This window comes from Lampetra planeri, chromosome 45 (assembly GCF_965212315.1).
Source record: "Lampetra planeri chromosome 45, kcLamPlan1.2.h2, whole genome shotgun sequence".
Taxonomy (NCBI): domain Eukaryota; kingdom Metazoa; phylum Chordata; class Hyperoartia; order Petromyzontiformes; family Petromyzontidae; genus Lampetra; species Lampetra planeri.
In genome coordinates this window covers 2,303,137-2,375,225 of record NC_136151.1, presented here as the reverse complement: position 1 = coordinate 2,375,225, position 72,089 = coordinate 2,303,137, and the positions used below count along the sequence as shown (strand labels likewise).

General features: G+C 47.0%; 1 protein-coding gene and 1 pseudogene across 3 annotated transcripts in view; both read right to left on the bottom strand.

Annotated features, from left to right (window-relative positions):
- Positions 1–20,101: 20,101 nt before the first annotated feature.
- On the bottom strand, positions 20,102–35,573 carry LOC144732980 (tripartite motif-containing protein 14-like). Of its 2 annotated transcripts, none has more exons than XM_078614651.1 (6): positions 33,487–35,573; positions 32,675–32,770; positions 30,565–30,798; positions 30,420–30,442; positions 22,253–22,356; positions 20,102–20,984 (listed from the first exon to the last, which is right to left on the bottom strand). In XM_078614651.1, the coding sequence occupies exons 1-6, from the start codon at positions 34,150–34,152 to the stop codon at positions 20,614–20,616; spliced, it is 1,494 nt and encodes a 497-aa protein (XP_078470777.1). In that variant the 5' UTR covers positions 34,153–35,573; the 3' UTR covers positions 20,102–20,613. The 2 variants fall into 2 exon arrangements, with proteins under 2 accessions (XP_078470777.1, XP_078470776.1); XM_078614650.1 differs by having other exon boundaries at positions 20,102–20,955; positions 33,487–35,565.
- A 32,520-nt stretch (positions 35,574–68,093) lies between these two features.
- LOC144732990 (E3 ubiquitin/ISG15 ligase TRIM25-like) overlaps positions 68,094–72,089 on the bottom strand; it is a 7,897-nt pseudogene continuing 3,901 nt past the window's right edge. The window contains exons 4-6 of the transcript XR_013588297.1: positions 71,989–72,011; positions 71,522–71,625; positions 68,094–68,650 (exon numbers count right to left, since the gene is read on the bottom strand). The product of XR_013588297.1 is annotated as an E3 ubiquitin/ISG15 ligase TRIM25-like (transcript). The remainder of the gene's footprint in view (positions 68,651–71,521; positions 71,626–71,988; positions 72,012–72,089) is intronic.

Sequence of the window (72,089 nt, the reverse complement as noted above, 5' to 3'; positions counted from 1 at the left end):
ATATTTTTGGTCACGCCTGCTATGTATGGCAACGTAATGATATGGTGTGACTGAACCGGATCAGTCTTGCGTTCAGGTGACAGTGGGTGGGATGCGTTGGGCATGGCTTGTATGAGTGGCAGAACCGACGAGACCTGTATTTCTGTATGGGGGTGTTTTTGCAATCAGGTTGATGGGTTGCATTTTGAAGGCATTTTTTTCAATCTCAATGATGCTCATTCTTGTTTTTTTGCCGTGCGTCAATCGGCACCCTGGACACCCTCTCCTGCCAAAGATAGGTTTCATCACGAGGGACATTTCCCAGGTGAAATATTTGAATATTTTTACAATCCTCACTGCTTTGAAAATGGTGGTCGGTTAACTTGCATCGGGGCCAAAAACAAGTCGGCTCAGCTTGTGCCAAATCAAATTACATCCGTTAAGGAGCACAGAAATACGCGATGGGAGCAAATGTACTTCCAACGAAGAAAACTCGTCCACCACTGGCATCTCAATTTCATTGTTTTTCAACGGTTTAACTATTTATTTGATTTACGACGTATATATTTCTCACGCTATATATTAATTGCGTATGGTTGCACTTTATTTTGGCCATTCAGCGTTAGCCGCTGAGGTCGTGACGGGATTTTCATTTTATTCTTATTGTTTTATGCCCTCGCTACTGTCTCCGTCCTGCTGTAACGTGCACCGATGCCTACTTTAGTGAAGGCGATATTGGCACGTAGAGTGAAGATCGATTGGCTCACCTGTTGGGACAGTGAGGTGGCCTTGCGGCAGTGCTTGCCACTTAATTTCAGAGGTTCCACGACTGCGGGTGCTGTCACCGTCACTGCTCTGTCTACTGCACAGTCGACGTGCACCATCCTCGGACATCATTCACAAGGGTAGGCCCGTTGTACACGAGTGTCACTTTTACAAATTCCAAAAATGACACCGCTAATTTTTACTATTTTGTATTTACCAGGTAAAGTCTACAGACAAATTCCATCTCAGATGCTACGATGCCATTCAAACAAGTTGGTGCATTGGAGGAATTACACAGAAATGGAATTACAGGACATTATGAGATATCTACATCTATACCAACTTTGTTTGATGTGTTTTAGAAGGTAAGGCTCACTGAATTTTGCAGCTCTTTTTCAGAAACAACCTAGCTATCACATATGATAGCTCAACGAAGTGGCTTATCATAATGTAGAAATTTACAGCAGCCATATTCTCTGAGCATTTGTTGATTCTAAATATGAAGCGAAAGACCAGGGAAATCCAAAGAGAAATCCACATGACCAGGGGGAGAGAGAGAGAGAACATGCAAACACCAAATATACAGGCGTCGGGGTCGGACCCGCGACCTCGTGCATACAAGGCAAGGGAGTGAACGTCTCACGACCACGGCGAGATGTTATCTCAATTGTGATTGCACACAGCAGCTACAATCATCGCCTGCTACTGGCAGACTCCTGCACCAGTTTAAGCTTGCAGATGAGACTCATTCTGGTCTCTCCACTACTTTACATGTTAAACTTTGAATACCTATTCACGTACCCACCTATTGATGATCAGAAATAATTCAAGGGGGTTAACGAGGCAGAGTTGATGAGGAGGGTTCCAACGATATTTTTTGCAGGGGACATGTGAAGTTGCCTGAATAATTCCAGATATTGTGGGTATAGAGGCTACGAGAGTAGCCACTAACCTCGACTCACATAGACACCCAAACGTGCACAGACCCATAGAACAAAACGAGTCTCCAAGACCAACTCAGTGGAACCCATGGACTTGTAGAGACCCATTGACGAACACTGCAGTGGAACAGCAGCGCATGCTGGGAGCAAGGAGTTGTTGGAGTGGAATGAGCAGGCAGGAGGCAAGGGTTGGTGGATCACAAACTCAAAACTTAATTACCGGTTGGCATTAAGATTCGACCTGTGGGCATTGAGATGGCGACCTGCTGGCTTTGCTCGCTGTGTGGCTCATGGAGACGTTGGACCAGGACCTCTTTCTTATAGCGACGGTGAATAAGGAAATAACATACTTTGAATATTTTCATTGTCGTTATTGACATCATGAGACACTGTCTGGAATGTGAACCTGCATCTTATGTGCACAAACACAATGCACACGGCTACTGCACACACCTGTTGGGATTTAACTTTAATGAACATAACATATCAAAGGAATCTATTCTTTTAAAAAAACCCGCATGAAAGGAAAAAAACACTTCGAGAAATTAGTTGTTATTGTTCATATTAAAATAAATAACAGAGGCTCAGCTGCGAAATCTCATTCGTGAGATGAGTATCGAGAGATAAACACATCCTTCCACAGCGCAGTGCACAAGTCGGTGTCTATGGTAAGACAGAGCAATGGAATGGGAACCAGAATGGGGAGATGTTATCTCCCTCACCTGGTGTACAGGAGGATCTGGGTTTTATCTGATTCTGGCTGTATATTTGGAGTTTGTGTCTCTCTTTCTTTCCACGTGGTCGCATGGAATTTTCTCTGGGTCCTCCGGTTTTTCCCTTCACATTTATAATCAACATCACGTGTTTCGAGTACTTGGCTGCAATACATTTCCACCTGATAAGCCACTTCATTTCGCAATCATTTGTACCAGGTCGCTTCTGAAAAATAGCTATATAGCTCAGTGGGCTTTATCTGGTAGAATAAATAGTAGTCGGTGTAGTTGTAGATATGTAGTGACATCCTGTAATTCCATCTCCACGTAATTATCCAATGTAAAGAGTTGCTTACATGTCATTGTGGCATTTGAGATGAAATTTGTCATAGACTCCCGTGACCCATCCTGGAATCTTGAGGCTTTTGTTTGCAGTGTGAATCTATCACCAAATCTACCTGCCTCCAAAACTATTGTTTGCGATGTCACCGTCCTTCACCTTGACCGAGACTGGAGACTATTCACCATTCACAGCCACACCGACTGCTTATAACACGAAAAGCAATTTGTGTTCACCATTAAGTGGCACCAATATCACCACGACGCTTGGTGATACCATCATTCCGATTGATGACATCACCATATCAATTCCCCCCCCCACGCAGTTCAACCCATTTCTGCTTTTGTTGTCACATCATGAAATTAGTGGATCGAGTGTTGATCCCTTGGTAGAGCAGTGTTAGAGAACGGCCCACGAAAGTAGACATCAAAGAGCCACCTCTTAGAAACCTTCAAAGTGAAGACCTCTGGTCGTTGCACAAGAGCTAACTGGGGTTGGTTTATTACTTCGGAGAGATGGAATGTAGCCAAGTTAAGGGCTGAAATTCAACGTGATGGGTATTTTCTGTGCAATCATTGGTGACTGTACATAACTGTCTATATTCAGCTTTAGATTTACAACCTCTTGGTATATTAAGAGTATTAAACAGTATTACAAATCTAAAATGATAGAGATGGTAAACATAATTTAATAAATAATAATAATAATCTAGCTTAATAGCATGAATAAGTATACTCTTTGGTTTTTTCGGTAAAGTCACGTAAGTATCAAATAAAATAAATTAAATCACGACGTTTCGGGCACAACACAGGTGCCCGTCATCAGGTGGAACAACCACATCAATAAACAATTGCTGAAGTAGGCAAGAGGAGGCTGCTTGTAACAAGAGGCTATATAAGTAAGAGGGGGGAGGAGCCAGGGAGGAGAGATAGAGAGGGTGGGGGTGTGGGGCAGGGGGAGTGGAGAAGTGCAAGTTCCAACACCGAGTACAACACGATACCTGGGCTGGGAAGTGCAAACTCCAACCCGAGCACGAAATAAGTATAACCAGTAAAAACAAAGTTTTTCACTATAAATCCTTTATATGCGTGGCGGCTCGAGTCCTCTCGTCCTCTGGCTTGAGATGGCTGCCACCTATGGGTCAGATGATTGCATTCCACCATTAAGCAATTGGTAATTAAATATAATATTTTTGTCCTAAAAAGTGTAAAATTTTGGAAAAAAATTTTCACGAACATTAATTGTCACGCACAACGAGTCTGTGTGGAAAATGTCAGCTCGATTGAATCACGGGAAGTGGGTTAAAAAACGACCGAAAGATTTGCACGGTCCTCAGCAAGCAAGCGAACTTAATATAAAGGATTTAAAAATATATTCGCCTGTGGAGGACGCGGGGATCGATCCCGCGACCTTTGGCATGGGAAGCGAGGGCGCTACCAACTGCGCTACTCCACCAGGGCCTGTGGAGGTGTCACGCTCTGGGCTCCTACACTGTGACGTTCAGCCAAAGCCATGAATGAGTTCTATTTGAATACATGTAAAAAAATATATTCTCCTGTGGAGGACGCGGGGATCGATCCCGCGACCTTGGGCATGGGAAGCGAGGGCGCTACCAACTGCGCTACTCCGCCACGGCCTGTGGAGGTGTCACGCTCTGGGCTCCTACACTGTGACGTTCAGCCAAAACCATGAATGAGTTCTATTTGAATAAATGTAAAACAATTTTTTGTTTGCCTAAAAAGTGTAAAATTTTGGAAAAATTTTTTCACGAACATTAATTGTCTCGCACGAGTTTGTGTGCAAAATGTCAGCTCGATTGGATCACGGGAAGTGGGTTAAAAACCGACCAAAAGATATGCACGGTCCTAAGCAAGCAAGCGAACTTAATATAAAGGATTTAAAAATGCCGCGGCTGGGGGGTAGTAGGCTGAAGAAACTGGAGATGCGGATATGAAGGCAAACTATAAAGCAGTTAAGGTTTTGCCTAGTTGATAACATCCTTCCAATGATTGCTCAATTTGTATCCATCTTCTCGGTTGAAGTTATGTCTATGTTTATATATCTGGATGGCTTCATGAACAAACCTTTTATAGTAGCCCGAAGGTTTGCAGAGCACCTTGGTTTCGGAAAAAATAATATCATGAGAGCCCACAGCGTTATAGCAATGGTCATCCACGGTGGAGATATTAGTCCTGCCGTGTTTCAGATCTGCATTGTGATCACTAACACGGTCCGATACATGCTATTTCGTTTTCCCAATGTAACAATCACCACAGGAGCAACTTAGTTTGTAGACTTCCGGATAATGCATGTCAGGAATGACATCCTTCACAGATGGGATTAGATCACGGATTTTGTGTACTGTACTGAATCAGACCTGGATCTTGTGTTTGTTTAAGATTTTGGCAATCTTTTTGGTAACGCCTGTTATGTATGGTAACGTGATGGTTTTGATCAGCATCTCAGGGGGTTGTTTCTCCATGGTTGGAGAAACCGCTTTGCGGATAATGCGGTCCGAATATCCATTCATCTTAAGGGCCTGGTGTATGTGTTCCAAGATTGCATGCACCCCGGGTTAAGAAGATCCACTGCTCTACCTAAACCACCTCAAGCCTCCCACCCCCCTTATTAAGCATCACAAGCCAATGTCATTTTGTCACGCACAACCATCCACTTCATGTTGCACAAGGATCCTGTACAGAGCTGTCCCGATTCAGCCTTTGATTTACCATCGCTGTTGGTTTATGACACGATGAAATGACATCACAAAAAAAAACATTTATACAAATCTAATATTATATATGTAGGACTCGTACTGATGCGACAACTTCTTTGTCTTTCTCGTTCCTTTTATTTCGAATATAGTTCACATCTCCGACAGCATCACTCAATGTTCCTCCATGCTCTTCAATACACAACTCTCCATAGACCTCACTTAATGTCCCTCCGTTCGCTCGCTCCTTCGCTCGCTCTCTCTCTACCAAGGTCCATTACTCCGCTGCGCTGTACTCGCTCTGTCCTTGCTACTCTGGCCGTACTCTCTATATCCACTGCTACCCTATACTGTATTCTCTTTGTCCACTGCTACCTTATACTATACACTCTTATCCACTGCTACATTATACTATACACTCTTATCCACTGCTACCTTATACTACACACTTATCCACTGCTACCTTATACTATACACTCTTATCCACTGCTATCCTGTACTATACACTCTTGTCCCAGGCACCAACTCCAACGCTGACTACAACCGCGACTCCAACACTAACAATGACTCCCGTACGCTCACTGCCTTTATCCCCGAACCAATCAGCCCCAATTAATTATGTCATCCCCCGCTTCGCTACTCGCCCCCAGGCCCCCAGCCTCACGTGATGCTGTTATCGTAGACACCCCGGCGCCAGTCATCAACCACTCACCCTCTCAACCAATCACCCGCCAGCGTCCTCAGTTACCCCTAACACCTGCAGCGTCCCTTAATTACCTCACCCCCTTAATTGGCACAACAACAACTGTATTGCGCGCCCCACTGTCCGTGTCCCCGGTTGCCCCCACTGTTCGCTGCATGTTCGTATCACAACCAAACGCGTGACGCGTGTTATCTCAAGTCCTACATATATATGTGAGTCAGACTCAGCTGCGAGGGCCCATTAATGAGCTGAGTGCTGAGTAACACCCTGTTATCCCAGCCTAGAGCAGGGGTTCTTAACCTATTTTGGCCACTGTTACCCCCCTTGTTGAATTTAGTTTCAACCAAGTACCACCCTTGCCTGACCCATCATGGGTCTGAGAAATAAATGCATTAAGAATAAACGTCAATATTTGAAACAATTTTCTATTTTGTGAGGTGTATCCTAACCGGCTTGTAACTGCAAGTGAATACAATCAACGGACGCTCTGCATGCGTGACGTCATTTGTTGTAGCTCGCGGGTTACTCTTGGAAACCACGTGGTTTACGATCAATCTAGACAATTAAAAGGGAAATTTGTGAATATGTGTGTCTGTTCAAAATGTTTAGCATACTTCCCGACATGCAACAAACTTGAAATTTGGCATGTCGGTAGCTTCCAGACTGTACACAATGCACTAAGTATAAAAATAGACTTTTGTAATTTGGGGGGGGGGGGGCGCAATAATGAATATATTTTGCACGGTAAGTGAGCGGTGACGTCACATTTGTGATGTCACCCGCATGCGGCAGCGTTACACAGTGTGCCTGCTGACGTCACGCATCCCCCCCTCCCTCCGTGTAGGCCCTGTATTCATCCAAGACAATAATCCAACTCCCGGGCGACGCCAGGTCGTAAAGCTAGTGAGTTTATAAAACTATGTTGTGTCGCTCTAGGTTACCAAACGGATATAAATTGTTTCGTAGTTATTTTATATTGGCAGAATCCTACATTATTGTTCACCAATGTCTCTAACGTATGTGACATTTCACATATTTTATAAATCACCTTACGTCCCACCCCCTGGAACATTGACACTTACTTCCAGGGGTCTGCGAACCCCTCGGTTGAGAGCCACTGCTCTCAGCTGAGATTTGTTTCCACGCAGAGAAATATAATTTGAAGCTGAAGCGGTAGTAGCGGTTCTCAATTGGCGGTGCATGGCCAGACAACTTTGTGTGAAATAAAACAGACAAAATATATCACATTATTTATTTATTATTATTAATAACACCTATAAGTCCAACGGACTCCTGGGAGTGCATCATTTAAAAAGTTTTGATTCAGTACAAACACATTCCAGTTAGGTTTATGACATAACAGTGTCGCATCAGCAGAGTCATGCTTTCTCGAATCAATGCTGGTGAACTTTCAGATGAAATAGACAACTGCCTATCTTTAAGATATGGGTCCTAGTTCGATACAAAATCATATATTTGTAAATTATATTTCATGTTAAATGATATAATTCTTAACTAATGTTAGTTTATTCTCATGTACTGCGTGTTATATACTGCGTCAAAATAGGATCCATATATATTTTTAAATACTGTAAAAACAGAAATTGTCGTTTTGTTTGGAGTTGTAATAGTGTTTAGATGGTTAATGAGCAAAATGTGTTTACTCATGCAAGAAATACTGATGGATAACTGCATAGTTTATAAATATTGATTCAAGTATACTTGACTACTGATGAAAAAATGTATGTCAAAGCTAATGCAGAATCTGCTCGTGTAATTATCAATGCTATTGACATGTGACTCTCCCAGAAGGTAATAGGCCTGATGAGTTTTGTAATAAACACAGTTGTTTTTGTTTGGAGGGACAGATATATGAAGGAAGTGGTTCTTAACCTTTACTGCAGCTTTGCACCGATTTGGTTATCAATCGTAAAAACATTGCATTATTAATAAATATATGGGGTTTAATGAAACAAAGTTTTTACGTTACTTACGTGTCCGTTATTAATTTGTATTTCAATGATTTACCTTCTAAAAAACCTGGCATGTCTCGCACCCCCAGAAAGGGTAGCTCGCATCTCCAGGGGATGCATGTGTAGTAGGTTCAAATTAGGTGCACACACACGCAACTTGGAGGCAACACTATTTATTAAACGGTAAATAATATAACACTCTACATGAGGTGGTGACCACCTTCCTCAACTCACTAACACTCTGGAACACGACACAGACTGGACCAGGCAGGCAACGGCCTGCCTGGCCCAGGACGACGACTCGGGACTTGACGACCGAAGATGTCTTCACCTTGGAGTCCAGTACAACAGCAGCCTCGCTCTGCGTTCACACCACGCTTATATTTGGTTTGGCGTGGCTGGCTCCGCCCGGACGTGGCTGGCTCTCTTCAGGCCACGCCTCCCTTCCCAGGACACGCCTCACTTCCCCCACCTCTGGGAGGGTCCGGATCCCTCCACCACGTGACCCCCCAGGCACCCCCTTGGGGCCCCCAGCCTTCGTACGGGCCGACACAGTAGTGACCTTTCTCTGTCACTACATCACCCCCCCCTGTATAAACACACAGCCGTCCCCGGCTGTAACACAACTGTGAAACATCGAAAAGGTGTGCCTCCGAACCAACAACATCAATAAATGACCGGCGACCGATAAGAAATACAATCACGTAATATATACAGAATCGACGAGGGTAAAAGGGAACCGCATAGAAAACGGGGAATTAACAACAATTATACATGAAAACTGGCTAACCCACTTACGCTCCAGCACAGCCCCCCCCCCCCCCCGTTAGAATCACGCATGCAATGACAGTCACCCGTTAGCACCCCCCCGCCTTTCCGACGTGGCGTCACAACTAGTAGCACGCGTCGGCCATATCGGGGGGGGAATTTCCATGTTACCACCCCACCGCCTTTCCGACGCGGCGTCACAACCAGTAGCACGCGTCGGCCATATCGGGGGGGGGGAATTTCCATGTTACCACCCCACCGCCTTTCCGACGCGGCGTCACAACCAGTAGCACACGTCGGCCATATCGGTGGGATTTTAACCCAGTCTCTCTCCAAGACTCGCATCGCAGCATATAGCTGTACCGACCGAGCTGAGACCCAGTCTCTCTCCAAGACTCGCATCGCAGCATATAGCTGTACCGACCGAGCTGAGACGACCCAGTCTCTCTCCAAGACTCGCATCGCAGCATATAGCTGTACCGACCGAGCTGAGACGACCCAGTCTCTCTCCAAGACTCGCATCGCAGCATATAGCTGTACCGACCGAGCTGAGACGAGCCAGTCTCTCTCGAAGACTCGCATCGCAGCATATAACTGTACCGACCGAGCTGAGACGACCCATCGTTCACTCATTGCACAACATGCACCCTAACAACTGAGGGATACAGTCCCAACGTAACAGGACAACTCCACCTGAACCTTACGAATCTCCAGCCCACTGTTTCAACGCACCTCCGAGTGTCTCACTCTCCGGGCCGTCAGGTCAAGCCATCAGACACAGCATGATGGGACCACACTCTCTGAGCCATGTGAGCGCACAGCCCACTTGGCTAGACAAGCCACGGAGTGTCTCGATCTCCGGGCTGTCAGGTCAAGCTGTCAGACAGCATGACGGGACCACACTCCCCGAGCCATGTGAGCGAACAGCCCACTAGGCTAGACAAGCCACGGAGTGTCTCGATCTCCGGGCTGTCAGGTCAAGCCATCAGCCATTGCATGACGGGACCACACTCTCAGAGCCCTGTGAGCGCACAGCCCACTAGGCTAGACATACCACGGAGTGTTTCAATCTCCGGGCTGTCAGGTCAAGCCGTCAGCCATTTCATGACGGGACCACACTCTCCGAGCCATGTGAGCGCACAGCCCACTAGGCTAGACATGCCACGGAGTGTTTCAATCTCCGGGCTGTCAGGTCAAGCCGTCAGCCATTGCATGACGGGACCACAACGTTCATGTTAGACACGCAACACTCACTGGGCCATCCTGGTCAGGACCTGCGCCCCAAGATAGGTGACAGCCAGCAGCACAATTACAAATTCCTGGCAGCATGTCACCATCGCAATTTAACACCATCACAACACATACAATTTGAATTATGATCCCCCACAGAACTGATCCAATGCCGAACAGGTACGCACAATTTGTGACGATCCCGAATATTCAATGGTCACAACAATATACCTCACATCCCGTATCCGTACACATCATCTCCGAGACTCGCATTGCAGCATGCAGCTGTACCAACCGAGTGGAGAGAGCAACGCAATTTGACGGCAATTAACGGAAACGCACCCCCGATCCATGTAGAACACAAGGGGCATTCCCGCACAAAATACATCATCTGTGCAACAACGGACAGGAACCAACCAGCGAGTTTGAAACAAACCGAAGCTGTCATTTCTAAATCCCCTTCAACATTAACCATGGGACTCAGGGCATTCGAATTTTGAGAGCAAAAAAACTAGACACAAACCCCAAGAATCGCCGAATTGATTAATACAGTATATGCAGTATACGAAGTTCGTACAGTAAATCGTTTGGCGCAATGCTCCATCCAGTCCCCACATGGCAACACACACAATCAATACTCCAGAAAATCTGTACATAGTAAACAATCACAAGCAAGTACCCAACATTCCATACACTGTTAACAATTCCAAGCAAAGCTCCATACGGTCTGTACCTTGGCAACAATGACGATCAAAGTTTCTTACAGTTACACGTGACAATCACGAGCGAACCTCCATACAGTATACACAATAACAATGGCGATTTCGCAACAAAACGATGTAACACGAGTCATTAACACGGCAACCTACAGGATATCAACGGAGCTCGGGACACCAACACGAATTAATCATTAACTACACCCAGAAGATACCGATCTCGACGCCGTAATTAACAGCAACACTTGTTACAAGCAGAAACCCGCATGGTCGCCGCGTCAATTTATCACGCACACAACCTGACGAACACGCTCCGCAACCCAGCGAGTTAAAAAAAAACACACGCGATCGCAACCCGGCGCACGTAAGATGGGTGAAATTATTATTATTTTTCTTGAGGCCGGGTGCTTGTCATGTCACGACTCGCCTGGCAACTGTGAATAGTGGAGGGCGGCAAGGTGGAGCACTGGGACACCCCGAAGAATCTTGCATGGTGAACACAGCCTGCTCTTGCGAACCCATCCACCTCTCGCGCTCGAGCAGAAGGCTGGAACTCCCCCTCTGCAGGCGTTGATGTCGGCGGGAGCGACATTTCGGCAGCAGGAGCGGCGTTTTGGCGGAAACCGCGCCCCGACCAGCCCTCGAGTTGGCGGGAACCGCGCCCCGACCAGCCCTCGAGTTGGCGGGAACCGCGCCCCGACCAGCCCTCGAGTTAGCGGGAACCGCGCCCCGACCAGCCCTCGAGTTGGCGGGAGCAGCGTTTTGGCGGGAACCGCGCCCCGACCAGCCGCCGAAATGGCGGGAGCGGCGCTTTGGCGGGAACCGCGCCCCGACCAGCCGCCGAAATGGCGGGAACCGCGTGGCCCGCATGGCCGGGCCTCCCCTGCCAGCCCCCGCAGCGACGATGGTGTCCTCTCCCCGCGGCTCCGTCGCTCCATTCCCGATGGCGGCGAAGCAGCAGTGTGGTGCCAGTCCCGCCGCTCCGCACGCAGCGCCATCTCTCTCTCTCTCTGTCACCGGGGCTGCCATCCCCGGGGCTGTCCGAAGGATGGTCGTCACACCGTCCCCGTTGTACGAAGGCGTCCAGGTGAGTTGTATATTTGTTTTTCGTGTGCCCATTTTACTTCCATAGGATAACACCTAGCAATATTTATTTTTCCAACTTCTGACGCCAAATGTAGTAGGTTCAAATTAGGTGCACACACACGCAACTTGGAGGCAACACTATTTATTAAACGGTAAATAATATAACACTCTACATGAGGTGGTGACCACCTTCCTCAACTCACTAACACTCTGGAACAGGACACAGACTGGACCAGGCAGGCAACGGCCTGCCTGGCCCAGGACGACGACTCCGGACTTGACGACCGAAGATGTCTTCACCTTGGAGTCCAGTACAACAGCAGCCTCGCTCTGCGTTCACACCACGCTTATATTTGGTTTGGCGTGGCTGGCTCCGCCCGGGCGTGGCTGGCTCTCTTCAGGCCACGCCTCCCTTCCCAGGACACGCCTCACTTCCCCCACCTCTGGGAGGGTCCGGATCCCTCCACCACGTGACCCCCCAGGCACCCCCTTGGGGCCCCCAGCCTTCGTACGGGCCGACACAGTAGTGACCTTTCTCTGTCACTACACATGCACCTCAGGTATAAACAATAACTGTATTTAAGGGGTCGTAGTGACTGCTTATCTATAGTGTTACTTTTATTCTTCTATGTAATCAACTGAGGCAATGAGTCTAGTGCCGTCTGCGTAGCGATAGTGTTTGACGCCAAAGCTCTTAATGAGGCAGCCAATAGGAGATGCGTAGGCCGTGAGCAGCACGAGGCCGAGGTCAGAATCGTGAGAGACTCTCCATGGGAGCTCGGTTTCCGCAGACAAAGACTCCCCGCTTTGACCGATAAACTCCGGCAGCCTGAGCAGTCGGACATCATCTACCGTCGGGTTGGACCGCTAATAATGAAGTGACATTCCGGGAGGCCAATGGAGGAGAGTGGCTAACAGTGTCCATGGTGAAGATATGCCAAGGCTAATCTAGTGATGTGAATTAAATATCTGGTCACGTCTAACATCATTGACGAGTTAATAATTAAATGGGCCTCATTCCCACTTCACCAACCCGGATTGTATTTTTATGCTCTTATGTATTTGTAATATGAAGATATATCCGGCTCACTGACGTCTCACAACTCGTCATGATGATTGGCTCTGCCGGTCCTGGTCTATAGCCGATGGGGGGAAGCCTAGGGGCGTGGCCCTGACGTAATGGATAGGTGACAGCTGTAAGTAGAGGATTGGTTCTGCTGGCTTTGGCCACAGCCAATGGGGAGATGAGTCAGGGGCGTGGTCCTGGGAGCCTACCAGGGAGTCTGGAATATTCCATGGAGGCTAACCAGGATTGGTGGAAAGGTACCACGTGACCCGGATATTAAATAGGGGTGGAGACGAACGACACGTGGTCAGAACTGGAACGAACGGAGGAGGCCACGCGGGAGCGGGGCTCCAAGTTGCCACGTGGCAGTGCGTCTCTCTCTCTCTATCCCTCTCACGCTGCCTGTCAGCAGCATGAAGGAGAGCTGTACTGAAAAGTGAATAAAAGACCGGATTCCAGAAGTCGCCTCAACCACCTTTATTACATATTTATCCCGAGAAAGCAATTTTCGTTAATTTTAACGTTCAAGTATCCACATCCGCTCGCATTCCAAGTGCATTGTCTTCGGTTAGGCTGCGCGTTAAAGAACGCACTGCTGACATCTTAAGGCGTCACAGTAGAAGTAACTTTTGTATTTCGCATTGAACGCCTGTAAATGGCCACTTTAGCACCTGGAGAATGCTTGAGAGACGTGATGGTTAACACGCAGCCCAACCCAGACAACCACACGTGGAGTATTTGTATTTGATGGGACTTAGTGCACCTCATTCATTCAGTAGACGATAACAAAAAAAACATCTGGAAATTTAGGGACATCTGAAAAATGTCAGGCAGACTTCAAGAAATATCAGACAAGAAGCATGCATACTATGCATGGTGAACTTACTATAGCTGCGTTTTTAGGCAGTCTCGATTACTTTTGAGACGATAGACTATACCCTCATTGTCCCCAAATAGCCTGAAATATCTTCTTGGTTCTTTCGGTAAAGTCACGTAGAAGGGAAGTAATAAAAAAATAAAAATAAAACATAATTAAATAATTCTCACGACGTTTCGGCCACAACGCAAGCAGCCGTCCTCAGGTGAAAACTAGGTCTGTCGAGGCGACAACGTCTGAATGAAACAGCACACGTGCTTGGAGCATATATATAAGCTGGGTTGAAAGGGGGGGAAAGGGCTCCTTGACAAAATAATTTGCATATCAAGAGGAATTTAGCACATTTATGGGAAATGAAGGTATGTGATTAGTACTTATGCCCGTGCATTATGCAAGATTAGCAGCATCAAAGGGAGGGGATATGGGAAATGCAGGTATGTGATTAGTACTACTTATGCCCGTGCATTATGCAGGATTAGCAGCATCAAAGGGAGGGGTTATGGGAAATGCAGGTATGTGATTAGTACTACTTATGCTCGTGCATTATGCAGGATTAGCAGCATCAAAGGGAGGGGATAGGGGTAGCATTAATAAGGGGAAGAAGTGTTAATAGTATGTAGCTGCAGTAACTAAAACCACCACGTAAATAACTAAAGTATAAACTACATAGTATCATCAGTATACTAAATATACTCTACAATAAGCTGAGTTACTAACAGTAAGTAATACATTACAATGTCGTAAAAAATATAATATGCTTCCATCTATACTTTATTCTCTTACATCACACGAGTCTACACCGTACTATATACTGACCTAGACAAACCCAACATTAAATTATATACTGTATTGCTTTTTAGGAAAAAATAAATTATATCTAATTACCAGTTGCTTAATGGTGGCAGGCATTCATCTGACCCATAGGTGGCAGCCATCTCAAGCCAGAGGACGAGAGGACTCTAGCCGCCACGCATATAAAGGATTTAAAGTGAAAAACTTTGTTTTTACGGGTTAATTTTTTATGGCAGTGCTATTGATGTGTTGGGTTGTTTTGAAAAACGATAAAGATTACAATTCGTAAAGCGCAGCGCATTGGCAGTAGAACACGCACACAGACTGAAGACGCTTCACCACCATCTTGATCAGCATCACTCGGTGGAGCCCACCTGAGTGGAAGCCTTTTGAAGGGAGGGGGGGGGGGTTGGTGGATCACGAACATTTGTGAAACTCAGAAATAGCTGAGGCTGCAAAGTAGCCAAATGTTGCACATGAAGCGGGTTCGTTAAACCTTCTGTGTGGCACTATAAGTGCCTTGCCTCCATCCGTCAGTTATTTTCCGATTGCTAGGCTGGACATTGATGTGGGTAGAACAGAGTAGAGCAGTTCAATCCAATGTTGTACTACAATATTTGCCTCTGTCTATAGATGCCACGTTTACAATCAACCTGTACTGAAGGCGTGGTGAAGTATGGCCAAACAACACCCACGATCCGCACGGCCTATGAACACTAGAAATTATTTATTATGAATAACTGCGTGCGTTGAAATTGGTGGCTCATAGATGAATAGCTCAGTCCATAGCATAAATCCCCAACTTTACCGATCTCTCTCGACATCTTTACCCCTTTTTATTCCACTATCTAAAGCCTTCAGTTTTTTTGTTGTCATTCATAAACTTCTCCACAGACTTTCCAACCACTTTTTTTTACCCTCCATAGCACGGGCTTTTTTACCCTCCATAGCACGGGCTGTGGCAATGCGTGCCTGAAATCCAGCACTGGATTCGATTGAGGAGGGAGGGATCCCCTATAATCCAGGCGAATCACTCCCTTCCCCTGGACACTGAGGTCATCATACCCTGGCTTGCCAGCAGATGGCAGTACAGCAAGTTGATTCATCTCCACCTGCTCCATCGCGTAAGATGTGTCTGGGTACTCGGGTTCATCATTAAACTTGCCTCTCCTCATCCACTCGAGCAGCTGCGCTGTGAGAAACTCAGCAGCGTTGCTACTCACGATCCCTCACATCCATTCTCATTGACGTACGCACACTCCTTCACTTTTATATTGTAGCTCGTGTGCCGACATGCAGAGGGTTTTATCACGCATGGTTAATTTGATCTAAAAAATATATTCCCAACAGCAGTGATTTCCTACGTACTTTATGTGATGTACAATGGGTGGGTGGCGTTCGTGCGATTGAAAAAGTTCATCCAAACCACACCGGATTGTCCACACGACGCTGGGGGGAGGAGCCGTCTCGAGCACGCCCTGTCCACAGGACGTCCACAACGCGCCCAGTGTCTCTCTCAACTCCGTGCTCTGTACAAAAAGGCAGCTACTCACACTCGCCTGCCCCTAACATCCACCATGTAACAAGGGGGTGAACACCGAAGCATTTATTATTTATTTTATTTGCTTGTTGTTTATTTTATTATTCATGTATTATTCATAAATTGTTCATTTGATTGAAATTAGTACATATTTTATAAACATTATTTCCTAGTATTATTTTATTTAAATTATGACGTAAATTACAAATATTTATTTTATTATTAACTTATTATTCATAAATAATTCACTTTATTAAGATTATATAAAAGTTATATTTTTTATGCGTCAATTCACGTAACGTATTCATTTTATTTACAATTGTATTATTCATTCATATTATTAATTTTATTCCTAATTGTATTTACGCATTATTCACTTTATTTGATACTTAATGTTCTGATATTCGTTGTGCACAGTTGCAAGTTGACCCACTGAGGTCGTGACGGGTTTCTTTTGTTCCATTCCTGTTGCTCTGTGGCCCCGACACCATTCCCGTGCTGCTGTGATGTGCACCGATTCCCACTTCATTGAGGGCGATGTTGGCACGCAGACTGAAGATCGATTGAAGATCGATTGAAGAGGACAATTGCACATCCCTTTGTGTCCAGTCAATGTCTCGTTACTCGAACACATTTGTAAAACCTTACCCATGGCTCGAGGAGTATCCTGAAGCTCATTAAATAACTTAACAATTATTATTGAAATCTCAGCTCCACCGCGACGAAGAATGAAAGCTGTCAATGCTCCTCGCATTTCCGCTTTCAACTGAAGAAACTTCAAATCTTGACGATGCTCCCAGCACCTGGAGGGAACGTCACAGACATTGCGCTGATCAACAAGGGGCAGAACCTGAAAGCGCAACGGAGAGAGGCACAACACGTAATCTGCACACCGCACTCCGACATGCACGCCGCTCACCAATCCAAGCGCTACAGTCCAGGCTCAACCTTGCACAGCTTCCCAGATCTGGAAGAAAAAAAATCGGCGACATTTTGGTTTGATTTGACCACAGCCTCTTTTGAAATCTCCCGCGCACTTTCATTATTCAGCGCACCCCGCGAATCCCTGCGGTGGAGTGGCAGCGCCCTCGCGTGGCGCGCACCAACACCGCTCCAGGCACCGCCGGGACCCAAACGATGTCTGGGAATCGGTCGCGATTCGTGACTCGGTCCGCAACTCTGGGCCAGTGCCCACAGTAAGACAAATTAACTCCACGTGACCCCCAACATCCCCATCTCCCCCACCCCCTAGGGGTCTCTCGCATGACAACCTCCAAGCCCCCCCCCCACCCAAACAACCCCCACCTCACGCAGCCTTCCCTAGCAGGGAGGGAGTGGAGGTAGCGGATGGAGGGAGGGAAGGGAGGGAGGTAGTGAAAAGAGTGGAGGGAAGGAGGGGAGACCGGTCTTGTGTGGGGAATGTGATCAGAGTGAAGTATTTATATACTTCACTCTGATCGCACAAAGTTCCCACCCATAAATTCGGCATCACCCAAAGATTCTTCCTCACTGCTCCGCTCCCCCATTTGTGTTTTTTTTGGACCCAGCCCAAGCGGTGCCAATGGAGGATCGCGCATCAACATTGGACCAGCACCACGGTGCGTCACGTGGCCCCGTCTAGCTACTACCACTACCACACCGCTGCCATCACACCAGCACCACGGTGTGTCACGTGGCACCGTCTTGCTGTTACCACCACCACACCGCTGCCATCACACCAGCACCCCGGTGCGTCACGTGGCCCCGTCTAGCTACTACCACTACCACACCGCTGTCATTGCACCAGCACCACGGTGCGTCACGGGGCACCGTCTAGCTACCACACCGCTGGTCATCACACTAAGACACATTTATTTCTAAATATACATACACATATTTTTATATATTTTTTCCAAGCATTTTGATACTTATTTATTTATTAATTCATGTATCTTATATATAAAAGTATCCGCGCACGCGCTTGCGAGAAAAAAAATTGCCAGCCGGCACGCCCTAAGCCCCACGGTGGGAATAGGCTATTCATACTCTTCGTTCTTTCGGTAAAGTCACGTAGGTAAAAAATGAAATTAAAATTAATAAAAATAAAACAATAAAATCACGACGTTTCGGAGGCAACACAAGTCTCCGTCATCAGGTGGGACCGTCACAACCAGATTTGCTGCATCAAGTGAGGCAAGGATTCAAGATGCAAGCCCTTAAATACAAGTTGAGGGGGAGGAAAGGGGGAGCTTATCAGAATGTGGTAGCCAATGAATGGAACGTATCGGGAGGGAGGGAGGGGGCGGGGCTAAAAGAAGGCACGAAGTGCTACGTAGAACGTATCGGGAGGGGGGCGGGGCTAAAAGTAATGAGAGCTCGGGTAGAGCAGCTACATTATGGGACCTCCTTTGCCAGGACCAAAATATGATGATAGATTTTCCACTGTAATCTCGCAACTAAACAGGTGTCAAGTTCTTAAAATCAATGCATATATTATCAGAGTGTGTGTTTGTTTGCATTCTGACCACAAGTATTGTGATTAATGCAGACATTATTCCTTGTAAAAGGTTTCAGTTTGGTATATTAACATCTTAACACCTAGAAAAGAGAGGAAATGTGGGGGTCGCTGGCCCCCGAGATCCCTCCCTCGATAACTCTAACGGCCGGGCCAACATCATTACTCGCCCCCCCGCTGCTAGGCGAACCGCTGCTGGGTTCTTCACCCATGGGGTGGGAGCCGTCGCTCGAGGGTTCCCCTCCACCGCGGGTCCGCGTAGTAGGCATGGTTAATTACCGAGTAGTATTACGCCCCCTTTACACTACCCCGATACCTCCCTTTCCTAATCGCGCACCTGTGTCCTACACGTAGCGAACGCACGCCCACACCCACACACAGCTCCACACGTGACACCCTCTCTCGCGCCGCTCTGCGCAGCGCTCCCACGTGGCGAACCACTGTGTACACAGCACCACACGCTTTCACACTTCTCAACGAAACCACACGAGGCCAGATCAGCTATTAATTATTTATTTCCGGATACCTCGGAATTGATGTTAAATCAGTATGAATCGACGAGGCTGGCCTATTCTACTACCCATGGGGAATTGATGTTAAATCAGTATGAATCGACGAGGCTGGCCTATTCTACTACCCCTGGACCTATTCCCTATTTATCGGCTTATGATACTAATTATCCTTCTCACTCACGGTTAGGTGCCCACGGCGGTCCGTTGATCCCTTCCTCGCTGCGTACCTCGATGCGTCGCACGGATGTCCGGGTCGTTGGGCTGGAGAGCGTCTCGTGGCCTTATTCTGGAGCAAGAGAGCGATTTACCCGTTTTCGCCCCCCTTTTATCGTCCCTACATCAAAGAGATGCTGCTCCGCCTGTTGTGGTGCCCTCCCAGGTTTTCTTTAACAATGGGCGCGCGCCAGTCAGGGCGTGTGCGGCGGTTCCGGGGCGCCTTTGCTATGCTAATAAGATGCGCTGCGTGTTGCGGCGCTTATTCTAATTATGCTCTTCCTTATGCCCCTCTGCTTGCCTCGTCGATGCGTGCGTGGGAGTGGGGGGTGCGTTTCAAGCGCAGTGGCCGAGTGGCCCCTCGCCGCGACCTTGCAATCTTAATGCCGGTCGCAGCGCCGCGAAGTAGCATCGGGGGAGGTCGTACAATTTCCTGGCCGCAGGAAACCGTGAAAGTTAATCCCGATAAGGGCTTCTCGGATAAAAACCGGTCGGCCAGGTGACTTCCCCTCGGAGCTCTATGGGGGGGGGGGGGGAATGCGTGCGGGTGTGTTTATGTGAGGTGAGGTGAGGGGGACGCGGGGGTCGGCTCCGTCACTTGGTGGTGGCGAGGTCGGGGTGGGGCGCCTGCTGAATGGCTTCGTGGCGGCGGCATCACAGAAAACCTATTGCTGATGTTGTTTGTGTTCCGTATTTTTTTATTGTAGAATCGACGATACAAGCGTTACAATGCCACTGTCGTATGCATACATTTATACTTTTTAAATACATTTTTTTTGTTGCGTCACTCCCACAACCCATGACACCACCAGTGCATAAACACATCCCAGTTCACCATTGCTAATCACTGCACCCCTACACTACACTCACATGACAGTCACCAGCCAGTCCCGGGCGTGGCACTGCGCAATACGGCGACGAGGGTGGCCAGTGCCGTGCGTCGTGGCGTCTGCACTCTAAGCTGTTCACGTTCACCTCTCTCAGGATGCACCACTCAGATTCACAATCCTCACTGAGGCACCAACTTTACCCCACCCCACCAGTAGCCCAGGATGTAGGGGCTGAGCGAAGGTTTGGTGAAAAGAGTGCAACAGCGCCATGGAGTCGGCGCTGTAAAACGACAGCAGCCCCACGTCCCAGTCCAGATGAACCCCGACTCTCCGTGGAGGCTCCGGCACCGACAGTGAAGTCTCTATCCCGCCATGCCACACTGAGAAGCTGTCGCCATCTTTCCGTATACACCAGGAGACGTCACTCTCTCCCAGGCGGCACTCAGCACCATTCCCTCTACGTGGGATCGTCCCGTACGCGACTCCAACCCGACACCACCGCCCCGCGCTCCCCACGTCCACCTCCCAGTAGTGCTGACCCGACGAGAAGCTCTCAGAGCACAGGGCTTGGTCCCATACATCAAAGCGGTGTGGGTGATGGGGGCGACGCTGGGGGACATCGCTCCACGTCGCTGTCCTGCGATCCGAAGAAATCTGGAGGTGGTCGTGGGCTGAGTTTGTGTCCAGAATCGGTGAGCGTCCATCTGTGGTGAGGACAGCGACGACGCCCGCACTAATATTAGTTAGTATTAGTGTACACATACTAATATTCGTTAGTATTAGTGTTCATATACTAATATTCCTTAGTATTAGTGTTCATATACTAATATTCATTAGTATTAGTGTACACAATAATATTCGTTAGTATTATTGTACATATACTAATATTCGTTAGTATTAGTGTACACAATAATTTTCGTTAGTATTATTGTACATATACTAATATTCGTTAGTATTAGTGTACATATACTATTATTCGTTAGTATTAGTGAACATGTACTAATATTCCTTAGTATTAGTGTAAATATGCTAATATTGGTTAGTAGTGTACACATTAGTGTATAATTAGTGAATAATAATTAGTGAATAATAAAGATTAGCAAAAGTGCTACACTAACATGACAATGTGTGTGTATGCAGTGGTAGTGAACAGTGGTGATGATGCCAGCATCACGATGTGAACGCCACTCTCACAGCGTCTCTCTACAAACACAACGCCTGTTCCACAGCCACCACAGCCTCGCACACTCTCACATCCACACACAGACTGTGCGTCAAGCCTCGCACATTCTCACATCCACAAACATACATTGTGTGTCCCTCCTCTGCTGGATGAGCGCCTCCCTGCACTGCGCGTCCGGGGGGGGGTTATTTGACCATACTTCACCGCTCTCGTCGGTGCGCGTTGGCGATGGTGGGGATCGTGAACTTAGAAGCGTAGAGGCGCAGTACAACAAAAGTTCACGCTGTACGGCCCTCTGCTGATGTGATGTGTAAACATTCGGCACGAGGGAGACAAAGGCGACGGGCGTGGTGCTGGCCACTCACCCCCTTGTGTGCCGTGTCGGCCTTCATAGATGATGCTGCTGATCGCTAACAGCACTTTCCTCAGGACACAGCAGTAGGGTTTAGTAGAATATTGAAACTGTTAAAGGAATTGTATTTCACCATGTAGAGCCCACTGATCCATGTCGCTCTCTTTCAGAGTTTGCGTCTCTCTCCCCGTGGTAGCGTGGATTTATTCCTGGTTCCTCGCGTTTTCCCCTCCACATTTAGAATCAATTTGCATTCAGAGGATTTGCCTGCTGCTATGAATATCCACGTGATGAGCCACTTCATAGAGCTGTCAGTTGTGATAGTCAGGTCGCTCCCAAAAAAAGAGGGACATGGTTCAGTGTGTTCCTTACCTGGTAAAATAAAATGAAAAGTTGATGAAGGTGGGGAGCACAGAAGTGTAGTGCAACACAACGGTACACGCGGGTGCAAGACTGAGGCACTCACAGACGAGAGGCAGGAATCTGTTCACGACCCTTTCAAGGGAGCGGATCGTGGTGGCGTCCAGTGAAGTGGGAGGTGGGGGTGCAGATTCCATTGGGATCTCTCTCCTGGGACAACCACCAACAGCATCACACATAGCATCGTTTAACCACAGCATCGGAACACTCAGCATCCGTAGCACACACAGCCCATATCTCACGTACAGTTCGTGTCCCACACACAGCTCGTGTCTGACACACAGCCCATGTCTGACACACAGCCCATGTCTCACACAGCTCGTGTCTCGCACACAGTCAGTGTCTCACACACAGCTCGTGTCTAGCACACAGTCAGTGTCTCACACACAGCCCGTGTCTCACACACAGCTCGTGTCTCACACACAGCCCGTGTCTCACACACAGTCAGTGTCTCACACACAGTCAGTGTCTCACACACAGCCCGTGTCTCACACACAGCCCGTGTCTCACACACAGCCCGTGTCTCACTCACAGCCAGTGTCTCTCACACACAGTCAGTGTCTCACACACAGCCAGTGTCTCACACACAGCTCGTGTCTCTCACACAGCCAGTGTCTCACACACAGCCCGTGTCTCACACACAGCCCGTGTCTCACTCACAGCCAGTGTCTCACACACAGTCAGTGTCTCACACACAGCCAGTGTCTCACACACAGCCAGTGTCTCACACACAGCCCGTGTCTCACACACAGCTCGTGTCTCACACACAGCCCGTGTCTCACACACAGCCCGTGTCTCACACACAGTCAGTGTCTCACACACAGCCCGTGTCTCACACACAGCCCGTGTCTCACACACAGTCAGTGTCTCACACACAGCCCGTGTCTCACACACAGCCAGTGTCTCACACACAGCCCGTGTCTCACACACAGTCGGTGTCTCACACACAGCCCGTGTCTCACACACAGTCAGTGTCTCACACACAGTCAGTGTCTCACACACAGCCAGTGTCTCACACACAGCTCGTGTCTTACACACAGCCAGTGTCTCACACACAGCCGGTGTCTCACACACAGCCGGTGTCTCACACACAGCCCGTGTCTCACACACAGCCAGTGTCTCACACACAGCCAGTGTCTCACACACAGTCCGTGTCTCACACACAGTCCGTGTCTCACACACAGCCAGTGTCTCACACACAGCTCGTGTCTCACACACAGCCCGTGTCTCACACACAGCCCGTGTCTCACACACAGTCAGTGTCTCACACACAGTCAGTGTCTCACACACAGCCCGTGTCTCACACACAGTCAGTGTCTCACACACAGCCAGTGTCTCACACACAGCCCGTGTCTCACACACAGCCAGTGTCTCACACACAGCTCGTGTCTCACACACAGCCCGTGTCTCACACACAGCCAGTGTCTCACACACAGCCCGTGTCTCACACACAGCTCGTGTCTCACACACAGTCAGTGTCTCACACACAGCTCGTGTCTCACACACAGCCCGTGTCTCACACACAGCCAGTGTCTCACACACAGCCAGTGTCTCACACACAGCCCGTGTCTCACACACAGCCCGTGTCTCACACACAGCCCGTGTCTCACACACAGCCAGTGTCTCACACACAGCCAGTGTCTCACACACAGCCCGTGTCTCACAAACAGCCAGTGTCTCGCACACAGCCAGTGTCTCACACACAGTCAGTGTCTCACACACAGCCCGTGTCTCACACACAGCCCGTGTCTCACACACAGTCAGTGTCTCACACACAGTCAGTGTCTCACACACAGCCCGTGTCTCACACACAGTCAGTGTCTCACACACAGCCAGTGTCTCACACACAGCCCGTGTCTCACACACAGCCAGTGTCTCACACACAGCTCGTGTCTCACACACAGCCCGTGTCTCACACACAGCCAGTGTCTCACACACAGCCCGTGTCTCACACACAGCTCGTGTCTCACACACAGTCAGTGTCTCACACACAGCTCGTGTCTCACACACAGCCCGTGTCTCACACACAGCCAGTGTCTCACACACAGCCAGTGTCTCACACACAGCCCGTGTCTCACACACAGCCCGTGTCTCACACACAGCCCGTGTCTCACACACAGCCAGTGTCTCACACACAGCCAGTGTCTCACACACAGCCCGTGTCTCACACACAGCCCGTGTCTCACAAACAGCCAGTGTCTCGCACACAGCCAGTGTCTCACACACAGTCAGTGTCTCACACACAGCCCGTGTCTCACACACAGCCCGTGTCTCACACACAGTCAGTGTCTCACACACAGTCAGTGTCTCACACGCAACAACAACAACCGCCATTTGCTACTAAGTGGCGGTGACGTCACCACGACGTTTGTGCCAGGCCAAGTGCACCTTGAGGCCACGTGAAGTGTCGAACGCCCGCTGGCAGGAGGTCACGGGGCAGACCCAGGTGCCACGGGTCGACTGACCGAGATGACCGAGATGACTGGCTGATGCACCACCTGTGCCCCCTACTGTACCAACTTGCTGTGCTTTAGCCATCCGGCGCTCCGCTCGTTGTTGTGAGCGTCGCTCCTCCGCCCTCCGTTGTTGTTGGAGGGCGACTGCCTCCAACTGCCCAGTAGCGTCCTTCAGGAGGCTCCTCCACAGAGGCCGATCTTGACACGGCTGGTACCAGTCATCGGCAAGTCGACTCAGCTCCACGTCCTCCTGTACCACATCACTCCATCTCTTCTCTAGCCCGTTCCGCGCCCGTTTAGCCGGTACGTGGTACCATCGACGGCGTTGACGTCCGTATCTTGGTGGACACTGGCGCATCGGCTACCATCATTTCGGATGTAATTTTTTATTTGTTGTCCATTCTTGCGTCGAGAATACGCAAGGTTAATGATGCGTGTGTTGACGCCAATGGGGGGAGCATGGGTATCTGCGGACAGGTGGATGTTCGCATCGCTATCGGAAATATTACCGCCGCAGGACCTGTGTTAATTTCTCGCTCGCTAGCTGTTCCATGCTTGTTGGGGACGGATTTCTTGCGCCGGATGCCGTTGCGAATACGGGTCGACCAGGACTGTTTGGAAATGCCGGGGGGTCGTAGGATGGCGTTCCTGCCTTCCCTGCTGGCCAAGGCGCCTACAGGTAACGCAGTTACTGCTGTAGTTGCGGCTACGGTGGAAGTTCCATCGGGAGCGCAAATGCTCATTCCGCTACGTTACCGAAAACCGCTTCAAATGGGGAGGGGTGCGAAAGGCGTGCTATTATCCCCATCGAATTCCGTATCGAAATCCTTTTCTTTGGCGGCGGCACAAACGATTGTGCGCCCAGGTCAGGCACCTTTCATACAGGTCTTGAATGGGGGACCTGATCGCGTTGTTGTTCCGGAGGGATCGGTGCTGGCTCACGCCACTACCGATTTCGCCTCTTGTGAAAAACAGCCGCGCGCTCGGATGCCTGCTGATGGGTCTCCGCATGATCGTTCACAAGAACGCTGGATCGCGGATTTATGCGGAGAGAATTCTTCCTTGTCAAATGAACATAGGAACGCCTTGCGTTCGCTGTTGCTGCAGTACGCTGATGTGTTCAGCAGGAATGATTTGGACCTCGGACGCACATCGCTTTTGTCGCACCATATTGAAACCGGTGCATCGCCACCTGTCTGTATGCACCCTCACCGCATGAGCCCGGCGGAAAGGGGACACGTGCGTGGGGCGGTAGATGAATTGCTGGCAGCGGATATTATCTCGCCATCCAACAGTCCTTGGGGCGCGCCCGTCGTTTTGGTTAAGAAAAAAGATGGTGGTACGAGGTTTTGCGTTGATTTCCGCCGGTTGAACAAAATCTCGGTAGCGGACGCGTACCCCTTACCGAGGATGGATGACTCATTGGATGCTTTATCGGGTGCTAAATTCTTTTCCACCCTTGACCTGTCCTCGGGCTTCTGGCAGCTTCTCCTCGATGACGAGTCAAAACCCAAAACGGCATTCCGCACGCCGCAAGGCCTCTTTGAATTTAATCGGTTGCCGATGGGCCTGAACGCGGCTCCGGCCACGTTTCAGCGGCTCATGGAGTTGGTGTTGGCGGGACTGCAGTGGAAAACGTGCCTCATATATCTAGACGATATAATTGTCTTTAGCCGCACGTTCGAGGAACACCTCCAACGCCTTGAGACAGTTTTTCAAAGAATGCGGGCGGCTGACCTTAAGTTTAAACCGAAGAAATGCCACCTCCTGCAACACTCCGTCCGTTATCTGGGTCATATTGTCAGTTCGGACGGCGTATCCACTGACCCTCTGAAAACGAAGTGTGTACGTGAGTGGCCCACACCCACCTCAGTGGGTGATGTTCGGCGGTTTATTGGATTCGCTTCCTATTATCGCCGCTTCGTTAAGAACTTTGCGACGTTGGCAAAACCATTACACGTTCTGACTGGCAAAAATCAAAGGTTTAAATGGGGGGCGGAGGAAGAAAGTTCCTTTATGGCACTTCGGGACCACCTCGCCACGGCGCCTACGTTAGATTACCCAGATTTTTCACAGCCGTTCATCCTTGATACGGATGCTAGTGATATCGGCATTGGGGCCGTTTTGTCGCAACGTAAGGATGGAGTTGAGAGAGTGGTGGCGTATGGCAGCAGGGTTCTGTCCCCTGCGGAAACGCGATATTGCGTGACAAGGCGGGAACTTTTGGCAATTGTCCATTTTGTTCGATTGTACCGTACCTGTATGGACGGAAATTCCTGGTCCGCACTGATCATGCGGCTTTGCAATATTCCCTCAAGTTGGATCAGCCGTCAGGCCAATTGGCCCGGTGGTTGGAATCGTTACAGGAATTTTCCTTCGATATAACGTACCGAAAGGGAGCCCGTCATGCGAACGCTGATGCGCTCTCGAGGCTGCCGCCCGTTCCTCCGTGCACTTGCCTGATGGGCACGCACCGCTGTGCCGCACCGCCCACGTCGCCCTGCCCGGTTATGGGGGCGATAGCGAATGAGGACGACGCAGGGGCGAAAGCGAAAGAGGAGGACCAGCAGGTGTCGGTGGACACCGATGACACCTTACGGCTGCCGCACGCGGTCTGGTTGCACGAGCAGGAGGCCGATGCCTCGCTGTCTCCACTACGTAAATTGGTTGGGAAACAGAAATCGCAATTGGCGGGCTGGAAGTGGCAGATGTTCCGGGGTAAGTCGGGATTGCTAATGTGTACCGACGGGGTGTCTGACCGACCACGCTTGGTGGTGCCTACTTCGCTGCGCTACGACCTGCTCCGTGCTCTGCACGCTGATAAGTTGATGCACCTTGGCGTCCAAAAGACTTTGGCCGCGATGCAAAAGGATTTTTTCTGGTCCGGTATGACGGCGGACATCAATGATTTTGTCCGCTCGTGCCATGACTGTGCGAAAAGGAAGCCGCCTCGGAGCCGCTATGTACCACCGTTGCGTTCCATTGAAGTTTCCCGTATTAACGAATTAGTGGCTCTCGACATTCTGGGGCCGTTTCCCCCGTCGGCTAGGGGCAATAAATACCTTCTGGTCGGGGTGGAATATTTTTCTCGATGGCCGATGGCCTGGCCTCTGCCCGACCAAACGGCAGCGTCCATCACCGACGCTTTCTTGAACGGGTATGTCATGGACAAGGGGGCACCTGAAAGGCTGCTCACAGATCAAGGCCGGAATTTCTCCTCTAAATTGCTTAGGGAAGTTTGTGACGCGCTAGGTACAAAGAAAGTTCGCACCTCCCCATGCCATCCACAAACAGATGGTATGGTGGAACGATTCAATCGTACCCTTTCCGCTATGCTTTGTCACACGGTCAGTGAAAAGCAAACCGATTGGGACTTGCACATACCAGGCGTTTTGGCGGCATACCGCATGGTTCCGCACACGTCCACGGGATACTCACCGTTTTTTTTGATGTATGGCCGTGAAAATGTTCCACCCATCGATGTGCAACTGGGTACGCCGAGTAAACAACCGTCCCGCTCCCTGCCTGACCACGTGCGTGACTCGCTTGAACGAGTAACGGAAGCGCGAGAGGCTGCCCGGTGTGCGACGGCCCGTGCTCAGGCAAGGAACGAACGGTACGCACGTCGATCGCATACTCGCATGCCTTGGTCAGTGGGAGACCTGGCGTGGCTCCACTGCCCCCAGGTACCTGCGGGCACATCCCCTAAACTGCACAGGCCATGGCGGGGGCCTGTGACGCTCGTAGACGTTCGGAACTCGCAAAGTATCCGTGTTCAATACGGCAAACGTCGGTGGTATGTTCATTCCTCGCGACTTAAACCCTATGTTGACGCGCGTGTCGGTCCTTCATCCCCAATAGCTGACCTGCCGGGTTCTGCTGGGCCGACTACGCCGCTGGACACGCCCGTTGATCCCAGGGGGGATTGTGTTGTGCCTCCTGCAGATGAACAGGTTTTGAGGGCTGGGGAAGCCCCCGCTGCCCCCGCTCCAACGGGGCCCGCCCTGGACGTGACCAAGCACCAACAACCGACTTCTTCTTTGAGCCTGCCACCTCCTGTCCATCCGGAAGCAAAGCGACCTTGCGCTGGGAGCGGAGAGGGTCCCGCGTCGCGTACGCAGTCGAAATCTCTTCCGTTTCGTTAACGTTTGATCGTTTCGCTCATTCCCTGTCGTTACCGCGCTGCAGGGGCGCCCTAATGTATGTTGTGATTTTTTTTTATTATTATGGGTGACTGTTTTAAATGTTGTTAGGCGCGGGAACGCCGGTTCACCCTCAAATTGTTAAACGCACCTTGGTGCCCTAATAAGATGTTGCGGAATTGGTTCTTCACCCTTTTCCCAGCCGAGACGGCTAAATTTTTTCACCCGGGGGGGGGGGGGGGGTGATGTAATAACAGCCATAGAGGGTTAACGTGGGGATTGGCTTGCCGGTCCTGCTTGTAGCCAATAAGGGTTGAGATAGGGACCATGGCCCATGCGTCATCACGACAGGTCATCAGGAGTGATTGGCCTAGCCATTCGGGGCCCCAGCCAATGGGGAGCCGGATGAGGGGCGTGGTCCCGGGATTGACAGGGAACCATCGAGAATGGTCGAAGCTGTCCATGTACGATTGGCTGGGGGAACCACGTGACGAAGGGATTAAGAGCGAGTGGAGGGGAACGATCGGGAGCAGACTGGAACTAACGAGAGCAGGGTCACGCGTGGACGGGGGCTGGGGTTGCCACGTGCGCGGTGGGGACTTAGTGCGTTGTCTGTCCTCTCTCCGTTGTCTGCCAGCAACGGAGAGTGAGTGAGCAAAGTGTATTGTGGAGTGGAAATAAAAGGACCGATTCCGAAGCCGTCTCTGGAAGGATTATTACATATGCATGCGGTCATGTAGCCCGCATGCCCAGCCAACGCAGCCTTGCCTGCCGGAGGAGCTCACCGATGGAACTTTGTCCAGGTCTTTCAAGGATTTGTGAGCTCCTCACACAATCCAGCCTGGTTAAACCCAGGATGGATCGTAGGCAGGCCAGCCTAAATGTTTCCAACCGACAGTCAGTGTCTCACACACAGTCGGTGTCTTACACACAGTCAGTGTCTCACACACAGTCAGTGTCTCACACAGCCCGTGTCTCACACACAGTCGGTGTCTCACACACAGCCCGTGTCTCACAGACAGTCAGTGTCTCACACAGCCCCTGCCACACACACGCAGTCTCACACGAAGATAAAGACAAATATCCTCTATGTAGCCTTAACAGACTGTAGGAGCAAGTGCTGTTAGCGAGCCCCTTTGAAGGCCGGAACGGTACACGGGTGGATGGGTGGCCAGCACCCCGCCCGACCGCCTTTGTCTCCTCAGTGGCGATGTTTACACATCTAACAGGTACAAATTTGAGTCTGAATCTACCTAGGGGAGACCCAGGCTCAGATAATCATCACTGTGGAGTTTGTCGTGAGCGGGTATCGAACTCGGGTCACCGGGTTCACAGCACAGCGCGCTAACCGCTTGACTACCACTCACACAGCCTGTGTCTCACACAGCCCTTGTCTCACTAAAACTGCCCATGTCTCAAACACAGCTCGTGTCTCACGAACAGTCCGTGTCTCACACCATCAGCCCGTGTATCAAACACAGTCAGTGTCTCAGACAGCCTGCATGTCTAACACACACACAAACACACCCTGTGTCTAACACACAGAGCCTGTGTGTCTAACACACACAGCCCGTGTGTTGTGAGTGTTTATCCGTGAGATATTAAGGATCTATACCTGCGCGTCTCCTCCAGGTGCCCCTGTTGAAGAGAGAGAGAGTGATCATTAGTGACGTCTCTACCCTTGCACAACGAGTCCCTCTGCCACTGCCCGCTCTGTTGTTCTGGACACCCAAACGGCGTCTCACAGAGTCGCTCCCCACCTGCAGGAAGGCGAGCGAGTCGTTCTCGTGCTCCAGAGCGCGCAGGCGAACGGCCGCCGCCTGGAGCTCGCCGATCTGCCGCTTGTGACGAGCGATGTCCTCCTCGATCCGGGACAGCAGCTCGCGCTCCTTCACGGCCACACGACGTAGAGCCTCCCTCTCGTCCTCGTCCAGAGCCTTCCTTAGGCGGGCGAACTTGCCCGTGATGCGACCTCTGATCCCGGCCACCGATTGCTGTGGAGACGCGGGGACTATGAGCCACTCCGTGTGTGTGTGTGGGCGCAGCGGTGGCTAGGAGATGTTGACTCCTTTGCCTGGTATATAGCAGGTCGTGGATCGATCCTGACCCTGATACCGTATATTTGGAGTTTGTTCTCTCTGTAGCCGTATGGATTTTTCTCTGGGTCCTCGGTTTTTGCCTCCACAATTAGAATCGACGGTACGCATTTAAATATTTGGCTGCTAGCAATTTCAACATTACAATCATCCACTTTGTTGAGCTATCATTTATAATAGCCAGGTCGCTTCTGACAAATAACCTCTTCTGGTAAAAAAAAAAAATTAGTTTATGGGTCTCTATGGCTGTCTATGAGTCTCTATGGGCCTAATATCTCTATAGGTCTGTATGTCTCTCTCGGGGTCTCTCTGTATCTCTCTGCCTGCCTATGTATCTCTCTGTGTGACTTTGATATCTCTATGGGTCTGGTATCTCTATGGGTGTCTATGTATCGATATGGGTCTCGATGTATATTTGGCTGCTGCAATACATTTCCACGTGATGATGATGTCAGTCATTTGGTTGATCTGTAATTTGTGACTGCCAGGTCACTTCTGAAAAATAACTACACAGCTCAGTGGGCTTTACCTGGTAAAATAATAAAATAATATTCCCTTGTAGTGAATCATTCCCCAGTGACGAGGCGCCCATTGGACTGTGGGATCCATGCCAAGGGGGAAAGAGGGGTGCCGCTCTTCTCTTGTTTCTCCCCTAGAGGGCGCTGAGGTCGTGGGTGTTGAGACTCGGGCGCTCGGAGTATGGTGGGGGCCCCCTCGTGGGTCCGACGAGATGTGGCGAGATGTTAACTACCTCACCTGGTATACAGGGAGTCGTGGGTTCGATCATGACCATAATTATTTCTGCATATTTGGAGTCTGCGTCTTTCTCCCTGTGATCGCGTAGATTTTTCTCCGAGTCCTGCGGCTTTTCCTTCCACATTTAAAATCGGCGTAATCAAGGTCAGGTTTTCCCACGAATCCGACTCGGGTTTAGAGTCCAAGGCATTAGTTATCTGCTGTGAACAACCCGCAGAGCCCAAGAGTGTCTCCGAGTTCAAGCAAGCGTTTAGAGTACCGTATTTAGAGTATTTGCTGCTATCTATTTCCACTTGATAAGCCATTTCATTGAGCTATCATTTATGATATTCAGGTTCCGTCTGCAAAAGAGCTACATGGTTCATTGGGGCCTTACCTGGTGAAATAAAAAATAGTTTAATCTATGGGTCTCTATGTATCTCTAGTGGTCTCTATGTATCTTTGTGGGTCTCTATGTATCTCTGTGGTTCTGCTGCTATATCTTTTCACGTGATGATGTCAAGCACTTTGTCGAGCTGCTATCATTTGTGACAGCCAGGGTCGTTTCTGAAAATATCTACACAGCTCACTGGGGCCTTACCTGGTAAAATAAAAATAGTTGTAGTTAAATAGACTACGGTGACACGATTAGGGACGGCGTGGGGTGCAAATGTGAGGTGTGCATGCCTCTGCGTCCGTACCGGTGCACGACCTACAGTGCAGTGCAACATCTGCACCACATCTCCACTCCGACAATCCGTTGCAGTGGCACTCTCTACATTTGTTTTTGCCACAAGAGTGGAAGACGCAATGCCGATTAACCCGACCTCGCGGCAGACTCGCCAATGCGGCTACCGAATGCGGTAAATGTGCAAACCACTTGTAGTTAATGTTGAGTTTGAAAGTGAATGATATAATTACAGTAAGAGGCATCAAAGTTATGAAGCTGCACGAAGTTCGATTGACTGCATTTTGACCTCCACGACTTCCACACTGGGTGGAGATCACGAGGGCCAAAGAGCCAGACCCAGAACGGTACCTGCGCCTCCTTGTGAGTGGCCTCCATCCGCTTCACGGACTTCTCCGCCTCCTTCATCTTCTCCTCCACCGCTTGCGTCTCATACCCAACGCGCGTCTGTAGTGAGATACGAGACGTTACCAGGGGGAGACTCCAGCCCCCTGAGCCACCCCTCAACACTGCCCTTCCCTCCACACAGACTCCTCTACAACAAAGGTTCTCATCTCCACGCTGCCTCTCTACGGCGATTGAGACTGGGGGCACGGGCAGTGGGCAAGCTGATGCCTCGATGTAGCAGCAGCCGGTGGGGGCCATGCTGGCTTGGTGTCCATACCGACTCAGACCCAAGAGCCTATGTGCCCACAGCTGTCTCGTTTAAAACATAATTTAATAGAATTGTCTATCAGGTGGCTTTGATATCAGTCTCACATCTCTATTCACTTAATTCCTTTACACGGGAATTGTTTAGTTAGAGCCTGGCATGAAATACATCCTGAGGCTATATCCTAAAACGCCAAGTAGGAGATGTCAACACAGTCAGAGACAGTGATTTAAAAGAGAAAACATGAACATACTCTTTGGCTCTTTCAGTTAAGTCACATAGGTAGAAAAAATAAGAGATCACGACGTTTCGATCGCAACACAAGCAACCGTCATCAGGTGTGAAACAAACAGCAGGAGGACTGCTGTGTTTGTTTCGAAATGTCGTGGTCTGTTATTTTTTCTACCGTCGTGACTTTACCGAAAGAACCAACGAGTATGGATTCCTGTTGTAAAGCCCAGTTACAGAATTAGTCAGATCGTTTTGTGGTGTCTCACTTTGAGGGCCTCACCTTCCGTATCTCGTGCTCCTTCTTCAGCATGGTGACATCATGTCCTTTGTGTTCACCTGCGATGGTGCAAATTAAGCAGACCAGGCTGCTGTCTACTGTGCAGTAGAATTTCAGCTCCTCACTGTGTTCAGGGCATCTTCGCTCATCCAAGCTCGCAGTGGGATCCACCACGGCATGGTCTCTCAACCTGGGATTATCCTCGTGAGGCTTCACGTGCCTTTTAGAGAATGACAGCTTCCGGCACAATTGCTCCTCCAGGTTCGCGGTGGGAGCCACCAGGAGGTGTTCTTTAAACCTGAGATTCTCCAAGTGAGGCTTCAAGTGCGTCGCACAGAACGACGTCTCGCATCTCAGGCAGGTATTCACTGCAGGAGTGTGGCCATCACCGCAGATGTCACACACGACTGCCGTGGCCATCCCGTCTCCAACTCGGAGCTGCTCCGCCAAGTTGGCGAGGGCCACGTTCTTCCTCAGCAGGGGTCGCACAGGGAAGGTGGCTCGGCACTGCGGGCAGCTGAAGCTGATCGCTGTCTCCCAGGCGGCCTCCAGGCACCGGAGGCAGAACGAGTGTCCGCAGCTCAGCGTGGAGGGACAGACGAACGTGCCCAGGCAGATGGAGCAGCGCAGCTCACTATCCACACTCTCACTGGGAGTCGCGCTCGCCATGACCCATTATTTCACTGGGATCACTCGCTGTGTGGCTCAGAGAGACGCTGGACCAGGATCTCTCTCTTATAACGATGGTGAAGAAGGAAGTAAAATACTTTCAAGATTTTCATTGTCGTCACTGACATCACGAGACACTCCCTGGAGTGTGAACCCGCGCCTTTGGCGCCCAAACAACAGCCTCAAGGTGAACACGGCTTCTGTACACACCTTGACATTTAAATAAATTAGTGGTGTTGTTAATATGAGTGACTAATGCAGCCAGCTATGGCTGCAGGGTTTTGGTAGTACATGTTGTTTGTCATTTATTGTGAAAATTCCGTCACAGTTCCTATGATCACTGTTTCATTGCTTTCATGGCTTTATTTTGGTGATTTTGAAAAGTTTATTGGTTTGGCCTAGTTTGTTTGTTGTAGTACGGAGTTAGACTGATGGCCTTAATCTAAGTTGTCTGGTGGTTGTTGTTGTTGTTTGACTTGCATCCCACTGGGATTTTTGCACACAGCGTTGGTGTGCGGTGTTTTTTCTGCAATTTTTTGCTGTCTTTCCTTGGATTTTCTGTTTGCACTTAGTCACATATTAACTTTAAGATGTTTTCTTGTTCATGTTTTTGTTTTTTGTTTGTTGCGGTTGCACCCGATTCAAGAGCCGAATGGCTCACCGGGCTATACCTAATAAATTAACTTGAACTTGAATATAAATCGGTGAGGCTCTGCTGCGGTCGTTCATTCTAGAGATTAGTGTTGAGAGATGACCTCATCCTCCTACAGCAAGTTGGTGGCAATATGTTATCTCCCTCGTCAGGTATACAGGTGGTGGTGGGTTGATCCCAATCCTGAGGCCTGCTTTATATTTAAAGTTTGCATCTCATTCTTTCTCCGTGGTCGCGTGGATTTTTCTCCGGATCTTCCGGTTCTTTCCCTCCACATTTACAATCAACATCACGTGTTTAGAGTAGTTGGCTGCAATACATTTCCACGTGATAAGTCATCATTTGTGGTCAGGTCGTTTCTGAAAAAGAGCCACACGGCTCAGTGAGCCTTACCTGCTAAAATTTAAATATATAGTTGGTATAGTTGTAGATATCTCATGATGTCCTGTAACTCCATCTCCGTGTAATTACCCCAACGTGACAAGTTGCATGAATGTCATCGTGGCATCAGAAAAAAAATACCTGTAGCCTCCCGTGACAGATCCTGGAATCTTGAGCCATTTACTAGCAGTGTGAATCTATCACCAACTCTACCTGCTGGCGATGTCACCGTCTCTCACTCTCACCTTGTCCGAGACTCCAGATCCCCGTGCCGACCATTCACAGCCGCACCCACCGCTTACTTCACCTGCGTTGTTGTTTCACATTCACACGCACGGCTACTCAACGCGCATGCACGCGCAGCAACACAAATGCCCATCGGCGTTCACTATGATGTTAAAAAGAAAATTCTAATTAAACTCAACTATTTTTATTTCACCCGGTAAAGCCCACTGAAATGTTAGCTTATTTTTCAGAAGCGACCTGCCCATTACAATTAATAGCTCAACAAAGTTGCTCATCATGTTGGAAATTTATAGCAGCCAAATAATCTAAATACTGCACTCCAAACGTTTACTTGAACCCGGAGACGCTCTCTTGGGCTCTGCGGGTTGTTCACAGCAGATAACGAATGCCTTGGATTCGACACCTCAGGCGGACTGAGTTCCACTGAACACACAGCCTGGACTCGTCCACGTTGCTTACTAACGGATAAAAACTCGTCACTGTGTTTGAAAAGGGTCCTTTTACAAGGTCACCAATGCGAGTGATGGGGGTTCCCACGATGTCCACGGCTCATTCCTTGGTGCAGCAGCAGCAGAGACGGTTCAGAGCTCAGTGAGGCGCAGTGGCTCCAAGCCAGGCATGCAGCGCGATCCGCCGCGGATTTTGTAGCCAACAAATCTTGGCAGCTTCCCGGCAGAGCCGGTTAGGTGACAGCTCAGCAGAGGTGGGACAAAGTCATTGTTATGCAAGTCCAAGTCGAGTCGCAAGTCATCAAATTCATGACTCGAGTCTGACTCGAGTCCAAGTCACATGACTCGAGTCCACATCTCATAGGTGGGACAAAGTCATTGTTATGCAAGTCCAAGTCGAGTCGCAAGTCATCAAATTCATGACTCGAGTCTGACTCGAGTCCAAGTCACATGACTCGAGTCCACACCTCTGCAGCTCAGCACCTCTCGGGTGCCACGCAGCCCACACCCGGCTATGCATCCAGTTACACGTACACTCTCACACTCACTCACTCACACACTCACTCACACACTCACACACGGGCCTACGGTCTGTCTCTCTCTTTCTCACTCACCGCTTGTATAAAGCCGTCTATGTCCCGTCTTGCTACTCCCGTACATGAATATGTGTGTATCTAATCTGTGTTTTTAGTCTGTATATCTCTATAAAAAGTCATCTTTGTACCATCTATGTTGTATATTTGCCTTTCCAAAAATTAATATTAAGAGTAATATTGCCTATTTTACACACTTTTATTTAACTCACTCCGTCTGTTGTCGTACCCTTAAAAAATATTGTAACTCAATTTGTCCCACTTCCAAATATGCTATCGACTGCAAACTTGGTATACCTATGTCATACTGATGACAAGACTACATTCTATCATACAAAATCCAAAACATATATTTTTTGACATTTTACACGCTTTTTATTTAACTCACTCTGTTGTCGGGCCCTCAAATCTTGTAACTAAATTTCAACAATCTTCCCAATGTCGTATCGACTGGAAACTTGATATAGGTATGTCATACTGATGACAATAATATATATTATATCTTCTTGGTTCTTTCGGTAAAGTCACGTAGAAGGGAAGTAATAAAATAATAAAAATAAAACATAATAAAACAATTCTCACGACGTTTCGGCCACAACGCAAGCAGCCGTCCTCAGGCGAAGAATGAGACATTATCAAGCTAGGAGCTTATATAGGTGTAGCGAGGAGGAGCGCCTTAACAAAAGAATGTGCATATGAAGAGGAGTTTAGCATACCAATGGGTAATGCGTAGGAGGTGGGCGGAGGGGTTTCAAAGTCCCATTATGCTCATGCATTATGCAGGATCAACAGCACCACGGGGGGGCGCAAGGAACAGCGATAATAAAGGAAAGGAATGTTAATGATATGTAGCTGCATTTACCAAACAACCTCGTAGAAAACCAAAGTAAAAACTACATAAAAAACTAAAATATAAACTGATACTTACTATACTCTACAATAAGCTGAGTTACTAACAACAAATAATAAATTACAATTCTACGTCGTAAGAAGTATATAATATACTTCCATCTAAACTTTATTCTCTTAGCATATACAGTACTATATACTGCCATAGATAAACCCAACATTAAATTATATACTGTATTGCTGTAAACCACCCTATACTTTATACATTTTAATATAACACTATGTATTATTCAACTCACCCTAATGTGTATCTAAATGGTTTATTACGTCCTTCCAATGATTGCTAAGCCTGAATCCATCTTCTCGGTTAAAATTGTCTCTGTGTTTGTATATGTGGATCGCCTCATGAACGAATCTCTCATGATAGCCAGATGGCTTGCAGAGAACCTCCGTCTTGGAGAAGTCAATGTCATGTGAGCCCACTGAGTTGTAACAGTGGTCTGCCACGGCTGAGGTGTTTGTCCTACCGTGTTTTAGATCAGCTTCATGTTCACGAATGCGGTCTGAGACTTGTCGTTTGGTTTCCCCAATGTAACTGCTACCACAGAGGCAACTTAGTTTGTAGACGCCAGGGTACTGTATGTCTGGAATCACATCTTTTACAGACGTACCAGATCACGGATTTTATGTACTGTGTTGAATCGGACCTGGATCTTGTGTTTAATCAGGATTTTGGAGATCTTTTTTTGTGACCCCAGCAATGTAGGGTAAGGTGATGGTCTTGAAAGGCTCCTCAACAGGATCTTTCTTGATGGTTGGAGTGATGGCTTTGCGGATTGTGTAGTAGGAGTAACCATTAGCCTTAAGAGCTTGGCGTACGTGTTTGAGTTCACTGGGAATGTGTTCATGGTCGGAGATGCATTGGGCTCTATGATATAGAGTCTTGATGAGGGAATTCTTCTGGGATGGATGGTGGTGGGAATCCGGTTTTAGATAAGCATCCGTGTAGGTGGCTTTCCTGTAGACAGAGTGGCTCATTGAACCATCAGGTCTCCTTTTGATTAGGACATCCAAAAAGGGTAGCTTGCCATCATTTTCGACTTCCATGGTGAATCTGATGGCTGGGTGTATGGAATTGATGTGGTCGATAAATTGTTCTAGAGCAGGCCGGCGATGTGGCCAGATGACAAAAGTGTCGTCTACGTACCTCTTCCATAAGATCGGGCGTAGAGTGGCAGTTTGGATGGCGTCCGTCTCAAATTTATCCATGAAGATGTTGGCTACAACCGGAGATAGGGGGGAGCCCATTGGGGTGCCCTCAATTTGCTTGTAGAAGGTTCCATTCCAGGTGAAGTATGTATTGGTTAAGCAGTGTCTCACCAGGGGGGGTACCCCAGCATTTAGTCCTTGATGAACCAAGTCTTCAATGATTGCGATGGTGTCAGGCACAGGCACCTTGGTGAACAAGGAAACCACATCAAAACTGATAAGCAGGTCGTCTGGGGACAGGGCAATCCCCTTGATTGTCGATACCAGGTCAGTAGAGTTTAGTACTGCAGAGGTGGTTTTTCCAGTGAAAGGCCGTAGGATTTCGGACAAAAAACGAGCCAGTTTGTAAGTGGGGGAGTTGATAGTAGAGACAATGGGACGAAGAGGTGTATCTTCTTTATGTATCTTTGGCAAGCCGTACAATCTTGGTGGCCTGGCTGCAGAAGGTTTCAACGAGAACTGTTTGGTCTGATCAATTAATGCGGTTGAAGCAGAAATGATGTTGTTGGTTTTGGAGACGAGGCTGTTGGTGGGGTCTCTTTTAATTTTTGTATAGCTGCTATCGTTGAGTAGTTCTTGAATTTTGTTGTTGTATTCTATTTTGTCCATGATGACAGTGGCATTGCCTTTGTCGGCTGAGAGGATGACAATGTCATTCCTCTTTTTTAATTGAGCTAATTCAAAACGCTCATCTTTGCTGATGTTGCTAGCTGGCATCTTAGTGTTTTTGAGGGTTACAGAGATTTCAGATCTTGCTACGTCTGCAGCGATGTGACTCAAGCCCTTGAGAGCTACATCTACTCGAGCAATTATATCATTTACTGGTATGTGTCTAGGTGTGACTGCAAAGTTTAGTCCTTTAGCTAAACCGGATTTCAAACCTTCAGAAATAGGACTGTTTCTGCGATTAATTACGACTTTGTTAACATCTAGCTTTTCAATGTGTGGGTCCGGTTTCTTGTTTGAGAGGCGGTTGAATTTGGAAATCAAGTTGTCCTTACATTTAGTCGACATAGCGGCAGCTGAAGGGGCAGTCATTTTTTCCACGTGTTCCCAATCCGATGTGGACATTGTTGCACTCAAAGATAAGTGTGATTTGTAGAGTGTCTTGTCTAACTGATCTAGTTCGGTGCGCGTAAGTCTGATTTTCTCTGAGATAAGAGCTAAGCTAGTTCTAGACAGAATTCGTTTCGCATTAGAAGAAGTTACAGCAGCAGATGTTAGTGTAAATGCGTTTGGTATTACCTTGGAGTCGCGGCATCTCTTCAGAAAGGTGAGAGACTCGATTAGCTGAGCCTTCTTATCCCGGAGCTTGTTGAAGGATCTCAAAGTTACGTGGAAACCCTCCCCGTAGAGGCGGTTAAATTTCGATTTAAAGCTTTCGTGACTGCAGGGATTCATCTTTTTGGTTCTTTCGGTAAAGTCACGTAGAAGGGAAGTAATAAAATAATAAAAATAAAACATAATTAAACAATTCTCACGACGTTTCGGCCACAACGCAAGCAGCCGTCCTCAGGCGAAGAATGAGACATTATCAAGCTAGGAGCTTATATAGGTGTAGCGAGGAGGAGCGCCTTAACAAAAGAATGTGCATATGAAGAGGAATTTAGCATACCAATGGGTAATGCGTAGGAGGTGGGCGGAGGGGTTTCAAAGTCCCATTATGCCCATGCATTATGCAGGATCAACAGCACCACGGGGGGGCGCAAGGAACAGCGTTAATAAAGGAAAGGAATGTTAATGATATGTAGCTGCATTTACCAAACAACCTCGTAGAAAACCAAAGTAAAAACTACATAAAAAACTAAAATATAAACTGATACTTACTATACTCTACAATAAGCTGAGTTACTAACAACAAATAATAAATTACAATTCTACGTCGTAAGAAGTATATAATATACTTCCATCTAAACTTTATTCTCTTAGCATATACAGTACTATATACTGCCATAGATAAACCCAACATTAAATTATATACTGTATTGCTGTAAACCACCCTATACTTTATACATTTTAATATAACACTATGTATTATTCAACTCACCCAAATGTGTATCGAAATGGTTTATTACGTCCTTCCAATGATTGCTAAGCCTGAATCCATCTTCTCGGTTAAAATTGTCTCTGTCTTTGTATATGTGGATCGCCTCATGAACGAATCTCTCATGATAGCCAGATGGCTTGCAGAGAACCTCCGTCTTGGAGAAGTCAATATCATGTGAGCCCACTGAGTTGTAACAGTGGTCTGCCACGGCTGAGGTGTTTGTCCTACCGTGTTTTAGATCAGCTTCATGTTCACGAATGCGGTCTGAGACGTGTCGTTTGGTTTCCCCAATGTAACTGCTACCACAGAGGCAACTTAGTTTGTAGACGCCAGGGTACTGTATGTCTGGAATCACATCTTTTACAGACGGTACCAGATCACGGATTTTATGTACTGTGCTGAATCGGACCTGGATCTTGTGTTTAATCAGGATTTTGGAGATCTTTTTTGTGACCCCAGCAATGTAGGGTAAGGTGATGGTCTTGAAAGGCTCCTCAACAGGATCTTTCTTGATGGTTGGAGTGATGGCTTTGCGGATTGTGTAGTAGGAGTAACCATTAGCCTTAAGAGCTTGGCTTACGTGTTTGAGTTCACTGGAAATGTGTTCATGGTCGGAGATGCATTGGGCTCTATGATATAGAGTCTTGATGAGGGAATTCTTCTGGGATGGATGGTGGTGGGAATCCGGTTTTAGATAAGCATCCGTGTAGGTGGCTTTCCTGTAGACAGTGGCTCATTGAACCATCAGGTCTCCTTTTGATTAGGACATCCAAAAAGGGTAGCTTGCCATCATTTTCGACTTCCATGGTGAATCTGATGGCTGGGTGTATGGAATTGATGTTGTCGAGAAATTGTTCTAGAGCAGGCCGGCCATGTGGCCAGATGACAAAAGTGTCGTCTACGTACCTCTTCCATAAGATCGGGCGTAGAGTGGCAGTCTTTGATGGCGTCCGTCTCAAATTTCTCCATGAAGATGTTGGCTACAACCGGAGATAGGGGGGAGCCCATTGGGGTGCCCTCAATTTGCTTGTAGAAGGTTCCATTCCAGGTGAAGTATGTATTGGTTAAGCAGTGTCTCACCAGGGGGGGTACCCCAGCATTTAGTCCTTGATGAACCAAGTCTTCAATGATTGCGATGGTGTCAGGCACAGGCACCTTGGTGAACAAGGAAATAACATCAAAACTGACAAGCAGGTCGTCTGGGGACAGGGCAATCCCCTTGATTGTCGATACCAGGTCAGTAGAGTTTAGTACTGCAGAGGTGGTTTTTCCAGTGAAAGGCCGTAGGATTTCGGACAAAAAACGAGCCAGTTTGTAAGTGGGGGAGTTGATAGTAGAGACAATGGGACGAAGAGGTGTATCTTCTTTATGTATCTTTGGCAAGCCGTACAATCTTGGTGGCCTGGCTGCAGAAGGTTTCAACGAGAACTGTTTGGTCTGATCAATTAATGCGGTTGAAGCAGAAATGATGTTGTTGGTTTTGGAGACGAGGCTGTTGGTGGGGTCTCTTTTTATTTTTGTATAGCTGCCATCGTTGAGTAGTTCTTGAATTTTGTTGTTGTATTCTATTTTGTCCATGATGACAGTGGCATTGCCTTTGTCGGCTGAGAGGATGACAATGTCATCCCTCTTTTTTAATTGAGCTAATTCAAAACGCTCATCTTTGCTGATGTTGCTAGCTGGCATCTTAGCGTTTTTGAGGGTTACAGAGATTTCAGATCTTGCTACGTCTGCAGCGATGTGACTCAAGCCCTTGAGAGCTACATCTACTCGAGCAATTATATCATTAACTGGTATGTGTCTAGGTGTGACTGCAAAGTTTAGTCCTTTAGCTAAAACGGATTTCAAACCTTCAGAAATAGGACTGTTACTGCGATTAATTACGACTTTGTTACCTCTAGATTTGAAGCTTTCGTGACTGCAATGATTCATATTCTCAGGTTTTTTCGGTGAAGTCACGTAGGTAAAACATTAAAAGTAATGAAAGTAAAATAAAACAAAACAAAAATAAAATGTGTTGGCGTGCGCAGCAGCCGCGTCCAAGCCGTCGCCAAATGTTTTGTTGGCTCCCTCCCCCTCCCACCCCCCTCCCTCCCGATACGTTCCATTCATTGGCTACCACATTCTGATGAACTCCCCCCCCCTCTCCTCCCCCCCTTCAACTTGCTTATAAGGGATTACATCTTGAATCATTGCTTCACTTGATGCAGCTAATCTGGCTGTGACGGTCCCACCTGATGACGGAGACTTGTGTTGACTTTGTTAACATCTAGCTTTTCAATGTGTGGGTCCGGTTTCTTGTTTGAGAGGCGGTTGAATTTGGAAATCAAGTTGTCCTTACATTTAGTCGACATAGCGGCAGCTGAAGAGGCAGTCATTTTTTCCACGTGTTCCCAATCCGATGTGGACATTGTTGCACTCAAAGATAAGTGTGATTTGTAGAGTGTCTTGTCTAACTGATCTAGTTCGGTGCGCGTAAGTCTAATTTTCTCTGAGATAAGAGCTAAGCTAGTTCTAGACAGAATTCGTTTCGCATTAGAAGAAGTTACAGCAGCAGATGTTAGTGTAAATGCGTTTGGTATTACCTTAGAGTCGCGGCATCTCTTCAGAAAGGTGAGAGACTCGATTAGCTGAGCCTTCTTATCCCGGAACTTGTTGAAGGATCTCAAAGTTACGTGGAAACCCTCCCTGTAGAGGCGGTTAAATTTCGATTTAAAGCTTTCGTGACTGCAGGGATTCATCTTCTTGGTTCTTTCGGTAAAGTCACGTAGAAGGGAAGTAATAAAATAATAAAAATAAAACATAATAAAACAATTCTCACGACGTTTCGGCCACAACGCAAGCAGCCGTCCTCAGGCGAAGAATGAGACATTATCAAGCTAGGAGCTTATATAGGTGTAGCGAGGAGGAGCGCCTTAACAAAAGAATGTGCATATGAAGAGGAATTTAGCATACCAATGGGTAATGCGTAGGAGGTGGGCGGAGGGGTTTCAAAGTCCCATTATGCCCATGCATTATGCAGGATCAACAGCACCACGGAGGGGCGCAAGGAACAGCGTTAATAAAGGAAAGGAATGTTAATGATATGTAGCTGCATTTACCAAACAACCACGTAGAAAACCAAAGTAAAAACTACATAAAAAACTAAAATATAAACTGATACTTACTATACTCTACAATAAGCTGAGTTACTAACAACAAATAATAAATTACAATTCTACGTCGTAAGAAGTATATAATATACTTCCATCTAAACTTTATTCTCTTAGCATATACAGTACTATATACTGCCAAAGATAAACCCAACATTAAATTATATACTGTATTGCTGTAAACCACCCTATACTTTATACATTTTAATATAACACTATGTATTATTCAACTCACCCTAATGTGTATCGAAATGGTTTATTACGTCCTTCCAATGATTGCTAAGCCTGAATCCATCTTCTCGGTTAAAATTGTCTCTGTGTTTGTATATGTGGATCGCCTCATGAACGAATCTCTCATGATAGCCAGATGGCTTGCAGAGAACCTCCGTCTTGGAGAAGTCAATGTCATGTGAGCCCACTGAGTTGTAACAGTGGTCTGCCACGGCTGAGGTGTTTGTCCTACCGTGTTTTAGATCAGCTTTATGTTCACGAATGCGGTCTGAGACGTGTCGTTTGGTTTCCCCAATGTAACTGCTACCACAGAGGCAACTTAGTTTGTAGACGCCAGGGTACTGTATGTCTGGAATCACATCTTTTACAGACGGTACCAGATCACGGATTTTATGTACTGTGTTGAATCGGACCTGGATCTTGTGTTTAATCAGGATTTTGGAGATCTTTTTTGTGACCCCAGCAATGTAGGGTAAGGTGATGGTCTTGAAAGGCTCCTCAACAGGATCTTTCTTGATGGTTGGAGTGATGGCTTTGCGGATTGTGTAGTAGGAGTAACCATTAGCCTTAAGAGCTTGGCGTACGTGTTTGAGTTCACTGGAAATGTGTTCATGGTCGGAGATGCATTGGGCTCTATGATATAGAGTCTTTATGAGGGAATTCTTCTGGGATGGATGGTGGTGGGAATCCGGTTTTAGATAAGCATCCGTGTGGGTGGCTTTCCTGTAGACAGAGTGGCTGATGATGGCAAGCTACCCTTTTTGGATGTCCTAATCAAAAGGAGACCTGATGGTTCAATGAGCCATCCTTTTTCTTTCTGGCTATTTGTTCTCTCTGCCTGTGTCCTCTCTTCGGAATTTTCACACTTAAAATTCTAACTTAGCAAATTTTGAAACACGTAATCAACCAGGCTATGCGTTAATTGTGTGTTAACCGACTCTCTGTGTTGTATTACATCACATTTCGATATTTTGCTAGGTTATTAAATTTTCGTGTGCCTGTCTCCAATTTTCAATTTTGCGTGCCCGTTCCACATTGTCATCTTACTTGCAACAGGAGTACGTGGCCGTACACTCATTGATATGCTAATTCTCTCTGCCCCCTCCCTCTCTCCGTCCCCGCCCCCCTCTCTATATTTAAGGGACCGTCACAGAAACGACCCCTCTCTTTGTGCCGATGTGTGTCATCTCGCTGTGTGCCGTTGTGATGTCTGTCTGCTTGTATGTCTGTCTATAGTTTTCTAGTTAGATTTTTTGTTGCTATTTCTTTTATACCTGATGATGATTGCTTGTGTTGCAATCGAAACGTCGTAATATGTTATTTTAATTTTTTATTTTATTTTTAGACGTGACTTAACCGAAAAGAACCAAAGAATAATTCCTGCAGTCACGAAAGCTCCTAAATTAAGATTGAACCACTTCTACGGGGAAGTTTTAAGCTTATCCTTTTTCTTTCTGGCTATTTGTTCTCTCTGCCTGTGTCCTCTCTTCGGAATTTTCACACTTAAAATTCTAACTTAGCAAATTTTGAAACACGTAATCAACCAGGCTATGCGTTAATTGTGTGTTAACCGACTCTCTGTGTTGTATTACATCACATTTCGATATTTTGCTAGGTTATTAAATTTTCGTGTGCCTGTCTCCAATTTTCAATTTTGCGTGCCCGTTCCACATTGTCATCTTACTTGCAACAGGAGTACGTGGCCGTACACTCATTGATATGCTAATTCTCTCTGCCCCCTCCCTCTCTCCGTCCCCGCCCCCCCTCTCTATATTTAAGGGACCGTCACAGAAACGACCCCTCTCTTTGTGCCGATGTGTGTCATCTCGCTGTGTGCCGTTGTGATGTCTGTCTGCTTGTATGTCTGTCTATAGTTTTCTAGTTAGATTTTTTGTTGCTATTTCTTTTATACCTGATGATGATTGCTTGTGTTGCAATCGAAACGTCGTAATATGTTATTTTAATTTTTTATTTTATTTTTAGACGTGACTTAACCGAAAAGAACCAAAGAATAATTCCTGCAGTCACGAAAGCTCCTAAATTAAGATTGAACCACTTCTACGGGGAAGTTTTAAGCTTATCCTTTTTCTTTCTGGCTATTTGTTCTCTCTGCCTGTGTCCTCTCTTCGGAATTTTCACACTTAAAATTCTAACTTAGCAAATTTTGAAACACGTAATCAACCAGGCTATGCGTTAATTGTGTGTTAACCGACTCTCTGTGTTGTATTACATCACATTTCGATATTTTGCTAGGTTATTAAATTTTCGTGTGCCTGTCTCCAATTTTCAATTTTGCGTGCCCGTTCCACATTGTCATCTTACTTGCAACAGGAGTACGTGGCCGTACACTCATTGATATGCTAATTCTCTCTGCCCCCTCCCTCTCTCCGTCCCCGCCCCCCTCTCTATATTTAAGGGACCGTCACAGAAACGACCCCTCTCTTTGTGCCGATGTGTGTCATCTCGCTGTGTGCCGTTGTGATGTCTGTCTGCTTGTATGTCTGTATATAGTTTTCTAGTTAGATTTTTTGTTGCTATTTCTTTTATACCTGATGATGATTGCTTGTGTTGCAATCGAAACGTCGTAATATGTTATTTTAATTTTTTATTTTATTTTTAGACGTGACTTAACCGAAAAGAACCAAAGAATAATTCCTGCAGTCACGAAAGCTCCTAAATTAAGATTGAACCACTTCTACGGGGAAGTTTTAAGCTTATTCTTTTTCTTTCTGGCTATTTGTTCTCTCTGCCTGTGTCCTCTCTTCGGAATTTTCACACTTAAAATTCTAACTTAGCAAATTTTGAAACACGTAATCAACCAGGCTATGCGTTAATTGTGTGTTAACCGACTCTCTGTGTTGTATTACATCACATTTCGATATTTTGCTAGGTTATTAAATTTTCGTGTGCCTGTCTCCAATTTTCAATTTTGCGTGCCCGTTCCACATTGTCATCTTACTTGCAACAGGAGTACGTGGCCGTACACTCATTGATATGCTAATTCTCTCTGCCCCCTCCCTCTCTCCGTCCCCGCCCCCCTCTCTATATTTAAGGGACCGTCACAGAAACGACCCCTCTCTTTGTGCCGATGTGTGTCATCTCGCTGTGTGCCGTTGTGATGTCTGTCTGCTTGTATGTCTGTCTATAGTTTTCTAGTTAGATTTTTTGTTGCTATTTCTTTTATACCTGATGATGATTGCTTGTGTTGCAATCGAAACGTCGTAATATGTTATTTTAATTTTTTATTTTATTTTTAGACGTGACTTAACCGAAAAGAACCAAAGAATAATTCCTGCAGTCACGAAAGCTCCTAAATTAAGATTGAACCACTTCTACGGGGAAGTTTTAAGCTTATCCTTTTTCTTTCTGGCTATTTGTTCTCTCTGCCTGTGTCCTCTCGTCGGAATTTTCACACTTAAAATTCTAACTTAGCAAATTTTGAAACACGTAATCAACCAGGCTATGCGTTAATTGTGTGTTAACCGACTCTCTGTGTTGTATTACATCACATTTCGATATTTTGCTAGGTTATTAAATTTTCGTGTGCCTGTCTCCAATTTTCAATTTTGCGTGCCCGTTCCACATTGTCATCTTACTTGCAACAGGAGTACGTGGCCGTACACTCATTGATATGCTAATTCTCTCTGCCCCCTCCCTCTCTCCGTCCCCGCCCCCCCTCTCTATATTTAAGGGACCGTCACAGAAACGACCCCTCTCTTTGTGCCGATGTGTGTCATCTCGCTGTGTGCCGTTGTGATGTCTGTCTGCTTGTATGTCTGTCTATAGTTTTCTAGTTAGATTTTTTGTTGCTATTTCTTTTATACCTGATGATGATTGCTTGTGTTGCAACCGAAACGTCGTAATATGTTATTTTAATTTTTTATTTTATTTTTAGACGTGACTTAACCGAAACGAACCAAAGAATAATTCCTGCAGTCACGAAAGCTCCTAAATTAAGATTGAACCACTTCTACGGGGAAGTTTTAAGCTTATCCTTTTTCTTTCTGGCTATTTGTTCTCTTTGCCTGTGTCCTCTCTTCGGAATTTTCACACTTAAAATTCTAACTTAGCAAATTTTGAAACACGTAATCAACCAGGCTATGCGTTAATTGTGTGTTAACCGACTCTCTGTGTTGTATTACATCACATTTCGATATTTTGCTAGGTTATTACATTTTCGTGTGCCTGTCTCCAATTTTCAATTTTGCGTGCCCGTTCCACATTGTCATCTTACTTGCAACAGGAGTACGTGGCCGTACACTCATTGATATGCTAATTCTCTCTGCCCCCTCCCTCTCTCCGTCCTCTACTTACGATGGAGATGCGTTACGACGACCCCATTGTAAGTCGAAGATGGCCTAGCCTACCCAGGAGTCTTAAAGAATGGTGATAATTTAGCAAAACAGAGCAATTTACAGTACTGTACTGTAAAAACTATATACTGTATGTATTTATTAATTACAAGACTGTATTGCACAGTAAAATTCAAAGTAATAAACAAGGTAAATTATTAGCCTACCTATATGAACTGCAATTTAATAGAAAGTTTTTTCAGGAAACAAACCTATCTGCTATAAAAAAAAAAAAACTTTTAAAATGCATTGAACGTATGCATCGTATCGTGATAACCATGAAATTAAATCGCTAGAGCTACGTATCATACACGCATTGAACATATCGTAACGTATCATATTGTACTGTACTCACCAAGATTCTGTCCATCGTCGGCATACTTGAACGATGTTAGGTTGTTGATGACTACATTGACTTAGTTGTCGGAAGAGGATGGCGAAAATAAAGTACAGTATCTTACCTCGTACGCTACTGCGTTTGCCTGCTGCGCGAAATATTAAATATTTGACAATTTTGTCGTATCGCTATCGCCATCGTAAGATCTAAATATCGTAAGTCGAACCACCGTAACTCAGGGACTACCTCTACAGTGGTCGTGTACAGATGGGACACAGAGGGCCTTATACATAGACACACAGAAGAATATATAATGTACAGTACTACACAGAGACACAGAAGCATATACAGTACTACAACAACAACCGCTATTCGCCACTAAGTGGCGGTGACGTCACCACGACGCTTGTGCCAGGCAATGTGCACGTTGAGGCCACGTGAAGTGTTGAACGCCCGCTGGCAGGAGGTCACGGGGCAGACCCAGATGCCACAGGTCGACTAACTGAGACGACTGGCTGATGATACGCCTGTGCCCCCTACTGTACCAACTTGCTGTGCTTTAGCCACGTGGCGCTCCGCTCGTTTTTGTAAGTGTCACTCCTCCCCCCTCAATTGTTGTTGGAGGGCGACTGCCTCCAACTGCCCAGTAGCGTCCATCACGAGCCTCCTCCACAGAGGCAGATATTGACACCGCTGGTACCAGTCATCGGCAAGTCCACTCAGCTCCACATCCTCATGTACCACATCACTCCATCTCTTCCCCGTTTAGCCCCCTCGATCTGAACAAAAGTTGTTTAGGCATGCGGTGGCTGAGCATGCGGGCTACATGACCCAGCCAACGCAGCCTTGTCTACCGGGGTAGCTAACTGATGGGTCTTTGTCCAGATCTTTCAAGGATTTGTGAGCTTCTCACACAATCCAGCCTGGTTAAACCCAGGATGGATCGTAGGCAGGCCAGCCTAAATGTTTCTAACTAGAGAACAGTGGCGGCTTCTGCAAAATCTCTCAGGGGGGGCAAATGTCTGGATGATTGATAAGGATAAGGTCCACCCATGCAATGGATAAATTAACAGCTTAAGCATGTAAAGGCAACTTCACTTCTTTAATATTAATGAAAAATAAAGTGACTCTTACAATACATCTTGTTTGTTTCTATACTCACTATTAAAACAAACCACTCAAGTTTCTTTTATTAAAGATTCCACTAGGTGGCGACAAATTATGTTGTTGGATGAAACGTGCTTACGTATGATGACGCAAGCACGTATGATGACGTAAGCACGTTAGGGCGAGCCCTCCCGGAAGCCATAGAGAATGCATTGCAGCGCCCCCGTTCGAAAAAAAAACATCTTTGAATGTAAGTCTATGGGACCACTCGGGGCGATTCTCAGCTGGAGGGAAATCGCCCAAAAAGAGGCGGTACTCGACAGAACGTAGCATGACGCTGATTGGACTATATCCAGAGGCACAGTGACGGCTAGCGTGACTCTGTGGTTGAATGACATTGGTGGTGCGTCGCACAATCGCCCTAATGAAGAAACCGCCCCTGCTAGAGAAGATGTTCCATTATGGGGGTCCACGTTTTGCAAGCATAGAGAAGGGAGGGAATGGCTGTGGCCGATGTTGTATGTGTCGGGTTATTAAATTTTGATGAAAATAATAAAAATTAATAATTTTCCGAAAAATGCGCAAATCACATTAATTATGTTAATGTGTGTATTAACATGCATAAATTATGATAATGTGTGTAATTATATGCATAAATTATGATAATCGCTGAGATAATCGTAGTAATTTATGCGGATGCTTGCGATTATGTTACTGTGAGCAGTTATGATAATTAGGCTTAGCTTCGTTTATCCATTGTTATATCAATCAGGATAATACGATTATCATCGATTAAACGTTTACCGATTATCTTAGTGTGTGTTATGATATTTTAGGTCTCCATTTTCATATCTCATCGCATGATACAGTTATCAAGAATAAGATAGTTTTGCATGGACTTGGAAAGAAGCACTCGAACAGTTGGTGTTAAGCAATTTTATTCTAACAAGCATGTGACATTCTATCATGCAGGTCAAACATGCGTCAATAATTCATGAATAACCAAACTCTTATGCATTTGCGATACTATGCATTCGATTAATATGAATAACTAAAATCCTTATGCAATTACGAGGTTATGCAATTACCTAATATGAATGACTAAACATTTTTTTTTCATGTAACTCGACGGCAGCAACTGCTTTGCACGATCAGTTGATATTGAACGCACCACCTCGAAATGGCAACCCTTTCTGAAACGCAATGACAATTTTTCTTGTTCGTGTGCGTGCTGTGTGTGCGTTGTCCCCTCGCAATATTAATTGTGTCGTTAGCTTGTGTGGTGTAGGAGGATACAAACAGCGGCCAGAAGTTTTCTCTGGCTTGGGCGTGGCCGCCGCGAGCGCCTGCTGCTCCCTCGCTCAGCGTGTCGCTCGGCTTGTGCGCTCTCTCTCTCTCTACCGCTGGATGACGAGTTGGCACGATGCTGTCCTTGAAGATGCTCGGTCGCTCGTGTCGCTCGGTGGCGCTGGGTGTCGCTCGTTGGCGCACAGTGGCGCACGGTGGCGCACGGTGGCGCACGGTGGCGCACGGTGGCGCACGGTGGCGCACGGTGGCGCACGGTGGCGCACGGTGGCGCACGGTGGCGCACGGTGGCGCACGGTGGCGCACGGTGGCGCACGGTGGCGCACGGTGGCGCACGGTGGCGCACGGTGGCGCACGGTGGCGCACGGTGGCGCACGGTGGCGCTCGCTTGGCGATTTCCGCCTTTCCTGCGGGTTGTTCGCTGGTCGTCACTCTGACGAGGAGCGATGCTTCGTTCGTGGCAGGGTGGACGTTGGCGTCTTTGTTGGCTTCACTCGCAGCTCGGCGACTCAGGGTAGCGATTCTTCTCAGTTGGTGCAGACCTCGGCTTGTAGCGGCACGTCGCTAACCCGCGAACCTCGTAATTCTGGATGACGAAAAACTTCTTGACGATCTGTGGTGGAGTCGAAGCCCTGGCGACGAGATGGGGCTCAGAGCCCTGGCGATCTGTGGTGGGGGCCAGGGCCCCTGACGATCTGAGTTGAATGGATTTTTCCCCGGTTTATATTGGGAAAATCCACTCAGTCTTCCCGAGTTGTTTGAAGGCCATGATATATCTTTCTGTGGGTTGAACACATCTGCGTCCGTGTGTTTCGTGTGTCGTGTGCGTGTTTATTAGTAAAGACACAGCTGTGTAACCATTCTGGAAGGAGGGGTGGGGAATGTTATTTGCTTGCGTGTGCAAATCTTGCTGTCCGTGCTGCGGGGAGACAAAGACGGCCGTGTTTAACTCAACGTGAGCACCCTCTCCTCTCTCCGCGTCTCTTGCGAGAGAAAACAAACAATGTCAGCGCAAACCCCCCCCCTTGTGACCTTTTTGCTCCCTCCTTGCTTGCCAGACCCCGCTGGAAGACAAAGGTGGCTGAGGAGATGTTTGTAATACATTTATGTGGTCCTGTGTGTTACATTTATTCTTGAATTATATTTTATGAGTTCCTTCGGTCTTAGTATCGTGGTTATCATTCGTCTATGTTTAATGAATATTCGTAATGATCCTCGTCACATTATTATTTTGGGGCTTCGCCAAGTTTAGTTCTCCAGAGATTGGTGTTTTATTCTGAGTTATATTTTAATGTCCTGAGGTTAAGTGTAACTATTTTTCCACTTAAGATTTCTGGAATTCGTACTCTTTAGTTTTTAGGAAGGTCGTGTAGGTAGGAAACATATACTAATAATACAAATATTATTGTTTGTTGGTTAACCATCTTTGTCAAGTTTCTACTTTTCGGTAAGGAAAACGTTAAGAAAACGCGAAGTCTCAACCGCTATTTACTCTGCACCTTATCTGTACATCTCCAGATGTCTTTGGGAGGTTAGTCCATACATCTTTTTGTCCATCTGGATGTCTATGACCTCTCTGTCACCGACTTCTTACCAGTTTAATGGCCGTTTCACAGATTCCTGGTGTGTTTGTAGTGGGTTGTTTTCATTATTTAATTAAAAGGTATATATAGATATAATAAAAAGAGAATTTTTTTTTTTCTTAATTATTCTTAATATTAATAACGGAAAACAGGGCATAGATCCAACAATCCGCCCTTTTAAAAATTTTCAGTGGTCGATTCGGCCACTGGCGAATTTTTAAACAAAGTAAATGCCCTGTTTTTTCGTTATAAATCCATCAGCCGCCCTCACTCTCGGCGGTTATTTCTTACGACGCGCGTGCACGTATTACAGTCTTGATATGGTTACATTTGAATTGAGCAAAGAAAATTAAACAAACGTTAAACATCGATATTGCGTTACATCGGTTCTCATACATCATAACTCCGACGAATATTCATTTTTGTTTTTGCTTAACATGGTTACATTTGAATTGAGCAAAGAAAATTAAACAAACGTTAAACATCGATATTGCGTTACATCGGTTCTCATACATCATAACTTCGACGAATATTCATTTTTGTTTTTGCTTAACATGATTACATTTGAATTAAGCAAAGAAAATAACAACACGTTAAACATCGATATCACCAGTTACATGGTTCTCATGCATCATAACTCCGACGAATATTCATTTTTGTTTTTGTTAAATCCTGGGAAACGCTAGGTAGCGGTTTCGAACGCATTTATGCGTTACCTTCCTCATGTTGCCTGGTTTTCCACTTATCACTTTGATAATTCGATCACGGTTTTCGGGTTCGTTTTTGTAGTTTCCTCTCTCACTCTCTCGCGTCGTGGGAGTGTGTGGTGTAAAATTGTGCTGCACATAATCAGAATTCGCGCACACAACCAACTTCTGTACTCCGTTATCAATGGCATTCGCTCTCTCTGCGATTACATGCACATTTGCCGAGTCAGTGTGTCGATTTAATTCTGTCCCTCGTAATGTTGCCCTCTTTGTTTTTACGAGTGTGTTGGATTTCAACACCATTCCCGATACGTCATGGACATTCGTCTCCATTTTAGCACTCTGATCCACATAAATTTTGGTTTCCCTTGGATATTTTCCATTCAAAGGCTCACGCCTGCGCTCCTCAGGGCGTGTCCCTGCTGTCTGTTTTTGTACTGTCCGATCACGCTTCAATGCAACCCTGTCCTTGTATTCGATCCGCGCGTCATTTACGGGAGCACTGTCCACGTTTTTGCCCGCCCTGTCACTTGCAGCCTGTTTGTATTTCCCATTGAGCTCAGGGTTTAACACCTCGGCGGGTGGGGCGCGTGTTGGCCGCTCGCTCGCGCTCACTGTGGGTAGTTCATCATGTATTTGGACCGCATTCTGTGTTATTCCTCTATTCCCTCCTGGTATAGCCGGTGGAGGAATTGGTCGGAATTGGATCGATTGTGTTTGACCTCCCATCCTGCGATTCTCCTGAATGTTCGCATCCATACCTCCGCGGTCTGTGTAACACCTTCCCGCTAGGTGGTTATCTTGCCATCTCTGTGCGTAATTTGAACCTTGCCTGTGTCGTGGGATGGGGTGTTGATATGGTTCTGCTCTGAACCTCCCCCTCCTGCGATTCCTCTGAATGTTCGGCTTTGTGCCGCTCTCATTCTCGTGCCAACCTCTCTCTGGGTTATTTTGCCATGTGTGCGTGCGTTTTTGCTCCGTCCTGCATTGTGGGACTGCTCGGTGATTTGTATTCCTCTCTGAGAGGCTGGTTTCTTTATCCCTCTCCCTGTGTTCTGGATTCGAATTACGATTCTTAGCTCTGTATAACCATGCCATGTACGCCTTGCTCTCTATGCGGCGTAAGGATGCGGTTTCTGGATTCAAAACCATTCTCACCCTTTCTGTAATCTCTGGGCTCAAGGATTCAAAAAACATAATTTTGAACATTTTATCTCCTTCGTGGTATTGATTCACATCGCCTGCATAATACGCTCTTTTAAATTGTACGAGGTAGTCACGTGGATCTTGGTCCATGCCCTGGGTCATCGATTTTACAGCATAAAACCCTTCAGTGAGTGTCGAATATTCTCCAAACTTCCGAATCACTGCCAGGCTCAATTGTTTAAAATCATTTCTAACCTTGTGTGGTAGTGACTTTACCCATGGGATAGATTCTTTATGTAAGCTTCGTTTCAACAAACTCGCTTTTTCATCCCGTCTCCTCAGCCCTCTAATCATTGCCTCCTCTTCTACTGTTGCGATATGTGTGTGGATATCCATAGTCTTATTGTGGGGGTCAAAATCGGGAATTCTGACTAGAGCCTTGTCCATCAATTTAAGGGTTTTACTGTTGAATAAGTATTCCGAAAGTTGATCGCCGACAGCGTCATCATCAAACAAGTTATCATCAGGCAATCTGTCACTTTGGTCTGTGCTGTGTCGGGCGTGATTAAGCGGTGTGCATTTTCTGTGTGCGCGCCCAGTGCTGTGTCGCTCGTGTTGCCATTTCCCTTCAGTTTTTGCCTCTGCCCTTAGTGTACCATGTCCTGGCGATTTTACTTTAACTTTTGTGCGATCAGTTCCTGGACTCTGTCCACGTACCCAAGAGTGTGAGTTAATGTTACTTCCATATTTATTCTGTGGATCAGCGTCTGTGAGTTTCGCTGGTGTCGCGTGCCCTGATTTCTCCTCCCTTACGATGGTGTGAGGACATTTTTCCTCGTTTATTAGAGACGATTTCTCTCCCGTTTCCTTTCCAAATTTTTCCTCATTCCACAATCCCTGTCTGTATGCCTGTGTGAGAAGGCATGAGTCCTGTCCTGCCTTCTCTGCAGTTTTTGCATCGTGTTCGCCTTTGTTACATTTTATCCAGTCACTTAGTTTCCCTCGAGGTGTGTTCGTGTTATCGATACAGCTCCCTTCCCATATGTCTCTCTGACTGTACTGCTTTATAACAGATTGGTCGGTACGTTTTAATACGAGCTCGCAGTATCCCGTAACCCATTCAAAAATTATTCTTAATCCTAGCATCTTAGGTATGGCAAGAGTTACTTTGACATTTCCTTTTTAGAGTGCATATAAAACAATTATCTCACAGAGGGTAGTCAGTTTGACCCGAGCTATTGTTATTTTCCGATTCAGAGTGTGTACCTCTAACACCATTTATCACAGGATGCAATCGGTTTGATACGATATTATCTTAATTCCACTGTCTTTTTTTTTTCAACCTGCTATTCTGGGTTTTAACCTCAGAGGGCGTTATTTTTTTTTGTTTTACGCCCGTTTACAATCACCATGCAATGTTCGATCACGATATTCTAGTTAACACGTAGTGATTCATTCCATCATCCATGCAAAACACTGTCTGCGAGAGATCCCGGACGACGCCACCCATTATGTTATATGTGTCGGGTTATGAAATTTTGATGAAAATAATAAAAATTAATAATTTTCCGAAAAATGCGCAAATCACATTAATTATGTTAATGTGTGTATTAACATGCATAAATTATGATAATGTGTGTAATTATATGCATAAATTATGATAAACGCTGATATAATCGTAGTAATTTATGCGGATGCTTGCGATTATGTTACTGTGAGCAGTTATGATAATTAGGCTTAGCTTCGTTTATCCATTGTTATATCAATCAGGATAATACGATTATCATCGATTAAACGTTTACCGATTATCTTAGTGTGTGTTATGATATTTTAGGTCTCCATTTTCATATCTCATCGCAGGATACAGTTATCAAGAATAAGATAGTTTTTCATGGACTTGGAAAGAAGCACTCGAACAGTTGGTGTTAAGCAATTTTATTCTAACAAGCATGTGACATTCTATCATGCAGCTCAAACATGCGTCAATAATTCATGAATAACCAAACTCTTATGCATTTGCGATACTATGCATTCGATTAATATGAATAACTAAAATCCTTATGCAATTACGAGGTTATGCAATTACCTAATATGAATGACTAAACATTTTTTTTTCATGTAACTCGACGGCAGCAACTGCTTTGCACGATCAGTTGATATTGAACGCACCACCTCGAAATGGCAACCCTTTCTGAAACGCAATGACAATTTTTCTCATTCGTGTGCGTGCTGTGTGTGCGTTGTCCCCTCGTAATATTAATTGTGTCGTTAGCTTGTGTGGTGTAGGAGGATACAAACAGCGGCCAGAAGTTTTCTCTGGCTTGGGCGTGGCCGCCGCGAGCGCCTGCTGCTCCCTCGCTCAGCGTGTCGCTCGGCTTGTGCGCTCTCTCTCTCTCTACCGCTGGATGACGAGTTGGCACGATGCTGTCCTTGAAGATGTTCGGTCGCTCGTGTCGCTCGGTGGCGCTGGGTGTCGCTCGTTGGCGCACAGTGGCACACGGTGGCGCAGAGTGGCGCATGGTGGCGCACGGTGGCGCACGGTGGCGCACGGTGGCGCACGGTGGCGCACGGTGGCGCACGGTGGCGCACGGTGGCGCACGGTGGCGCACGGTGGCGCACGGTGGCGCACGGTGGCGCACGGTGGCGCACGGTGGCGCACGGTGGCGCACGGTGGCGCACGGTGGCGCACGGTGGCGCACGGTGGCGCACGGTGGCGCACGGTGGCGCACGGTGGCGCACGGTGGCGCTCGCTTGGCGATCTCCGCCTTTCCTGCGGGTCGTGGCAGGGTGGACGTTGGCGTCTTTGTTGGCTTCACTCCCAGCTCGGCGACTCAGGGTAGCGATTCTTCTCAGTTGGTGCAGACCTCGGCTTGTAGCGGCACGTCGCTAACCCGCGAACCTCGTCATTCTGGATGACGAAAAACTTCTTGACGATCTGTGGTGGAGTCGAAGCCCTGGCGACGAGATGGGGCTCAGAGCCCTGGCGATCTGTGGTGGGGGCCAGGGCCCCTGACGATCTGAGTTGAATGGATTTTTCCCCGGTTTATATTGGGAAAATCCACTCAGTCTTCCCGAGTTGTTTGAAGGCCATGATATATCTTTCTGTGGGTTGAACACATCTGCGTCCGTGTGTTTCGTGTGTCGTGTGCGTGTTTATTAGTAAAGACACAGCTGTGTAACCATTCTGGAAGGAGGGGTGGGGAATGTTATTTGCTTGCGTGTGCAAATCTTGCTGTCCGTGCTGCGGGGAGACAAAGACGGCCGTGTTTAACTCAACGTGAGCACCCTCTCCTCTCTCCGCGTCTCTTGCGAGAGAAAACAAACAATGTCAGCGCAAACCCCCCCCCCCCCCCTTGTGACCTTTTTGCTCCCTCCTTGCTTGCCAGACCCCGCTGGAAGACAAAGGTGGCTGAGGAGATGTTTGTAATACATTTATGTGGTCCTGTGTGTTACATTTATTCTTGAATTATATTTTATGAGTTCCTTCGGTCTTAGTATCGTGGTTATCATTCGTCTATGTTTAATGAATATTCGTAATGATCCTCGTCACATTATTATTTTGGGGCTTCGCCAAGTTTAGTTCTCCAGAGATTGGTGTTTTATTCTGAGTTATATTTTAATGTCCTGAGGTTAAGTGTAACTATTTTTCCACTTAAGATTTCTGGAATTCGTACTCTTTAGTTTTTAGGAAGGTCGTGTAGGTAGGAAACATATACTAATAATACAAATATTATTGTTTGTTGGTTAACCATCTTTGTCAAGTTTCTACTTTTCGGTAAGGAAAACGTTAAGAAAACGCGAAGTCTCAACTGCTATTTACTCTGCACCTTATCTGTACATCTCCAGATGTCTTTGGGAGGTTAGTCCATACATCTTTTTGTCCATCTGGATGTCTATGACCTCTCTGTCACCGACTTCTTACCAGTTTAATGGCCGTTTCACAGATTCCTGGTGTGTTTGTAGTGGGTTGTTTTCATTATTTAATTAAAAGGTATATATAGATATAATAAAAAGAGAAATAGTTTTTTTTTCTTAATTATTCTTAATATTAATAACGGAAAACAGGGCATAGATCCAACACCGAGAAGACCTGAAGCTTCGTGCGGAGCAACAGACCAGGTAGCTTCACACAGCGTTATGCAGCCGATGAAAAGATAACGTCGCTCGACTGATTCGGAGTGACATCTCTGGTGTTAAACCGGAGCAGGTCATGAGCACATTGCCCAGGCAGAGGCGTAGCTAGGGGGGGCAGGGGGGTACACGTGTCCCCGGGCGCCAAGGTAAAGGGGGCGCCAAAATGAGGCTTACAACGTTACATTATAACTTATTGCGGCGGGCGCGGCAGCCTGAAACTACTGCACAAATCTACACCTCAACCTAAAAGTTTATATATCCCGCCACACACAGCCTACATGTCATGTAATTACATTTTGGTACGCGCGCCTATTAAGAACTTACATGGAAGAACGTCCCAAACAACAAACAGGCACAATCTTTCAGCCTTAGTCACTGGCCTGTTTTTTGGTGGCGGAAACTACGACATGATGATGAACTTGTTGACAGTAACGGGGAAGATGAGATAGAAGAATCTTCTGATAGAGACGCTGAAAATACTCATTATGATGCTGTTCCTGCTGTACTAAGGTTTCACGATGTTGGCTACTTAGAATTTGATAAAACGACAAAGCTATCGAAAATATCACAACCTCTTCGCAATGAAATGATTACTCTCGGATCCTTGCCTTTTCAGCACAGAGACAATCTATCATCAGTATTCAGAGAACGTTAAATTACATCAGCATGGTTTAAACGCCGACTAGCGAACGGAGAGGAAGTGAATCGTTCGTGGCTATTATATTCACCAATCAATAAAGCTGCATACTGTTTCTGTTGTCTATTATTTACATCATCGAGTTCAAACTCACAAGCTTCGTTTGAGTTAACAAACGGTTTCAACAAGTGGAGAAAGCCAGAAAAACTAAATTCTCATGAAAACAATCCTAGCCACCGCACGGAAGGAAGCCGAATGAAGAATAATTGATGGTACTGGAATTTGACGCAGTGGTTCAAGCTCAGATTCATTTGGAAAAACAACGTTGGCGAGATATATTGCAAAGGATACTCACCTGTATTAAGTTTCTGGTTTCACAAAATTTGGCACTACGTGGCCATGAGGAAAATTTGAATGCGGATGAGGATAAAAATGTTGTAAACTTTCTCGCGCTGATCAAACTCGTTGCTCAGTATGAGCCATTGTTAGCAAAACACGTGCAGCACGCAGGAGAAAATCCGGGATCAGTTTCTTATTTGTCACCGGAAATCCAGAATGAATTTATCCACATACTTGCGTCAACTGTAAAGAACCAATTGTTGAGTGATATCAGGAAAAACAAGTACTATGGTATCTTACTTGACTCAACTCCTGATCTAGGACATCGGGAACAGCTTTCTCAGGTCATAAGATTTGTGGATGTGGATTTTCAAACTAAAAAAGTAACTATCAAATAATATTTTTTAGGTTATATCGAGATACATGCAAAAGATGCAGCAAGCCTAAAAAGAGTCATCGTCGAGAGACTGAAATCTGACAACGTACCTCTAGCCGAATGTCGGGCACAATGTTATGACAATGCTGCTGTGATGACTGGGCATATATCCGGCCTTCAACAACGAATATGTGACAACAATTACAGAGCATTGTTTGTCAACTGTGACAACCACAGCTTAAACTTAGCAGGAGTACACTCAGCTAAACAGGATCCACTTGTCGTCACATTTTTTGGAACAGTTGAAAGTATATATTTGTTTTTCTCTCGTTCAACAATTCGTTGGGAAGAGTTAAAAAAAGCTGTGCCCATCACAGTAAAGCGGGAGTCTGAAACACGCTGGAGTACACAATCAGAAGCTGTTAAAGCTATCTATGAAGAACTGGATGAACTAGTATGGCTGCTAGACAATTTATTGGAGGACGTAACTATGACGCCTGAAACCAGAAGTGATGCAGACAAGTTACAGGCATGCGTATTAAATTTTAACTTCATAGTTTTATTACATTTCTGGAATGTCATTCTTGGAAACATTGATCGTGTTCAGAAGCGCTTACAGAATCCTACTATGAATTTCAAGGAAGCAGCAACTGATATTGAATCTTTGGAGCATGAATTTGTCAAGCTTCGTGATGATTTGAGCCAAGTTGCTGTAGAAAACGCCAAAATAAGATGCACAGCCTGGGGGATCGATGTGGACAGAAGAATTAGGTGACGTCAGAAGATGCCAGGAGAACTGGCAATAAATGCAGGACTTTCAGCAGAAGAACAAATTGTGCGCGTTATGAAGAGCGTTTTTGATCGACTTCGACAGGAGATGTCAACACGGTTTTTACGACTAAAAGACCTGAACACGAAATTTGGATTTCTGCTGGACGTCAAAACTCTTCTATCCGACACAGATGTCGATGCAATTCGTCGAAATTGCACAGATTTTGGAAATTTCTATGACACCAACATCAATGGCCACGAACTTTTCACAGAAATTGGAGATTGAAAAATGCTGCTCAGTAACCGGAATGAAGTTCTACCAGAAACTCCTTTGGATCTTCTTGGTTTTATTGTGTTTTATGGAGACGACATTTCCGAATTTGCGAATTTCACTGCAAATTTCATTATCAATAGCAGTTTCAATTGCAAGCTGTGAGCGGTCGTTCAGCAAATTGAAACTTATTTTGTCGTATTTGCGTGCTTCAATGGGACAAGATCGTCTCAGCGATCTTGCTCTTCTTAGCGTTGAAAGATAAACATTGGAAAAAACAGATTTTGATTACGTGATTGACCAGTTTGCGACAGTGAAATCAAGAAAAATTAATATTTTGTCAACCAGTCTACGACAGTGACTGAGTGAGCCATGTAATATAATTTCTATAAATTTGCTTCTTTATATACAATGTTTCATTAAAATTTTAATTGTTATTCCTTATTCGATGTAATAGGAAAATGTGATTAAAGGGGGGGGGCGCCAATTTTATAGTTCGTCCCCAGGCGCAAAATATCCTAGCTACGCCTCTGTGCCCAGGTATGGGAAACTCTCCACTCTCTCCACAACAGTGCATCAGCAGCAGACCATGCTTTCCCACCTGATGACTGACGCTTGTGTTGCCCCCGAAACGTCGTGGTTTTTGTTTTTTTATACCTATGTGACTTTAGCAAAAGAACCAAAGAGTATGGATTCCTGCAGTCACGAAAGCTTCAAATCAAGATTAAGATTATTACAATTCATGAAGCGTAGAACACGAGCACAGACTGAAGAGGCTTCGCCACCATCTTGATCTGCATCACTCGGTGGAGCCCATCTGAGTGGAAGCCTTTTGAGGGGGGGGGGGGGGGTGGTTTGTGGATCACGCTTTTTTGTGAAACTCAAAAACAGTTCAGGCTGCAAAGAAGCCAGATGTTGTACATGAAGCGGGTTGGTTAAACCTTCTGTGTGGCCCTATATGTGCCTTGCCTCCGTTTGTAAGTTATTTTCTGGTTGCTCGGCTGGACATTGATGTGGGTAGGACAGATTAGACCAGAGCAATCCAATGTTGTACTGCAACATGTACCTCTGTCTATAGATCCCACGTCTACTACCAACCAGTACTGCCTGGCGTGGTGAAGCATGGCCAAACAACCCCCATGACCCGCATGGCCTGTGGTTACTATCAATTATTTATTCTGAGTTACTGTGTGCGTTGAAATGGGTGGCACGTAGATGAATAGCTCCGTCCACAGCAGAAATCCCCAACTTTACCGATCTCTCTCGACATCTTTACCCCGTTTTAATCTACCAGCTAAACCTTTCGGTTGTTTTGTTGTCATTCATACACTTCTCTACAGAGTTTCCATCCACCCTCTTCTTGCCCTCCAACAACCTACTGGGCATTGAGATCACCTTACCCTGGCTTGCCAGCAGATGGCAGTACAGCAAGTGGATTCATCTCCATCTGCTCCATCGCGTTAGATGTGTCTGGGTACTCGGGTTCATCATTAAACTCGCCTCTCCTCCACTCGAGCAGCTGCGCTGTGAGCAGCTCATGCAGCATTGCTACTCACGACCCCTCACGTCCATTATCCTTGACGTACGCACACTCCTTCACTTTGATGTTGTAGCTCGTGTGCCTACACGCAGAGGGTTCTGTCACACGTTATTTCTTTGATTAAAACATATATTCTCAACAGCAGTGATTTACCCCGTACGTTATGTGATGTCCAATAGGTGGGTGGCGTTCGCGCAATTGAGTAAATTCATCCAAACCGCACCGGGATTGTCACCCGTCTCTGGGGGGATGAGCCGTCTCGAGCACGCCCTGCCCACAGGACGTCCACATGAACATATACGTTAAAATATGTGTATGCATATATAAATAGATACATGTGTATTTATATGTATTTATGCAAATAAATAAGTATATTAATATATTAATATATATTTACATGTAACTAAATATATAAATGATTGTTGCCCGTGACCCGAAATTGTGAATGGCGTGTTTACTAAATACCAGGGGACGATTTTTATTTTTCATTCACAGTTCCTGTCACTGGGTGAAGTTCAGGCATGGTGGTGTTTGTTGTTGTTGTGGTGGTGGTAGTTGTTGTTGTGGTGGTGGTTGTGGTGGTGGTTGTTGTGGTGGTGGTTGTGGTACCCCCTACCTCCTCGTGGTGCAACATTGTCATGGACAGTGCTGTGGGGGGGAGGGCCAATTCAGATTGGCCCTCTCCCCTCATGACATCTGTTACCACCACAGTAGCTAAATGGGGGCTCTGGACGGGTGCGAGGGGTTGGTAACCCCTCCACCTTCAATAAATTACCACTAAACCACGACTAAAATATCTAACTAATAAGATTGTGCTGGAGGCCCTTGGGGGCCAGGCGTCTATGACGCCTTCTGGCCATCTGGTGGAGCCAGGAGATTGGATTTTTACCCTCTGGGCTCCTCCAAAAACAACGACAAGCCACTATGGATGTCCACTTGGAATGTTCGAATGCTCACTGCGGAGGAGAGGCTGCCACTTTTCTGTCGGGAGTTGGACCGGTATTGCCTGGATCTCTGTGGCATTCAGGAGATCCGGTGGACCGGCTCTGGCTCCTGTCACCATGCGGGCTGGACAGTCCTCTACTCGGAGCAGGAGACTGCCAAACAACAGGGTGTGGCTCTTCTTCTGAACAAAATAATGAAGGGGGCATGGGAGTGTGGCGGTGAGGTGTGGGAAGCTGTAAGCCCCAGGCTTCTTTGGGCTCGCCTTCCCATCAAACGGAGGCGAGGAGTGGTGGTTGTGGTTACTTATGCCCCCACCGAAGACGAACATCCGTGGAGGGATGCAGGCAAGGCCGATGAGTCAGATGCCTTCTATGACCGCCTGTCACAGGTGCTGGCTAAAGTGGCCCCTCGGGATAGAGTCATCTTGTTGGGTGACTTCAATGCCCGAGTTGGTCATGATGCTGGCAGCTGGTCTGGAGTGATTGGAAGGCATGGGTCAGATCAGCTCAAAAACAACTGTAGGAGGCTGCTAGATTTTTGTGCAGCCCATGGGCTTGTAATTACCAACACGCTGTTCCGGCATCTTCACATCCACACAACATCATGGATGCATGCCGGGTCGAAGCAAGAACATCTGCTGGACTGCATAGTGACGGATCAGCGGATGCGAGCCCATGTCTTTGACACCAGGACCTACTGTGGAGCTGATCTGCCCTCTGACCATCAACTAGTCATCTGTAAGAAGCGCCTGCCATTCTTCCACTCCGGTGGTGGGTGTACACCCAATACCCCATTCCAACCTAAGGTGGCCTGGTCTCAGGAATCTCATGAAAGTTGATAGCGAGAATTTCATCATCGCTTGCAGCTGGGGTTGGCATCGCCCCCCATTCCTCCTGATGTCGAGTGTAAATGGGCGAGTTTTAGGATTGTGACTCATGCAGCTGCAATGGCTCCTTTGGTTAAGCGGTCCAGACCTTCCCAGAGACCCTGGCTGACACAGGAGGTGTTCAGGATGGTTGAGAACAAGCGACAGGCCCACTCTAATCGTCTACAGCATCCCACGTCAGAGAATGAGGAGGCTTACCGCAGCCTTGGCTCGGAGGTTCGGTGAGCCGCGAGGCGCTGCAATGATGGTTGGTGGTCACGGGTTGCTGAGAAGATGGAGTCTGCCTCAGTGGCCCGCGATCACAAATCCCTATTTAACTCCATCACCTGCAACGACACGCCTATTACCATCATTAGGGGAAAAACGGTGATCCAATCTCCGACCTCCAGAAACAGGTTTGGAGATTTGCTGAGCATTTCTGTGAAGTCCTGGAGGAGGTGAAATCCCTCAGCCAGGAAAACAGCATGGCACAAAGTGGGGATGTCCCTGCTGAGGCTGCGGTGCCTCAAAAATTGGAAGAAGAAGTCACCCCCTGTGAGTGGCTGGCTGAGTTGCCATCTGTTGAGGAAGTACTGAAGGCGATCCAGAGTTTGAGACCAGGAAAGGCACCGGGCAGACTGCCATACATGACATCATAACAATGGTCTGGACCACTGGACGGGTTCAGCAGGATTGGAAGGATGCCCTGGTGGTCCCCCTCTTTAAGAAGGGGGACCGCACAGACTGTAACAACCACAGAGGCATCTCACTCCTCAGCGTGCCGGGAAAGGTCCTGGCAAGGATTTTTCAACATCGCCTTGCTAGGCACGCTGAGGAGAGGCCTGTAGACCCCCAATGTGGTTTCAGGAATGGGCAGTCTTGCACAGATGCCATATTTTCTGTCCATCTGCTACAGCAGAGGTGTAGGGAATTCCAACAAGACCTACATCTCTGATTTATTGACCTGGTCAAGGCCTATGATACCATCAGTAGACCTGGGCTCTGGGTTGTTCTTCGTACTGTACTTTTGGAGTCCCTGACCCTCTTCTCACGATCATTAAGGACCTTCATGAAGGTGAGCGGGCCTGGGTAAAACTATGTGGCCAGGAGTCAGAGCCATTCCCTGTACACCTTGGGGTGCGATAGAGATGTCCTCTGGCTCCCGCATTATTTAACATCTATTTTGACCACGTAGTTCGTGAATCCTTCAATATAGCTGTACCGGGAGATTTGCCATTTGGTACAGATATAATGGGAGGCTGATCGATGCCCGGGTGCGGTCAAGGGATGGCTCCCTATTGGTCAACCACGTTATGTATGCCGATGATTTGGTAATTGCTGCTCATTCAGAGGAGGAGTTAGAGATGCTACTGCTGAATCTGGAGCATGCCACTAAGAAGTGGGGCCTTACCATCAACCCCACCAACTAAGCACCGGCCTGGGTATTTTGTACTGTCGGACACTCCACCGCCATGGCTCCCAATCGGTGATGGGGCAGTTGTGGAGAGATTGGAGAGTTTCTCATACCTGGGCAGTGGGCTCATGACCGGCTCTGGTTTGGCAGTGGAGGTCTCACTCCTAATCAGTCGAGCGGCAATATCTTTTCATCGGTTGCATAACGCTGTGTGGAAGCTGCCTGGTCTGTCGCTCCACACAAAGCTTCAGGTCTTCTCGGCCATAGTCATTCCCTCCCTTCTCTACGCTTGCAAAACGTGGACCCCCCTAATGGAACATCTTCGCCGGTTAGAAACATTTAGGCTGGCCTCCCTACGATCCATCCTGGGTTTAACCAGGCTGGATTGTGTGATGAGCTCACAAATCCTTGAAAGATCTGGGCAAAGTCCCATCGGTGAGCTCTTCCGGCAGGCAAGGCTTGCGTTGGCTGGGTCATGGAGCCCGCATGCCCAGCCACCGCATGCCTTAACAGCTTTTGTACGGCCGGATCGAGTGGGCTAAACGGGCGCAGCACGGGCTAGAGAAGAGATGGATTGACGTGGTACAGGAGGGCGTGGAGCTGAATGGACTTGCCGATGACTGGTACCAGCAGTGTCAAGATCGGCCTCAGTAGAGGAGGCTCGTGAAGGACGCTACTGGGCAGATGGAGGAAGTTGCCCTCCACCAACAACAGAGGGCGGACGAGCGACGCTCACAACAACGAGCTTAGCGCCGGGTGGCTATAGCACAGCAAGTTGGCACAGTAGGAGGCACAGGTGGTGCATCAGCCATTCATCTAAGTCATCTCAGTCTGTCGACCCATGGCACCTGAGTCTGCCCCGTGACCTCCTGCAAGCGGGCGTTCGACACTTCACGTGGCCTCAAGGTGCACATGGCCTGGCACAAGCATCGTGGTGACGTCACCACCACTGAGTGGCGAATGCCGGTTGTTGTTGGTGGTTGTGGTGGTTTTTGTGGTGGTGATGGTTATTGTGGTGGTGGTACTTGTTGTTGTGCTTGTTGTGGTGGTTGTTGTGGTGTTAATGGTTGCTGTGATTGTGGTGGTGGTTGTGCTGATGGTTGTTGCGATTGTTGTGGTGTTTGTGGTGGTGGTTGTGTTGGTGGTTTTTGTTGCTGCTCTACCACCTTCTCCTGGCGAGCACCAGGGCCAAGTGGCGACTCGTCGACTCGCCCTCGCGGGGAGTTCCAAGCAGCGTAAGTTCGTGATCCACCAACCGCCCCCTCCCCACTGTGCTGGGTCACAGCGAGGATGCAGGTTGCCCCTCAGTGCCTCTGTTTGTTTTTGTTGTCGCCAACGCCCAGTGGCGGGAATCCAGAATGTCAGAATCTGTGTTTGTAGTGCAGGAGGAATCCGATGAGCTGTGAACCTCTTTGTGTTCACAGATGGTGCAGTCGTGAGAGGCGGGCGTGGGGGTTTGGTGACGTCACCGCGTTGGGGGAGCCATCGTGGTGACATCACCGCGTTTGGGTAGCATGGGTGGTTGTCGGCACGTTGAAGGATCGTGCGTGATGACGTCATCAAGTTGGGGGAGCGTGCGTGGTGTCATCACCGCGGTGGGGAGGGGGTGTGTATATTTGGTGACGTCACCATGCCCATGACGCAGCCGCAGCAGATAACTTGAACAGCTCGGACATTGTTGGCGCCATCTCTTTATTTGTTTATTAATTTGTAGATTTAATTTGCTTGGCAGTGGCTGTGTAGAGGATTTGGTCCTCGTGTTTCATTCATGAACAGCGTTGCGGATGCAGTGAGCATGAATGACGCTGTGCACAACTACGTTGTTGTTTGTGTTTTGTATTTTTATTGTAGAATCGTAGATACAAGTGTTACAACGCCACTGTCATACGCGTACATTTATACTTTTTACAATTATTATTGTTGTTGTATCTCTCCCACAACTCATGATACCACTATTGTATACGCACATCCCAGTTCACCATTGCTAATCACTGCACCCCTACACTACAGTCACTCTCCTCTGGAAGGGTGAATACATCCACGTTGGCTTCACACACACACAGAGCGTTACCTATTTTACCCCAACCCCCCCCCCCCCCCTATTAACGTTGTGAGGATTGTTTACGCTCAGCGCCCCCCCGTTGTGATGGAGACCCACCAGCCAGTCACGGGCGTGGCACTTGCGCGTGGCGGTGACGAAGGTGATGAGTGCCGTGCGTCGTGGCGTCTGCCCTCTGCGCTGTTCACCTCTCTCAGGACGCACCACTCAGATCCAGAATCCTCATTGAGGCACCATCATTACCCCACACTGCCAGCCCAGGATGTAGGGGCCTAGTGAAATTTTTATGGAACGAGTGCAACGGCGCCATGGAGTGAGCATTGTAAAACGACAGCAGCCCTGCGTCCCAGTCCAGATAAACCCCGACTCTCATCGGAGGCTCCTGCACCAACAGTGAGGTCTCAACCCCGCCATGCCTCACTGAGAAGCTGTCGCCAAGTTTCTGTAGACACCAGGAGACGCCACTCCCTCCCAGGCCGCACTCATCACCACGCCCTCTCCGTGGGATCGTCCCGTACGCGACTCCAATCCGACACCACAGCGCTTTCCCCACGTCCACCTCCCAGTAGTGCTGACCCGATGAGAAGCTATCAGAGCACAGGGCTTGTAGCCGGTACTCAAAGCGGAGTGGGTGATGGGGGCGACAATGGCTGACATTGCTCAGCGTCACCGTCCTGAGATCCGAAGAAATCTGGAGGAGATCGCGGGCTGAGTTGGTGTCCAGAGTCGGTGAGCATCCATCTGTGGTGAGGACAGTGATGACGCTCGCACAGCAGTCACGGCGACGCGTGCGCAGTAGCGGCACGAGAAGTGCATGTGGCGTGTACACACGCACGTTGGTGTTATGTTGTCTGTTGTGTTGTTGTGGTCATACCGCAGGACGTGATACATTAATACGTAACACTTTGATTATCACGTGTATCCCAAATGCATACAGAACTAATATTCGGTAGTATTATTGTACACATTAATATTCGTTAGGCTGTGGTTTACACATCACATCACTTTTGGTTTACAGACTGATGCCTATTTAAGAATGGAGATTCGCATCATCACCCGGCTCAGAAATCCTCTCTTATCAAGGCGCTCATACATCGGGCTAAAACAGTGTCAGATGGTGAAAGTCTCGGAAGAGAGATTTCACATGTTAAAGAAGCACTACGACAGAATAGCTACAATAATGCTCAAATTAACAGAGCACTGAATGCCAAATCACGATCGCAAAGCAACACTGTTGAAAGTCATCAGATTATTGAAACAATGAATACATCTATATCTCAGGAGTAACTGACAAATTAGTCCGTGGTTTGCAAAAGCACACCATTAAAGTAAGATTTGGTACAGTACACAAAATAAAATAAAACTAGTTTATTGTACTAAAGACGAATTACCTAAATTATCAACAGAAGGTGTATATCGGATTAATTGATTATGTGGCAGATGCTATATTGGACAGACAGGATGTAACATCAGCCTAAGACTAAAAGAACACCAAATAAATATTCAATTATCTCAAACACAACTGTCGTCAATGGCAGAACATACTTGCCAACAAGGCCAGTCAATTGATTTTGATAACGTTGAAGTGTTCTGTAAAACGAATTATTACAGGCCAAGACTAATTAGAGAATCAATTGAGAGAAATACAAATAATTGTAATCGCTCTGACAGCTACAGGCTTAGTGCGGCCTGGAAGCGTATTGTTAAATAATACATATTACAATTTCAATTGGTTATAAGGGGAAACACATACTAATTAACTGATTACTAACATAATATATAATTACAATAACACCCCCCCTCCTCCACCTCTGATTTCTGAACCTGATTGGGTATAGTGATTGTGTTCAGTTATTAACTCCTTATAGAGGAATCATAACACTTAAGGTATTCATATTATAGTTTTTTTCGGTAAAGTCACTTTACCAAAAGAACCAAGAATATGAATCCCTGCAGTCACGAAAGCTTTAAATCGAAAATTAACTGATTACTAATCTATTCTATAATTACGAAAGCCCCCTCCGTCACTGATCTCTGCACCTGATTGGGTTAAATGATGACGTCACCCTGCTGTTCTATATTAAAGACGGGGCGCAGGTGGAGGGCATCACTATTTTGGCAAATCGCCCGATGATGCTGAATGCAATTACCAGCTAAACGTCGTACTCAAATTGTAAATGTTGTGAATTCACTCTTCAACACTAAAGTAGTGAACTATTTGTCTTTTGTCAACGTGACACAATTTTTACTAATTGGCCGTGTCGGGTGGTGGAGGGTTGCGACACATTTATAAATAACGCGATCTAACCCAAAAACCTTACTATGAATACTAATATTCGTTAGTATTAGTGTACACATACTAGTATTCGTTAGTATTAGTATACACATACTAATATTCGTTAGTATCTGTGTACACATACTAATATTCGTTAGTTTCGTGTACACATACCAAAATTCGTTAATATTAGTGCACAGATTAATATTAGTTAGTATTAGTGTACACGTACTAATATTCGTTATTATCATGTACACATAATAATATTCGTTAGTGTTCGGGTAAACATTTTAATATTCGTAAGTATCTCTGTACACAAACTAATATTCGTAAGTATCTCTATTCATACTCGTTTTTTTTGGTAAAGTCACGTAGATAGAAAATGTATTGATCACGACGTTTCTATCGCAACACAAGCGACTGTCTTGTGCACACTCATAATCCCTCGTGAATAATAATTAGTGAATAATAATAAATAATGATATAGTACTACACTAATATGACTGTGTGTGGAGTGGTAGTGAACAGTGGTGATGATGCCAGCACCACTATGTTAATGCCACTCTCACAGCGTCTCGCTACAAACACGACTCCTGTACAATAGCCACCACAGCCTCCCACACTCACATCCACGCACAGACATTACGTCACTCCGCTGCTGGATGAGCGTCTCCCCGCGCCGTGCGTGTCCTGGGGGGGGGGGGGTTATTTGACCATACTTCACCGATCTCGTCGGTGCCCGTTGGCGATGGTGGGGATCGTGAACTTAGAAGCGTAGAGGTGCAGTACAACAATGGTTCACGCTGCACTGCCCTCTGCTGGTGTGATGTGTAGACATTTGTCACGAAAGATACAAAGGCGGCCAGGCGTGGTGCTGGCCATCCACCCCCTCGTGTGCCGTGCCGGCCTTCATAGGTGCTGCTGCTCGCTAACAGCACTTGCCCCAGTACCCAGCAGTAGGGTTTAGTATAATATTGAAACTGTTAAACTAATTATATTTCACCAGGTAGAGCCCACTGATCCATGTCGCTCTCTTTCAGAGTTTGCGTCTCTCTCCCCGTGGTGTGGCGTGGATTTTTCCCTGGTTCCTCGCGTTTTTCCCTCCACATTTAGAATCAATTTGCATTCAGAGGATTTGGCTGCTGCTATAAATATCCACGAGTTGAGCCACTTCGTAGAGATGTCATTTGTGATAGTCAGGTTTCTTCCAAAAGAGAGCGACATGGTTCAGTGGGTTCCTTGTCTGGTAAAATTAAATAAAAAGTTGATGAAGGTGGGGAGCACAGAAGTGCAGTGCAACACAGCGGGACATGCGCGTTCAAGACTGAGGAACTCACAAGCGAAAGGCAGGAATCTGTTCACGACCTTTTCAAGGGAGCGGATCGTGGTGATGTCCAGTGAAGTGGGCAGTGGGGGTGCAGATTCCTTTGGGGTCTCTCTCCTGGGACAACCACCAACAGCATGACACACAGCCTCGTTTAACCACAGCATTGGAACACTCAGCATCCATAGCACACACAGTCCGTGTCTCACACACAGCCATTGTCTCACACACAGCCCGTGTTTCACACACAGCCCGTGTCTTACACACAGCTCGTGTGTTTAACACACAGAAAGTTTCTCACACACAGCCAGTGTCTCACGCAGCCCATGTCTCACACACAACATGTGTGTTTAACACACAAATACACAGACTATGTCGAATACACATACACAGCCTGTGTCTAAGACTCACATACACAGCCCGTCTAACACACACAGCCCCGTTTTGGTTGTTTAACCGTGAGACGTTAATGATCTGTACCTGCACATCTCCTCCAGGTGCCCCTGTGGAAGAGATAAAGAGATCATGAGTGAAGTCTACCGTGGGACCACGAGTCCCTCTGCCACTGCCCGATCTGTTGT

What these genes read in the sequence shown, in the direction of transcription:
- LOC144732980 (XM_078614650.1), bottom strand. Translation starts at nt 34,152, where the DNA reads ATGGCGAGCGCGACTCCCAGTGAGAGTGTGGATAGTGAGCTGCGCTGC. An exon ending in CCACTCACAAGGAGGCGCAG is followed by an intron (nt 30,799 to 32,674) that starts GTACCGTTCTGG and finishes GCGTCTCCACAG; the next exon opens with CAATCGGTGGCCGGGATCAG. An exon ending in CACCTGGAGGAGACGCGCAG is followed by an intron (nt 22,357 to 30,419) that starts GTATAGATCCTT and finishes TGGTTGTCCCAG; the next exon opens with GAGAGAGATCCCAATGGAAT.